This window comes from Buteo buteo, chromosome 7 (genome assembly GCF_964188355.1).
Source record: "Buteo buteo chromosome 7, bButBut1.hap1.1, whole genome shotgun sequence".
Classification (NCBI taxonomy): Eukaryota; Metazoa; Chordata; class Aves; order Accipitriformes; family Accipitridae; genus Buteo; species Buteo buteo.
Window position 1 is genome coordinate 10811914 of NC_134177.1, and position 71230 is coordinate 10883143.

Below are 71230 nucleotides of genomic sequence, written 5' to 3' on the forward strand. Positions count from 1 at the left end.
TGCTTCTTCCATCTGGCTTGTATTGTGGGAGTGGTCAAGAAAATAAGGAAGTATGGCAAAATGTTGCCCAGAACACTCTAATCTCTGTATTGGGCCAGGAAAGAAGCTATTAAGCCACTAGTGTTACTGTGGTTAATGCCAGCACCTGCACCAATTCCCAAAACATCCCAAAATAGAAGAGCTATTTTGTGGGTTAATGCTGCCCATAATTACATATTTCTGCTTGCAAGGAGGTGTTGCACTGCTCAATGTCCATCTCAGCCTCTTCCAAGTAATATCAGTTTTCTACACCATAGGCTTTGGCTGAGTGCTCTAAGGCCTGATTTTTAGCTGAGTACCCACAATGCTATTTAAAGTTAATGGGAGCACAGGCTTCTCAGCACAATTTAAAACCAGGCCTCTGTGCTGAAACAAGAGATCTGAGTTTAGCAGTCACAAGACTGCTTAAGTGATCATTCTGAATTCTAGATACCTTCTGGAACTGTTGATTTTTTTGTGGTGTGGTTTTTTTTTGTTTGTTTGTTTTTGTTTTTGTTTTTTTTACAAAGCATATTGCCAATACTTGATTGATTCCTGAGAAGTTGAGGTATGTCCCATTGTATATCTTGATTTTTATTAATTTTGTGAGCATATACAGCTAGTGGAACAGCTGGCACATATGAATTAATAGAATTCAGCTATAATAGATTTATTTCTCCATGATGTTTTATGGCATTAATCTTTTTTTTGTTGGATTGAATGGCAAGGAATTAACTTCTGCTTACATGCTTAAGGGTTAGAATAAGAAATAAACCAATGTTCCTTTATTGTTTAAATTTCCTTGTATGTATCTGGTGAATTTTTCAAGGTACTGAAGCATGGTGTTTTGGGCATGTAGTTCAAAGTCTTTCTTTAAATACACTATAGCTCCCCCTGTTCTGTCAATGATCATTATGTTCCCCCCTTGAAATCAATAATCCTCCATTCTTGTCTATGCCAACAGTCTGAGTTTTTTATAGTAATCTAAGTTTCAGTTAAAAATATGTCCTCCCTGGATAAAAGGTACATCCTCATTCATTCCCTGCCTTAATCAGTTTTGTTTGTTCACTGCCTTGTTTTTTTGCTCACACAATTATTTTTTTGTTCCAAGCCAAGAGGTCTGTTAGGGCTCCTGTAATACGTACATCCAGTGGAAGATGGGGTGTCATCCACTGAATTTATACAGTGACTTCTGTTCAGTTTTAAAACAAATATACTTCTTTGGCATGACTCTGGATTCTGTGGGGAATTCTGATTCTCTGTGACTCACTTTGAACTGAAACAGCAAGGTAAATAGTTTGCTGTGTGAAGCCAGTAGTTTAATGCCTGATCTTCAACTCACAGACCAGTATTGTCAGTATTCATGGCAGAAGAGAAAAGAATCTCTATCAAGTTTATAATCCCTGTTACACCATACTGATGGGAGTTACTCCTTTGGAGCTTATGCTTGGTTTTCACTGAGCAGCAGATTGAAACCTTCAGGAATAGCAGTAATACTAGCATTCATTGTAGCAAGATGCCTTACCCAATTAGGAAAACCTTCTCTCTTTCCTCCTTAAAGCAGCCTTTCTCTTATTTTAGAATGCAGTAGAAACATTGTGTTATTAATTACATTTTACCAAATGAACTTCACTTAAAGCTTAATTAAAACTGAATTGTACTAATGTAGTCTTGTAAACACAGCAGAATTAGGAGTTGTGTGAGTAGCTGGTCACAGAATTGACCACAGAATATCTATCCCCATTGTTTTCAAAGAATATTGGAGGAATTTGTACATTGGATTTGGCACAGCTCTGTCTATATGACAATGGCCATACAGTGTTGTAATTTTTAATTCTGCAGCCACTTAGACCCATTTATCCTCAGATAAATCCTCCCTAAATTGGGAGCAATTATCTTTCTGGCTGAGAGACCTGAGAAAACAAGGAAAGAAATGGGTTCTTATGTCTTATCAAATGCCAGTGTTCATCATTAATTCTCCCCATTTTCTGTTGTCAGGTGCCTGCACATCTCTCTCTGATGGCTAGTTACACTATGTGAATGTAGCATTAGAGGATGATTGGAATTGCCAAGTGTGATTAAAAGGTCATGTCTGAATTACAGCAAAAATCCAATAGGCCATCCATAGTAAAGCTTGGGAATTTTTCATATGTCAGTTAAAATACATATTTTGTCTCATTGTCACAGATGGAATGAATGAGAGAGAGCTCATTAAACCCAGACATCTGCAAAATGGCCATCAGGTGGCTCTGGATCTCAGCAGTATCATGAACAGAGTTTTAATTCAGACAAATTTTCATATCCCAGACTCCTAGTTCCGATTATCTGTATCAGTAAGAATGCAATTTTTCTGGTGCAGGACTAGCTATTATTTTTAGTGTTCATGAAATTGCATTTAGAGCATTATTTATACACTTTGCTCATAAGAAGTAACTGGCAAATTTTTTATGCTCTATTGATAGAACTTAATATTTAAAACAGATTGCACAGATGTGATGTTTTTATCTACAGTGTTACTAACCCAGAAAAACGCTGAATGTTAAGCCTACTAAACCTTTCCTGGCAATCACCAAACCCTGATTTGGAGATCATAAAAACCCTGTGGCAAAAAATCTGCCATCTGCTGGCCAAGGAGAAAAGTACTTGTTAAGCACTGCAGTGCACTGATAGAGCGCTCTAGCGTGAGTCCAGCAATAGGAGAAACTGGTAGTTTTGCAGAGCTCTTCAGCAGCAGACTTGAAGCAGGCCTGGTCAGTAGTTTTCTAACAGCATCTTTTTTCCATCAGAAAGTGCTGTTTTGTTATAATTAAAACTTTCTCTGGGAACATGTCAATGAGAAATTGAAATGTTCCGTTCTAAAAATACCAGAACATTCTGTTTCAAAACTTTTAGACTGGAACACACTGATTTTTATTCCAGAATGATTTTTTTAAAAGTAATTATTTTTGTACATTATAAAAACAAGAAGCCAAAATTTAAATTGTCACCTTTGTATTAAACATTAATGAAACCTCACATCGCTATAGCATGTGGTAACTTCAAGGCAGTCAAGAATCTAGTTTTGGCTTTTATTACCCTGCTCTGACCACTCAGTCTATGTCTCACTACTTGTGGTCATGTATGTGTGCTGTGTAGGGGAAAATATGCCTAGAGTGTGACTATCTTTTCATTCAGATGAGGGAAATCGGAGATGGGAAGAAAACTTTGTTTTTCTCATCTTTGCATCTTTATTTCTTTTATTGTAATTTTGCGTGAATTACTTGAATTCTACAGTAATTTAAAGAAAATCTGTTTTGAGCTTATACGCCTTTTAATAACAGAGCATACACAAAGAGTTCCCAGTAATAGCCCAAATCATACCAGTCAATATTCAGAAAAAAAGAAAAGAAGCAAACAACTAAAGATAACTCTCAAGACTTTGCTTTAGCACTTGTCATGTGCTAAAAAGAAAAGATAGACTTTGCATTTCATCCTGCAAGGAAAGGAATGAAAGAAAAAAATGAAGGATTTGATTAGTGATAGATCCAGGAGTTACTACTATTTTATCTTTCCTTAAAATGGGGCTCCAGCTAAGTTGTATGACTTCTTAAAGATTGGTAACTTTGTTTTCAAAAGGAAAGGAAGTACAGTGGTTCTGATTATATATCACCAGTCATGAGAGACAATTATCTATCTATCTAATATATGCCTATATGGCAGCCAGTTACACCGTGTTAAAAAAATGTTTAAATGCACATAACCAGGCTGAATTTATACTCACAGGGACAGTTTCTAATTTTGGACTTTATGGCTTTTAAAATATAATTTTAATGTAGCTTTTAATGCAGCTTTTAATGCAATTAGAAAAAATGAAGAAGAAGAAATTGCATGTGCAAAATCATAGTGATTCTCCCTCAACACGGATTATCAGCAGGGCTGAGTTCTTTCACTCACAGTGTGGTTATCTACCAAATGAGCTGAGGAAGTAACTGAACACAGAAGGTTGTTTACCTCTGTAGGAACCAGGTACTGGAGAGGGGAAATGTGCCTATGCTGTCAGGGAATGTTTAGATTCAGGAAGTATGAGTTCAGTTCTGTGATGTCTAGGGGACTGTCCTGTCATGATTGGAGAGACCCTCCTGCATAGGTCTTTTGCTTTTTATTTTTGCTCTTATGTCCACTCTCCAGTTCCTGTCCTTTTTTGCTTCTTGGCCATGCTACCTCTACCATGTCACTTGTCCATCCCATTCACTCTCTTTCCATTTTTGCCACTAAGTTGCTTTTCTCTCTCGTTCCTTTCACCCTGTCCATATTGTTCCACCCTGCTTCTGTCCTTTCCACTTCTATGTCTTCTGACCTTTCCTTGTAGCTATCTTCTCCTTCAATCCTCCTGGACCTTTTGTGCCAAGACCTCCTGATCCTGTTGATCCATCTGTTTTGCGTTCTCTAAGTAGTCTTCATCTATCTAGTTCTTCCTCACCTGTGAATTGATGGCAATAGAAGCACAGTACACAAAAGAAGGACCTATCCCCATCTGTTGAGTATATAGTCTTGATGCCACAGCAATCCCAGCAGCTGGGATGAACAATTTCAGAGAATATCCTTTTTGTCTCTACAGATGTGTTGGAGGATACTTATGCTGTGGTTTCAAGCAGTGTGGTCTTTTACAACAAAATTGGTGAAGTGTTCCCATTTGTAGCACCTTACCCTTTCAATAACCTTTTATGGGACCAAGTAGTGGTTCAAACTGGTGAACTGATCTGGCATTAAAGTATTTATTTATTGCTGGGTGTTTTTTCAGCTGAATAAGTTATTGGATCCACACAGAAGGAAAACATTTTAATTTGCCAGAAATATCTGGCGCTTTTTAGCTAATGTATCCCACAAAAACCTTAACATTTGGAAGTTACCCAGAATAGAAAATTCAGTCCAGTCTCTAAATTATGCACAACCTAATAATGGAAGAAGGCAGACAAATTTTAGGTAACTCAAGTGTTTGCAATTTTGTAATCTGATCTGTAATATTTGTGCACCTCTGCCATATCAAAATCTCTCAGTCATAGTGCCTCTACTGTGTAGTTAACATAATATGCATAGGGAATAATAAACCTGCTTTATTTAGAATTCTCTCAGCTGTCCCTGTTATCGCATTCAACAGAACAACCTGCTAGTGATAGGCTGGTGGTAATATCAACTTGTTTAAAGAAATTGGCAGGTAAAACTGGTTCCTTTATTTTATTTTGTTCTTTAAAAGATTCACTCCAGTAAATTAGAGAAATATTATTTCAGATATCTAAGAAAGGCATCCTTGTTCTATATTGGCTTGCTTTTGTCTTACACATATTTGGTTGAGATTCTTCATGTAATCTGCGAAATTTTTTGTGCCATTGTTTTAAACATAACACAGTGAGATTTGATGCAGTGATTCACTTTGTGCTTATAGCAACTTGAGGCAGATGAGATACAATTTTAACTTCTGCAGCAGAAGGCTGTTGACTTGCCTTGTCCCTTTACTAGCCTGGTTCTGAATCATTGGTGCCATTGTCTGATTTACATCTTTGCAAATATATGCAAATACAGAGCATTGCCATATGGTCTTAGGTCCCCTGAAGTGCTGCTGACCTACCTGAGTATCTTAGCTAACAGAATAGGAGCTTTTGCCTCTTCATATTTTGTACATTTCAAAAGGCAGTATTTTTCTTATTTTTCTATGTATAATTTCTGAAGAGGATCCTGGGATATTTGAATTATAGTAAAGCATCTGAGATATCAAAGTCTTTGGTTTGGGGAGTTGTTGAGCTTTCTGTTGCTGGATTGATGTTTTCTACTGCAGAAGGCAAGAGATCTTCATTTTTGAATTCTCTGGGAAAACCAGAAGGAGCTAGAAGGTCCATGATTTGTTTCCATGGCTTTCCAGGACATCTGGGGAGAAGAGATTCTGTGCGATCTGGCAACCCATTAAATAAAGATGTATCAGGAAGAGTTAGTGGTTCTGCAGGTGTACTGGTTTCCCTTCTTGCAACCCCTGGATTAACTAGCTCTGATGCTGTTTCAGCACTGTATGATGGGAGGGTTTCGTTTTGATTAAAAACCCTTTCATTGGACTCCTGAGAAGATTTGGGGGTTGAGTGTTTATGTTTACCATTTTTACCGTGCTTTTTATGCCCACACCCATGGCCAGTTCTGTGCCCACAACCAATTTCATGCCTATGCCTTTTGTCAGACTCGTGATCCTTTTTATATCCATGCCTGTGTTTATGCTCATGTTTATGCCTGTGTTCATGCCTGTGTTTATGCTCATGTTTATGCCTGTGTTTATGCTCATGTTCATGCCTGTGTTTATGCTCATGTTCACCTTCACCTTCTGGTTCCTGTCCACCATCTTTTCTGATTTCTTTGCCAGGTCTTTGCCCTTCTTCATTTTCATCAGAGCATGAAATTTCATTTGGCTGGTTTAGCGTAGCAAAGCTTCGCAAAGGTGTGAATCCAGGAGGCCTTCTTAGAAGTACAGTCTAAAAAACATTGCAATAATAGCCATATTTGTTACATGAACAAGAAAAAATAGCTCCAGATTTGGGAAATACAGAAGTTGGCTCATTGCAGTATGAGTCATTTAGCAAAAATATCAGATTTTTTAAGTAAACTAAATATTTATCTTTTCTATCTGTGATAAGTATGGAAGTATAAACATCCTCCCAAATAATTCCAGAGTATTTTAGCAGTTACATGTTAGAAGAACAATTGATATATCACTGGAATTCTGTCAGTTTAATATGGGAATAATACTATAGAGAGGAAAATACGTGTAGTGGTTTTAATTTATGAACAATACAGTTAGTTGATTTCTAGGACTAAATGTCCCTGCGCCTGTTAGAGTATAACAGTCTAATGTATAAAACTAATTTATGCTAAAGGCTAATACATCTCTGAGTAGTCTCAATACCAGAATATACAAAAGATCTGGGTCATTTTGTTATATGAAATGTAACTATTAAATTTTTTTTCTAGATTTGTCACATGCATTTCATAAGACTGCTTAGAAATAACAAATATAGGTTAAAACTGATAATATGAAACATTCAGTTCTTACTGAGTAATCTCTATTTCCCCATTGCTGTTCAACTGGAAGACAAAGACTGAATGCATGCTGTACAGTCACTATCCAACATGGGTTTAATTTCTGTCCACCAAAGTGTCTGATCATTATCTAACCATAAATCAGGGTTGCTTGGGATGGAGCTAAATTTGAAAGTTGATGCAAATACAATATTGTAGTGAAAATGAAGAGGAGAGACATTTATTAGTTGATACATAATGAATAAATAGGTAGTTATGAAGGTGCTGAGCACAGTGAAGTTATTGATTAGGAATGCAGGTTAATCAATCTCACTTTATTCAGTGTATCTTCTCTTCTTCACTGGGGAACATGGGAGTCCCTGTATTTATTAAAAAACCTGCAATCATCCGAACTAAAAAAGTTCTGATAATAAAAAAAAGATTCATATTCCATTCTGAAATTTTCAAACTGACCCATGTTCAGGGCTAGTTAATCGTGGAGCTGGGCAGGAAGGAAACTGAAAGATCTTTCTGCAGAGATTGACAACTTGTGGCAGGAGATCTGCTACTCTACTAATATGGAAAGATTCGCAGATGCTTTTGAAATCTGTGGGGTATAATTATTGTGTTGCCAAATACATTTTTTTTCTCAATTTTTAAACCTAGTATGAATAGTAATTCAAAGGAGCTGATGGGGCTTGATACTTTAAAGCTTAACTGATAATGCAAAGGAGCAGTCAACAGGCAGAATGTTCTTTCTGTCCTATTGCCTTTCTATTTCTGTAATCACTGTGTTGTCCACTGTCTCACCTTGTAATGAAACTGACCTTGATGTAACAAGTTGCTGAGGTTAGAGGGTGAAAGGGAGGAGTGTGGCATTATTAAGGTTGTTAAAAGATCTATGTGTTCCTTTATTTTTGGTACAAAATATGAGATAATTTGGAATGGATAAAGAATTTAATGACAGCCTTTGTTCTGTGCTCTATTTATGATGATGAATAATGAAAAGGAATCATACCATTGAGCGTTCTTTAGAGCAGTTAACTTGGGGAAAGATTTTATTCTCCCATGGGATCACGTGAATTTGTGCTTCACATGGCAGTGGTGCCTGTTGACAAAACAAAAATCAACACGTTAAGGCAACAAGACATCAGACACAAAGGAAGGGAGTTGTGCATGAAAAAAGTTATGATTTTTTAGTAATACCTTAAAATACAAATATACTTGGAACTTTACCCAAATATCTATAAAATCCATCTTAGTGATGAAGACTTCTGTATTGGGAAACATCACTGCTTAGATTTTTGTGGTTATAGTATGCCTGTGTAAACACTTTAATTCAACTTTGGATTGGAGAGTGGACCTTGAAAAATTGGATTTTTCATCTCTAGCACTTTTGGAGCCGTATCTGTTTAATCTTAATGATATTCCTAAGAAATATTGTTTGCTGATGGTATTTCTCCTGCTAAAAACTGGGAAATTGAGATAGAGAGAAAGGCTTTTTAATTTTTGTTTATTTTGTGCCTGCCGCACTAACAGATTTTAAAATCTCACAGGTAAGTACTGTTCGTGTGGTGGGAAAAGAGAAGGGAAATAAAGCCTCTCTTTCTCACCAACTCCCTTGCCAATGGTTCCTGGCCCTATCAGCATTACTTTCCAGTGTCTGGAGCATGTTTTCCCAGTATCACCAGCATGTACTTCAGAAACATCATTCCTTTGCACACCAGTAACACTCCAGTCTCATGTTTTCCTTAGCTGCAAGTCCACAGAGACAAGAGTATTGCAGCCATTTCATTTTGCAGCAGCGTCCTCCCCTCCTTTCTTTGATTCATTATTATCAGTTCCTTTCGCTTTGCAGTGACCACTGATTCTGCAGTTGGAGTGACTCAGTTTAAGCTTCATGTTTTACTAACATTGTCACTGGATTGGGTTACAAACAGTGAAATGTGTCCTTCTTGTTGAAACAAAAGTTCACTGAAAGAGGTAGCAGAACTCAGGATGTGATTTTACTTAAGTGTTTATAATTTCTGGTGCAAATGAATTTGTCCATTAGGAACATTACAGTTGGCAACATCATCATTACTTACACTGTCTGATGTGGCTTCACAGTCTTCATTAAATTTTTCAAACTCTGTCTTTGAGCAGTTTGTCTTCCGGATTGCAAATACTAAATGGTAGTTTTGTCCTGCAACCACCTGAAAAATTAGCAAGAAGGCTTTTTTGGTAAAGGCATTTTATTGAAAAGGGTTCATGGGAAAGATGTTTTTCTACAGGCTTATGCTATTTATATTCTATAAGTCCTGACCACTGGGACAACATATGTTAAGAACAGTATGAAAATATTTGGCAGCAAACCTATCTGCTTCTAATCAACTTACTTATTTACTCCAGTTCCCATTCTCAAAAATTCCAGCATTGAAACTGAAGGAAACAGAAAGGTCAGAATACTATCAGGCCCACAGTTTTGGCTTTGTTTTATTGGATGCCTGTAGTAATTTCATTAATAACAAATGAAATCATTAGAGATACCACTGTAGAGAGCCAAATATGATGTAAGAAAAGTGGAATGTGAGTAAAATGAAGTGTGTGATGAACAGGCTCAGTTGAAAATGAACATATTTGCCAGATGCATTAAGGAGAGAAACTGCATGGGTTCAGGAACGTGCCTGGTATGAGTTCTCTTGGTATTTTTTACAGAGCCCAAGATAATATATCCTGCTTCAGAGACAGCAGACAAAACATGAAATTCTGTCTCTTTTAAGCCTATTTTTAAAATGTAGGCATGCTAATATCAATCACGATATGAAAAGGTTTAAAAGAAGAAAAAAGGTTTAAAAGAAGAAAAAAGGTTTAAAAGAAGAAAAAGCACAGATATTACTAGTAAGCTAACGTGAGTTATTCAGAAAAACTCTGATGTACTTTTAGTGCCTTCTCCAGTGGTACCCCTCAAGCTCAGGAGAAGTTGTTGACAAAGTATTTTCTGAACTACTCCACTGTCTTATTTTCAATTCTGTCCTAAACCTCTGTTTTGATATGTTGGAACAGTAAACAAGGCAAATGCAAATGCTGACTAATATTATCCTCTTGATTCCTTGTTCTTTATTCTGTTTTATTTATCTGTATATCTTAAGTTATGCACAGATGTTCTCTTGTGAATCTAGCTGGAGTATTATTAGCAGCAGAATCAGTATATAAATTAACAGATTTCTAAGTGAAATTGGGAAGCCCCATTTCTTGGAGCTTACAGCTATGGTAGGGTGGACAGTGCCTAAAGAATATGCAAATATGCAGAGTATTGGTGTGGTGGATCAGGTGGGTACTTTCCACTTTTCTACTTTAAAAGTCTAAGGTGTGTTACAAAGGCTGGTAAAGAGTGGGGTAGATATACAGAAATCAGATACCCTAAGTCAACCTTTTTCCCATGCTTTTACAATCATGTTTTAAGAAATATAAAAAAATCAACAGATGGGAGATATTTAAATAATTTCTGAATGCAAGCCAAGATGGTTACAATTTTGAAAGAAAAAGTGCATGGATATTTCAGTTACCACATGTATCAACACTTAAAGAAAAACATTATTTCAAATCTAAATACAAACTTTAGCTAACATTCAGCTCAGACCAATAACACTGCCATGTCTGTTTCTCATCTCTGTGGTATATCCCAACCTGAACTGTCGCTGCTTCTATTTCTCCACCTTTATAGTAGAAATCATCATTGCTCTCCGAATTATACTTCTCCATAGAAACCTTCAGTAGTTCCTTCAGTTCTGGACTGTCTTTTGGGATAGTCTTCGGACAACCACTGCGAGTGGCAGGAATTACCGTGTCCTCAACTGAAAGAAACCAACAGACTTCAGATCTAAGGAACAAAAGATTCAATGGAGATAAAGACTGGGAAAACCAGTTATAAACTCCTGCTTTCTGCAATGCTTCATACTTGGGTCTATCAAATGAACCCAAAATATCTTTGAGTTTTATATGATCACCATTATCATATCTTGGTTATCTAAGAGAGCACTGCATCTGCACCTAGTGTCGCACTGGACACTTAACAACAGTTTTCTCACAGAAACAAGAATTATGTATACCAGCTGCGGGTAGCTAGCAAATAAAGAAAGGGAACATCTACAAATATGGAAGGACCTGAATCAGGTGAAACAAAGAGGTGCATGTTATTGGCAATGAATGAGTGTATTGAGGAATATCATCCTTTCTGGAAGAAAAACAAGTCTGAATGGGTGAGAATGCAGCACTTACTACATGGAGTGGTACTATACTCCCTGTTCTAAAGCTCTGGAGCTGTGATAATCTGTGTCCAAATAGATGGCTGGAGGAAAAAGTAATAATAAGAAAATGATTTGGGGGTTTGACTGTAATGAACTTATCAATTCTAAATAATTTATTTACTAGGAAAAAAAAAGCCTCTAACATATCAAATATAAGTCTAGCCATGCAATATGAAATAAACAATGATAGTATCAATATGTGAATTACCAATTTTGGACAAAATCTTAAAGTCCTCATCTCCTTTGCTTTTCAAAAGAATACATGGGAGCTCTTTGAAAAGTTAGAAGTTACTTATTTAAACAATGTGATATTAACTTGCTTGTCATTGTGGTGGAAAAGGAATTAATTTTTGTAGGACAGTTATACTCTTAAAGTTTGTATCTGTTAATCTCCAAATGAGAGTCAGCAACCAGCTCCATGTCATAGAAATAGGGCAGTATACAAATGATAAAATGTAACTTTCAGCTGCATATGAAATACTTGTAGGAAGTGAAAAAAATCTGTGTTAATATTTCATTAAGAAGCAGTGCTCTTTTGGTCCCAGAAGAATTACTTTCTCTTGTTATTATCTGTTTTAATCTCTTGCATTTTTATTTTGTCTTTTTTTACAATTGTAAAGAACATTGAAAATTGCAGAACTTTTAAAATTGATAGTGCCTATGACATACCTGGAAGCTTGCATTGGCTTGCAATGTCTATGATCTCTGCGTGAAGATTTTGATATGCTTTGGCATCACATTTACCTACACGCTGGAGTAAAAAATCCAAAAGAGCTCCTTATTATTTAGAAATAATGAACAAGCTCACATCCTAGTACCTTCCTGCTAACAGAATAAGTCAAGCATACTACTAACAATTCCTTCCTTCCTTCAATATACTCGGAGCAAGAAGCCTGCCAGACAGTCTGCAGAGCAAATAAAGGATGAGGGTTCAAAAGGACCACTCAGAGAAAATAAAACTGTAAAACAGAAGCTAAATGAACTATTTGTATGTGTTCATTACAGAAAGAAATGGGGAGGTTTACAACCTAGAATCCTGTTTTATGGAGAACTCACCAGAATTTCTGTCTCAAACTGTAAAGACTAAAAAGAAGACTATGCAATTAACAAATCAAATATTACCGAGTTTCTTGTATTTGCTCAGGTGTTCTAAAGGAACTGTGGTAGATGCCTTGCTTAAAATTGCCTTCATATTTTAGGGATGGAAGAAAGCAGATGTTGATCCTGTTCTGTTTTAAAAAGGTTATAGACCCATAAAACTGATGTCTCTACCATTCAAGTAATTAGAAATGGTAATAAAGAAAGAACTAGGGGGCATGAATACACCAAGAAGAGACCAGGGGTTTTGCTGTAAACAGAAGTTGTATTTTGCAGACTTGTCAAAGTTCTTCAAAACCATCAACAAAAGTGGGTAAAGAGACCTGTTGATAAAGTATAGGTAGATTTTCAAAAAGGTTTCATTGTCCCTTATCAAAGACTCTAAAGGAAACTAATCAACTGTAGAATAAGAAGGAAGACTGTTACAATTCAAGATCAAGATCTTAGGGCTATGACAGATACTTGAAAATGGCGACCATAAAAAATCTGCTTAGTAGTAGTTTAGAAAAATAATAAAAAATTAACGTCAGGGCTTATTTTCCAGGTTAGAGAGGATGACATTATGCCCCACTATAGCTCTGTGGTTCACATGCATGTTGAATACAGGGTGCAATTCTGGTCTTCCCATTTCAAAATTAATAGTACAGAGCTGAATAAAGTTATGAAACATTTTCCATGGAATTTGGTCATTCTAAGGTATAGAATATTCTTGGAATATCATATTCTAATAATATCTGTTGATGATCTATTAACAAGGCTCCTTAACAGTTCAGGGGATAAGTGATAAAGATCCAATCCCACAAACCCTGCATGATCAAAGCAGTACATGAATGAGCTTAAGGCTTAAGATTTAAGGGCAAGCATAGGTAATAGATTTGCTTTAGGTAGGCTGATTCTCACTCTCCTATTATTTACCAGAGTGTTGTCATTCTTTCCTTTTTTGATCAATGCTTCTGAAACATTCTGAAACATTCTTGAGACATCCAAGGAGTAATTTTTGAACAGGAGAGGCTCTTGAATGCAACACTCAACAGTGCACTTCACAACAGCTGAAACAGATGCGAGTCAGGACTCCTGTGGTTCCTTCCCTCCCATTTACCACCACTGTTCATTATGACTCTGCGTTCCTGCCCTCTACCTTGTATTTGCAGAAGCATTTGTCTGATCCCAGGGTGAGCTGGTTCAGGGAGGTTGGTTGAGAGAGCAACCCTCTATTTTTGGTACAGTTAATTCTGTTCCAGGTCAAAGAAGCCAAGGAAGTACCTGGTTTTGCAGCAGTTTAGCTAGAGTATGTATGTTTGTTAGTAAATTTCTTTTGAAGCTCTCTTTTTTGGACTGTGGTAGAGGTTAAGTAATAATTCAGCTACTTACTTTTCTTGGAAAATATGTCCTAAGCTGGAAAAATGGTGCTAATTTTAATTATTGGTTTTTGGGTTGTACCTGAGTGACTCCTTAAATATCTGGATAGGAACTTCTCAAGGGATTTATTATTTGGGTGAGACTATTTAGATTCTATAGAGTAATCTGTAAACATTTCAGTGGTCATCTTAGTTGCTGATTCAGGAGAAGATATGGATGTTTCATGTTCTAATTGCATGAATAGACAGTTATCTATAAGCCTGGATTTAAACTTCATTCACAAAGTGAAGCAGGACTATAAGTATTTTCTTGAGTCAGATCTCAATGATTATTTGTTAATGTGATATTTTCTTGATAAACAGATTTTGAAGATTACTTACACCTCTAGAAGTAGTTTTGCACTCTGGAGTTAAATCTTGAAACTGGTCTTTGGAGCAATTAGTCTCCTCGATTTCATATTTAATTATGTAATTCCATCCAGCTACCACCTGCAACAGATATTTAGGAGATGCGTTATGTAAACCAATACAAACTTGGAAGTTAGACTGTTAAATGTGATTAGCAAAGAAAGCAAAACTACTCTTCTAATGTCTTCCATCCATTAAATCACTTTGCAATCATTGAGCCGTAGAGTGTTCATGGACAGCAAAAAAATCTTGTCCTTGTGATACAAAAAGTAAACAAAGTCAGTCATGCATATATTAGAAGAGCACTTTGTGTTTGGATTCCACTTCTCCTGGCAAGCCTGCAGCCTCATAATGCTTGGTTTCTTGCACTTTCCTCCAAAGTATCTGTCACATATTACTCCCAGTGACAGGAAGCTGGTATAGATAGATGACTACACTAATACAGCTTGGCAAGTCCTATGTTCCTGAGCAGGGGACATAGTAAAACAGTATCTGAATAATGTAACTTTATACTGCTGGCATAATTTGTTATTGAGTGTCCTGCATTTATCATCTACCTATAATTGTGTCTGCCTTGGGCTTTACCTTCCCCCACCCACTGTTTTGTCCAGATTTGTGACTCTTTTTTTCATTTTCTCTCCAGAAAGCAGTTCAGTTTTCCTCACTGTGGCTACTGCTTCTCACCCATGAAATTTCTCCATGTCACAGTGTTGGGTCAGGTAGTGTTGGACTAAAAAGGGGAAACAAGAATCAAATATATGAACCTTCCATGCCAGATCAGTTACAGTGGAGGGCTCCGACTAGGCTCTGTTTGCCAGAAGTGACATGATGGTTCTCTTCCTAGCTGCTGGACTACAGTCTGTCTGTGACATTTTGTCATGTGGCTTAAATGTTGTGTAAGCTTGTCTTTCAGCTAAGAGGATCGTTGCCACCAGTAAATAAAAAGAGGACAGTCTGAATTAAATCATGGGTCAAATTGACACGAGACCAGAAGATGCTTTTTGGCTAAGTAAATACATACACATTCAAAGAAAAGGGCCTGTATTTGGTGTCAGCTTATATACCAGTTAAAAACCAAATAAGAAACTTTGCTTTCTAGCAACAACACACCAGTCCTTTCACAGGGAAATAGTTGTTGCATGAAATACCAGATGACACAGAATTTCTGTGACCTGAGCAGTCATTTCTTGCAAAGCAGATATTTCTGTATGCAGAAATATTTAAGCAAGCGACATGCTGGCTTTTTGTTTTTCTTACCCATTTTTCCTATATGGGGTTTACCCATTCTATAGCATATAGCAGCTGATGACATATGGATCCTATTGCATTGCAAAAACATAGATGCCGGCTGTTGTTTGAGAGGCTGTAGAGTATATGAGACATCTGTGCAGGCTGGCAGTTTTGGCACAGAACCTAGGAGAGATCTGCTCCTGCTGGAGCTTCAGGGAGAGGCCAAGCGGAATACCCGAGAGCATCTGAGATGACATAAGATGCCTGTGTCAGCACTGAATGCAAATAAACCGGTGCTAAACACTGGTTAGATGCAACTGCAGATAAAGAAAAAAATGTTTACTATCAGTTTGTGAAGTTGACAGCTCAGAAAATCCAGCAGGTAACCATTTATGATTCCTTATAAATGAAGAGAATTATATACAGGGTCTATACTCTGTGTGCATTTCATATGCTTTTATTATGAAATATAAGCCACCTTAAAATCAGAAATGTGTACATAAAACAACTAAGGTACCTGGTTTGGGGTTGGTTTTTTTTGGTAAAGTTTAGAGAAAAATCATAGACAAACCTGTCTTTTAGCTTCTTTTATTTCCACCAGCTTAAAAAGGGCAAGTTCAGCACTGTGCCTGTTAAACTTTTGAACGGCTTTTTTCAGAATTTCTGACACTTCTGAACTGTCACTTGGTATAGGATGGAAGCATCCAAGACAGGTAGCCTCAGTAAGTGTTATCTTTGGTGTCGCTGGAAAAGAAACAAACCAAAAAACATAGGGCTTCATGTAAAACAGTCTCAGGTTTTAATTTTTCCTGTCTGGCAATGAGAGAAAAGGTTCAGTGAGCTTTTAATTGGAGTGATCAGCAAAATCCCAATTTCAGTTTCAGGGCCTGCAAAGACATTAATTGTATTTAGAAACATGCTTTGGTTTGCGGGGGGTAGGGGGCCATCCATGACATTTGGATCCAGGCATGGTTTCAGCAGCACACTTCATTCAGAGTGAGTTCAGGAGTCATACAATCTCTGAAAAACCTTGCATGTAGTTTTGACACCACTAAGGAAGGGTCACCTATCATTCAGTCAGGGAAGAACCAGTGGAAGCTACAACTAAGGAGAAGTTATTCAAATGTTTCAAAGCTCACCCACTGTGTGCAGCTGCTTACTGTCCTCACCATGTTTCAGGATGGGGACTTTGACAGGAGTGTTTTGGCTCACCCATGTGAACTGCTCTGACTCTGAGCTCCTCAGGGACTGTAGCTGAACTATTCTGCTGCTGTGTTGTTTGAACTCCCTCTGCTAGTCACTGTGGCTGCCAGTTACCACTTGGTGGTACCTTCAGGCTTAAGCAACTGGATTGGCTGTGGATAGACAAGCTTGATGGGGATGCTCAAACTTCTGTTTCCTACTACTAATCCTATTAACTCTCTTTCCTTTCTAGTAATCATGGATTGGATTTTCATAATTTAATTTTATAGTTCAGTACATAAATTAATTTCATGATTCAGTGAGCTTGAGAATGAAAGTGGGACAGTATGTGGTCTCTATGGAATTGAAGTAAAATTTGTGTGCCTGATCCTCAGCTGGCATAAACTGGCTTAAATGGAGTTATGCCAACTTGAACCAGCCAGGAAACCAGTCCAGGGTCAGTGTGATCAAACTGTTCCGTCGAGAAGGTTGAAAAGTATGGTAGCTAACATGGTGGGGAAATCCCTCACTGGTTAAGGTCTATTGTTTCACTCCTTATGTTTGAATCCTTTGGATTTGATTTGGCTCCTTTGTACTTTTGGAATATCTCAGTGTAAGCAATACTGTTTAGTCTTAGCTCTCCAATGGGTACTTGAACAAAGTCTGGCCCTTCGTATTTCTAGCATCACTTATTTTGACTCACTAATGGCAAATATATACATGTTACAGAAAAATGTGACCATGTTTTCAGGGAGTAATCACACGGGAGATAATAAAACAACAGTATACCCAGTTCTAAACCAACTATGGTCTCAGCATTTTCATAAGTGCTGAACAAATGTGTATTCTTTTTTCAGAGTTGCTATAACTTGGTAAGAAAAGATGAGCTGCTTAGGCTGAATACATGATTCATTTAATTTATGTATTTTTTTAGCTTTCTAAGCAAAGATTCAAATGCAAATTTCCCATGCATTCTCTGTGGGTTTCACACACCTTTTGCTGGCAACTAGATGTCACTATTGCCCTACAAATGCATCTAAACCAAGCAGCGTTTATTCAGTAGCAGAACATGGAGTTTGTATGTACTGCAGTTCCTAGAAGGACACTGGCTGGAGGTATAGCCATTTAAGCTTTAAACAAGATAACTAGGAACAAAACCCAAAGATAAGCTGCTAAACATCTTAGAAATCATGGTAAATATTTCTGTAGTTAATATGCACTTAGCTGCTTGCTACCAGTTAGATGGGTATTTTAAAACTAGCTTGGCTATGTCTTACATGAAGACTAGGCATAGGCACATAGAGATCTCAGTTGCAAAGCTTTAAAACAATGTGATCTCTTTCTAATAAAGGAAATTATTATTTGAACATAATAGTCATATATGCATGTCTTACAGAAAAGAAATGTAGTACTGCTTACTGTTAAGGTCTAAAAGATATAGTGTCTCTTACATAATTATATCGCTGCTAGATTTTTATTTTGTAAATGAAAATTTTTTTTGTCCTTTTTTTGGTTGGGAATAAATATTTGTTTTGGTAAACTTTAACAGAAATAATTTAGTCATTTTTAGTTTTGAGAAAATTAAGGTACAATTTTGTCATATAAAGGTTTTTTCTAATAATTTCTCACACAATTTTATACTTGAATAAGTAAGGACAGAAAATAAAAGCATGACAAGTTGTATCTAGTTTCTAAGTTACTGATATGCTTTTGGTCTTAAGCAAATTCATTTTAACTTGGTATAATTCCAGTGTTTGAAGAAACTTACTACACACGCATGTGTCGGTTTTTATTACCCTAGGTAGAAACTGCCAGTATTTCACTGACTTAGCCTATATGTGTATAACAGTGAAGTGAAATTTTATCTTTAACATGTAGTTGCTTATGGAAGATTATCTGTAAATGTCTGAATAGAATGATGAGGGGCTCCTACCTTTAAAATTACCTGAAAGTCTCAGTATTGTATTTTTCTCATTCTTATTTGTCAGTGTACTTGTTGAATGCTGCCCCAAACAGTTACATACCTGGAAAAATTTTGCAATCTTGCGAAACATTACTTGTTTTTTCAGCGTTATTCATGTGAACTTGAGCTGTGCATTCTCCTGTTTTCTGCAAAAATACATGACAACATTTGTCTTAAACTTGCTGAAGAAAAATACAGTGCTATATATTCTTCTAGCTATTGAACAAAGTTGACAGTTGCAAGTTGAGTTTAGGGAACAAGTTCATATGTACATTTGTAGTAATGTCTAATTTGCTGTTTTATTACTGGAAAAGGAATGGTTTTGTTGATTGTGGGAAGAGTAGGGGATGAACTGAGCAGATAATTTGAAAGATTGCTTTGTATCATGATTGATGCGTATTAATTAACTAAAGAATTTACCGTCAGAATAATGGAAATGAACACATCCACATAAATAGTCTGTATAAATTGTGTATTTACCTAATTGTCTCTCTGCTAGTACAAGATATGCAGCAATGACCATGGCATTTGACATCGATTCAAATGGTATTATCACCATCAACCCTTTCTTTGCGTTGTGTACTGGGTGAAATAACAGTGACTTCCACTGGAAATGTGCGGTGTTCCTGCATGCTGTCTGTGCCCCAATTGTACCTCCTCTAGGTGCTCTCTAGTAGCATGAGCCAGACATGCTTTGCACTGCTAAAAGCCCTCTAGTAAATTTTCTGCCATAGTGGCTTCCATGTCAGTATTTTTGTTGGTGCAGATCTGAAGTCAATTTGGTTGTGCAAGTTTCCATTATACATAATTAACAAAGTATTGCAGCCCTCACACTCTCACAGTGCATGTATCTTACGTTGACTTTACTGAGAACCTTTATACTGAAGTGCTGAAATGTTCCCTTCTGCACATATTCAGGATTATAATGGTAAACTTATGATTATAATGGTTAACTTTCGAGTTGTAAACATTTCTGTACTGTACTTTAGCCTATAAGCTCTCAAAAGCAACACAGCTAAAACGGTTAAATTCTCTACTATATTTTTCCCCAGGCAAGTGCAGTCCTGGTCATTATGCTGATGTTTCTGTACAGAGAGCTTTTAAAGAGGACAGATACTTACAGCTTCTGCAGGTACTTTGTAATCACAATCTTGCCACAGTTTATTTTCTTCAGCGGCACAAGTGGTTTCATGTATTCGATATTTCATATAGAATTGTGTGTCAGGACCTGCCTGCATAAAAACAATATGCCTGTCAACATTTGCATAGTAATAAATCAAGTGAAAAGATAAGAGCTTCAAAAGGTAAATACTCTCCATTGGTTACCTTATATTTTATAGTATGGTTTCACATTAGCTGCTGGCCTCCATGCAAGGTCTCCCAAATCTTGGTAGTTCAATAATTAACTTATCTAATTATATTACTGAGGCCTTACCTACAATTACGGTAAGTTGATACAATAGATATGGTATGCTCAACTACCTTCATTTTAACTGGTAGTACCAAGGGTTTTAAAACCAGAAAGAAGTGGTTAGGTTTTATACTCATATTCAAATGTACTCCAAATAAGCAAATTTGGGTTGCTGCTTCAATGGTTAGCATAATTACCAGCTTGGACTGTGCTCCAGTCTGACTCCCTCACTCTCACTCTTGGCCTCCTCCCAGATCTGTCTACTTCCCTTCTGTACAACTCTACAGGCAGCCCAGAAACAGCAGCCAGCAACCCTCAGGCAGCCTGGCAGTGCCCAAACTGCCTTTACTCTGGGGTAACAGGGTACTTAACTGCCCTGCCTACTCAGAAGAAAGGGGCAAGGAAGGCATATGCTCTGGAGACAGCCTGTGGTGGTGCCTGCAGTTTTCCTACAGGCATTAAAGGCAAAACTGCTCATGAGGGTAGTTTCAGGAATCCCGTAAGATGAAATACAGACAAAGTATTAAGCAAAGTTTGGTCTGGCTAGTGAAAGTGTTTCTGATGCTGGTAAATCAGAAGGGGTCATTTTCTCCTTGCCATAAACTGAGTAGTAAGCCTGTGCCTACAGGTAACATTAACACACTGCAAGGTTTGGGGTTCATCCTTTATAGGAGATATAAAGCCAGAAGTTACTAATCTTTTACAGCCACTAAAAATGCTCAGCCAATATGCCTTTTCAAATACAAACACAGGCAGTTGCTGCACTTTAACACTGGTTATCCTCAAATGATACTGCTGGGAGAATTAAATGATAATTCTTGCGTTAGTGGTATCAAGAAAAAGAAGCTGAGCTGACGTGGGTGGAATATACTGGGTTTACACCGGTGTAGACACAGAATTATATTCTGTGTTGTCTCAATTCTTGTTATGTACTGCTACAACTACAAAGAGGTGTAGAGGTACCCAATATAATGGTTGCAGGTTCTAAAATGGGATGAAAGGGTCTCAAAAAAACCATAATGGACTTAATCCTCAGCAGGTATAAACTGACATTTATGGAGCTACATCAGATTATACTATCTGTGATGTGGACTTAAAAGGAGCCGAATTCTGTTCTCTATTACAGTGTTTTAAATCTGCAATAAGTCAGCTCAGTGAGTAAACAAAGTAAGTGAGAAAAGACATTGTTTCTGAATATTATTTGTTGTTGGTTTATTTCATTATTATTATGAACAGCTATGCCTTTAACTGGGGCAGGTTCAGTCTTTCAGCAGCCAGCTTTTATGTTTTATTACCTTATCAATAATGAATGTACATGAATATGTAATAACCAGCTATTTAATTAATGCATTCAACATTGTGAGACTAGTGATGAGTAAAATCTATACGCTTTTTAGAAAAAGAATATCGAATATGAGGCAATCTCTATTGCAGATTCCTTTTCTCTGTTTTTTACTTAACATTATAGTCAGATCAATGATTCGAAGTGATAATTGATTCCCACCTCACATCTTTTAAGAAAAGGAAAGATGGATATCTAGGGAAGGAAAGATGAATAAAAATTGCAATAAATATGTATTTGTAAAAATAGAACATTGTTTAAGATAAAATACTGAAACTAATATCTGTCCTTTGGTAACATCAGCAAAAGGAAAGTGGTGTTACAGCTCTGATATAAGGATGTTTGCATTTGGCTATTGTTAAGGATGTGTGTAGTTCAGTGAAGACAGTGGGACTATTCATTTGTTTAATATTAATTGTATAAAAGGTTTGCCAGATTTTAGTCTTTGTCACTACATGCTGAAATCTCCCCAGTTTGAAAACAGGAAACCCAGAGGGTAGGTGCCAGCAGATGTGCGTAGTTTACTGTAAGGCTTTTAGCAACTGATATCTCCTTTCTGTGGTCAATTTCTATCTGGGTAAAAGTGTCTTGTTATTTTGGAGTGCAAAATATTCTCTCTGACACTGGGTTTCTTGTGTTTTACATCTGAAAATCCAATCCAGTAGAAAAAATTGCTAATGTTGTTTTCAAGTAAAGTAATGGTTGTCATTATTATGGTAATATCATCTTTGTATGCCTCTCAGAGGTAAATACTCCTTTGTTAGATTAATGCTATACAGAAGGACTCCAGGCAAAGGATCATGTTTCATTCTTTTTTTCTGTAATTTTAGCTGTCACCCTGTTTGACTAAAATACCACCTAGTGCTTTTAGATAGATCTGTGACTCAGGACTAGTGTCAATCAAATAATATTCACAAACAATTTATTCAGAGTATTGCCAAATTTTATCAGGTCATTCTTTTTTATGTGTGATACCAGCTCTTCCCAAGTCAAGATAATATTCAGGTTTTTCAGTAATTGTGGTTTTGTCATTGATCTGAAAACCTTAGTGATGATGGAAAAGGGTAGAATTTCCAACAGAGAAAGGAGAAAACGGAATGGACTAGTAAGACAAGTTGTATTAGTGATAGAAATTTTCTATTCTTTAATCCTTGCATTAACAAGCAATTCACCAGCACACACAGTTCCGTTGATAAGAACATAATATACATCCCTGCTTGTCATGGTAACGAGTATCTTACTGTGCAAGTCATTTCTTGGATTTTTTAAAAGATTTTTGGAAGACACTTTGCTGTCATACTTGCTTTCTTATGAACAAGATGAAGATAATCTGATTCAGAGGGCATAAACAATTCTAACTTTTTTTTTTTTTTGTAAAGTCTACTTACAGTTCTCTTGGCTTCCATCACCATGTATAGAGCAAATTGATTACCAGTTGCTCTGTCTCCATTGTATTTCTTCAGTGCTGTGTCGACAGCTTTAAAGACATCAGGGTCATCACAGTCCAAAAACTCAAATGGAAGAGGGGTGGCTCTGCTAGAGAAAAAACTACAGCAGAGTGCTAGTACAATGAAAGGTTTCATAATTGGACAAGAAAAGGCCCCCTGAATTAGAAGGCTCTTTAAAAACCAAATGGAAAAGGAATGTCTGACAGTGTTTTAGCTGTTTTTCAGGAGCAATAGCTAAGTAAACAGAAAGAGTGGATTGCTGGGGTTGGTTGGTTCTCATCATACCCTGTTTATACTGCAAATAAACATCTGAGTTTATGTAAATAAACTTTGTGTGGTCACCAGAATGACACTAAGGTTATCCACCTGCCATCAAGGTAACAGGCTAAATGGCTGCAGCTGGGGACAGGTTTAGACTAAGAAGGATGGCCCCTGAGCAAAAGAGCAGAATGTTCATAGCTTTCTGGCTTCTTTTCTTAACATCTAAACTGCTACTGAGAATAAATTTTAGAAGGCTTAAATAAAACACCCAAGAAGGTCACAGTGGCAATGAAGTTCTGATTCTGGACAACCACCCTGTAAATTTTATAGATCTGTTCAGTGTTCAGATTGCAATAGTTCTGAGAAGTCAGAACATGTTTGAAAAAAGTCTTTGGCACTCATAATTATGAATGATGAGAAAATGAAAGATTTTAGATGGTAGTTTTCACTGTTAGGGAATTTTCCTTTTTGTCAGAACTAAAGGACCATTGTTTGCTGGGGAGATTTGTACCCATTCACATTATCTGAGGGACTCAGAATTTTCAGCCTTTCAGTTACACTGGAGTCAGAGATAGCTGGGATCAGGAGGCAGGTTGAAATACTTGTCTTAATCATTATTTTCAGTGCTTCTCCTCCCTAGAAATACGCTTTTTCCCCTTCTCCACATACTGTTCTCCTTCATTGTACAACTGTCATTGGCCCTGCAACTCTCAAGCCAGGAACATCTTTCTCTGAGGTCATGTAGGAGGATTTTCTGCCATGGAGCTATGTGGAAATAAAGGCAAACTTTTTGGAAGAACAAGTGTGGGGTTTCCTGGGCATGCCTTTGATTATTTACTGTGATCTGGAAAACCAGGAGCTTCTGGCATCTGCTTTAGACTTGAGCCAGTGAAGGGAATACCTTCACCAGTGCTGGAGGAGTGAGGGTTGCTCTGGGATAGCTCAGGAAAGTTTGCAGTGGGAGGTGTGAGAGAATCTGGCTGATTTAGAGCTGGAATGTGATAGACAGCTCCTGTTATTTGCGATGGAAAGTACTTTCCAGATATGCTTGTCTTGTTGCAGTGATGTCTGTAATAGTCATGATAGAGATGAGGAGGGTGTCCTGGAGGAGGAGCATGATGTCACCCACAGTGGGGAGGAGGATGGTGGCGATGTCATCTGTGAAGAGGGGGAGAAGGCCAGTGTGGTCTACGATGGGGAGGAGGGTGGGGGTGATGTGGTCCATGAGGAGGGGGAGGACAGTGTGGTCCATGATGGGGACTACGAGGAGGATTATATCGTTCATCATGGGGGGGAGGAGAAGAAGGAAGATAATGTAATTCCTCTTGGGAAGGAGGAGGATGATGTGGTGCATCATGGGAAGGAGGAGCAGAAGGGGGATGTTGTGGTTCCGCTTGGGGAAGAGGATGTGGTCCATCATGCGGAGGAGGAGGAAGGTGGTGATGTGGTCCACCGTGGTGGGGAGGAGGAGGAGCAGGTCCTTCATGTCTGTCTTGATGTTCTTCATTGAAACTATGGTTATGCTCAGGGTCTTTACGTCTGGATTGAGAAGAGGGTGGACATCTGTACCTGTGATGATGTCTGTGACGATGTCCGTGACCAAAATGTTGATGGGGATGGGGATGTCTGTGTGTCTGTCCCAGAGTTGAATATCTGCATCTTTGCCCATAGTCATGCTGCTGTTTATAAAAACACCAGGGGAGGAAGTATTAAGTGAGATGTTAATAGGACAGAAGAAAGTGCTGAGAAAGAGAGAGAGGCATGAGTTAGTAGGTTTGCATTTACAGTTCTAGTGATCTGTAAGAAAAAAAAATCCTGTGTTTTTTTCAAGATAGAAGAGAAGGAGTAAGTGATAAAATGCCAAATTACTGAAAATCATCTGGAAATACTACACCATAACAAAATGAAATGCTATAACCAACTGAGCAAAATTTATGATGGATCAAAACAAAATAAAACCCACACTGGAGTAGCCGTTGTATTGTAAACTGCAGTACCAATTATGAAAAAGATCATCTCCCCTCCTCTTGCTTTCTAAAATTCCTTTGAACTTGTTTGCCAATCTCTACTCACTTTAACGAGGAGTATGATTGGACTGAGAGAAGACCCCTTGGAGGCAGTAGTAGGGACAGCTCAATTCCAATTCATCCTCTGATTGACCTAGCAGTCAAAAGCCAGTCTGTCCTGCCATGCTGCATCACACCCAGGCACTAAAGGGACATAAACAACCGTTGCAATCCTCTGTGAGTCTGGACTAAGTGAGGTTGCTGTAGCCTGCATGAGGATATAGCCAGAGACATTTCCGTAAGGACATACCCGGAGATGGTAGATTTCACAGCTTGTATCTGTTCCATCAGGTTCATCTGCATCACTGATAATTCTTGCCTTGCAGAAGCCCACATGCTAAGCAAAAGAAAAGAAAAAAAAAAAAAAAGCCAATGCACATCTGGGTTCTTGTGGTGGAGTTAATAGAAGCTACTGAAAGTTGAACATTTTAAAAGTTAGGCTAATTCCTTTGATACCTAAGTATGTTTATATAACTTAGCCAAATCCTGAGCTTTTTGACCAGTGATACTTGCCAGTGATTAATAATGATTAAAATATATGCCATTTTTGAGTATTCTTGACTGTGAAGACCACTTTGCCATGTGCATCTAGAGGGCTATTACTCTCCACCTTACTTCTCTTTTGATGTCTAAGAAATTGGCCGGCTACTCATGTCTCCGAATTGAGTACTCTGTCCGTGACTGATTTTTACTCCTTTTTTTCTGTCTTTGCTTGTCAAACGTCTGTTCAGAATGGGCTATTCTGAAATTTTGCTCAAAGTCCTCAAAAACAGTCACTGTGTAGCTATGCTATTTCAGACAAAGCTCAAGGTAGAGCTTTCTTCCATATTTATTTTTTGAAAAGTAATTTGTTGTAATCTTTTAGCATTACTTACCTTAGCATCCTGTTTGCTGTGACTTTCACCTGCTGTACAGTCGTTGTGTGTGGAATTGCTCATGTGAAAGAGCACAGAACTTGGGTAAGGGGTTCTGTGTATAATCTCTGTAGTGGACGCTTTATCTTTGATATATGTTTGGGCCATTAGTAGCCTATTATGATCAATGATTACAAACGTTAACAGCATTTTACACACACACACCAGTGGTGGCAGCATTGAGAACAGAATTCAAAACCTCTAGCTATCTGGCTTGTGCTTCATTCTAGTGAACTTTTGGCTCCACTACCAGTCCATTCACAACCTTTTCTAGTCTTCTGGAGTATAAAAAGCCAGAGAAGAAAATGGATGTAGATAAAACAAAAGTTCCACATGTTTTATTTTTTCCATATTTTTATTTCATTCCTTCAATTTCATTTCTGGGGAATAATTTATTCTGAAATAATGATCTTGCCTAGTTGTTTCTTTGGTGTAGAATATTATTGTAATGGGAAGGTGGGGTAAAGTGAGTACTTTGATAGTAATCTGCAGATAAGCCTGAATTATTCCACTCTCCATTCCCTTGTGGCAGAGGGAAAAAAAAAAGTAACCCTGGGCTCACTGGGATGACATAATACATGTATTATTTTCAAGATCTATGACTCATGTTAGTGTAAAAGTTTTTATGAAAATAGCATGAATGATTTACTAAGGAATGGCCACAATTTGAATGTGAAAGCCAGATCCAGACTGAAAAGCTCAGATTTAGGTCTGTAATATGCCAGTCTCCCATTACATTTAGATTTGAGAGTTCAGACTGGCTCCTTATAGAATAAAAAGCAGCAGCTGTAAAATTAGGATCTGGACTTGGGCATGCTGGATTTTTAATTTTGAGTTTGGGTGCATGCTTATAAGAGACACTTGGAAATATTGTGGGAAGATCTTCCTGGTGCCACCCATTGTATCAGTTCTTATTCTAAGATTTATTTACAGCATGCCAGTCATCCAGAAAATCACATTCCAATGCCTGATTTGCTTGTTGTGTGGATTTGGAACAGTTGGTCTCTTTTATAGAGAATCCTAAAATGTGACCTTCACAGGAGGCAGTCTGAAACCAAGAGGTCAAACAAGAAGTGGTAACTAGGTGTATTTAAAGTCCCGTACTTTTAAAAGCAATCATACTTCATATTGTTGTCAAAATCCTGTCTACCTCATGGTTTCATTATCTGTGCTGTTCAAATGTTCATACATATACATGTATTCAGTAAGGAAGATAGATTAGATAATTTATATCTTACTTGCCTCACACCTTTGTGAGTTCCAGGAACTATTGCTTTATTTCTTTGTCTAGTCTGTGTATGTTATAAAACCTGTTACTTTCACAGCCTGTGTTTTCAGGAAGTAGCATCGTTGGTCTTCTTCCTAAATTGAACTTCTTCTCCCATGAAAATGTAGAGATATTGTCACTGTCGCTAAAGATGGCAAAGTGTGAAGACAAAGCATTTAGGAAGAAATCCACGAATCCAGGCAATCTGAAAACAGCCTCTTGCTAAATGGGAGTAGGGATGCATACTGCATAGCACTACAGTGTAGAACACTGTCAAGTTTCTGAGCAATATTAAAAGCTGCAGGGAGGTGGGTTTGGCATACTATAATTTAAGCAGTTTCCAAGATCAACGTGTATTATGGTAGGGACCATGGAACCTCATTACAGAGGTGTCCTGAAATGACACGTGTTGGCAGAATGATCCTGTGTTGTTTAAGTGAAGATCTTCAGTATCTACCAACAAGAAATTGTGGTGATGTGAGTGTTATACTTTAAATCACGTAAAGGATAAGTCTTCATGTTGACATCACTCAAAGGTGGAGGAATTATTTACCAGAGCCAGTAGTTCTACAAGAGGTACAGCACAAATACAAATTTACTTCCTGTCCTTCAGTGCTCTCAGAGTCCTGCTTTGCTCTGCAGCAGAAAGTCAAAATGATGCTGAGTGTGTTCCACTTTGTGTTGTACCCATGTGCTAAATATTCTAAGAGTAAAAAATTATCTGACTTCAGTTGACAGAATGTATAACTGTGATAATACACATGACTACATCTTGAAGAACTCTGGTCAGTAGTAAATAAACTCTTGTATGTTATGATATGATAGGTAAATAGGCATTCAGAATAAAAATATACACACAAAGAAGGCTCTGACATTTTGGATGCCATCACACTGCCATAGTTTTTAGCAGATGAGAAATCCTTTTGCTTTCATGTGCCTAAATTAAAGTTGATAACAAGTCTTTGCAGAAGCAGAACCTTCAACTTTAAGCAAATGATTTATGCTGAGAGGTGACAAGCAATAGTTCTGATCCTAGAAGGGTTTGAGTTCTGGTCCCATGGTTTTGGAGCTGCTCACAAAATTTTGTTGTTTATAAGTAATTCTAGGACAAAATGTCACTTACCATCTTGAAAATCTTTTCAACTTTGTCCACATTGAAGTAGTTTGTGTGTTACCCTCACTGTTGAATTTCTCCAGGGCCTTTTCAGCAATATTTTTATGTTGCTTGGTGACATCTAAGACTTCAACTTTCACAGGACAATCTTTGCACTCTAATAAATCAGGAGGAACTGTGAAAACAGAGATTTTACTAATATTGCAATGGATATTAATACTCTTGGGAGTGTGCATGGGCCTTTAATGTGAACTCATAATGAGAAAATGAAATGCAAGTGTTTCCTTGGAAGTGAAACACTGCACAAATATGGGTTTGTCCTGTAACATGAAAAAACCCCAAACCTGTGAAAATTAATATTCTTATAAATCTTTTAGCTCCACCTTAGAATCTTACCACCCAAATGGACATTCTTTCCAAGTTTACTTTTTTCTGATATTCATTATCATGTTTTGGTGGACTGGAATGGTGATATCATCTGACATTAATAAAGTCTGCTTTAGAAGAGTAGGGTAACCTTAATTCTATTACTGCTTCTTAACATTCCATTTGAATTATCTAAAATATGAATTGCAAGCAGATGAATGAATCTGTTACGGTTACCATACACTAGTGGTGCACAGACTTGTAATTTGGTACTAGGGCTGGTTTGAGGTATGCATTGGTTTACAACAGTGATTATTTTACCTGGACTTAATGTACAATTAAATCCATATAGCTGAGATTTCTTCAGCAGCTGGCTTGTATATGTGATAATCTTACATTGCCCAAAGTCCTGAGAGGAAAAAAGAATACGTGATTATGATGTTATTTTCACTGGATTTAATTGGATGTAGGTGATCATAGAAATTATACCTCCTTTTAATGTACAGTACTTCCAAGAGTGACAGATGTGGTCATCAATGGAATGTTTGATCCTGTACCACTCAGAATTTGTGTTCAGATAAAATGGGATCTCCCTCTACAAGAGCCTTTATTTTAATTCTCAGTTTGCAAAACTGAGTAGACAATGGAAAACTAAACCAGCCTTCTCAGTCATTCTAATACTTATTTACAGTAAGATACTACTAGCTAGCAGGGGAAGTGAGGATGCCAGAGATACTCAAGGTTACATAAATCTTTATCAAAAAGTGGATGGACCTTTTCTTCCATTCCTTTTTCCCATCTTAACACAAAGAGTAAATGTTCTTCTCTCCTCTCCTCTCCTCTCCTCTCCTCTCCTCTCCTCTCCTCTCCTCTCCTCTCCTCTCCTCTCCTCTCCTCTCCTCTCCTCTCCTCTCCTCTCCTCTCCTCTCCTCTCCTCTCCTCTCCTCTCCTCTCCTCTCCTCTCCTCATGGCCTTCCTCCTTTGTCCTGTGTGGTAGTATCACCACTCTCCTATTTAAATAAAGTTTTGGATTGGTAGTTCTCATCCCAGGCTGCATCACTGGACTACAACAATAAAGCACAAGTATTACTACATATCATATGTGTACTGACACTACCAATATTTCACATTGTCATACCACAAACACTATGACAGAAAACTGACAGAATATAGCACTGGTATTTCTGGCTAATATACTAGGAACATGCTTTAAAAAATAATTTTTAGGGCCCTTTAGTTGTCAGCAAATTATTCTTAAAACATCAGTACTGCTACCAGCAGTGGAATGTGGAGTATAGCTCCTTTGAGACAACTAGTTAAATAAAGCTGCACTTATTTGAGGAGTCAACCCTTTTCCAAACCTTTAGCTTATGTTTAACAACTCTAGAATTCAATAGATTTTATTTTATAGTGAGCCATATTAAAACCTAGTCTTCACTTAGAGATTCTATGACACAGAAATTTCTGGGAAGTTCAGATGAAGATCAAGTTACTGCATTATTGACATAGGACTCTGTGTGGGTGCATTACTTGCCATGCAATAGGTGTCACCGTATTCATGAGACTCCCAGTGTCTTCTGGATAATACAGAGCATTCAGTGTGCAGCACATCCAAAGTTAAATAGAGGACTGATGAATTTCCCTGGAAGAGAAGTGCAGGTCAAAAAGAGTTTGTATACAAGAAGTTTGATCTGAAAGAATTTTTGTTTAAGTAGGTATGTTTAATCTATAATGTAGCTTCCCCAGTTCCCTGTTAAGGTTTTTCTGAGCTGACAAATATAGAAAGGGTTGAAGGGACCTTTGGAGGTCATCTTGTCCAGCCACTTGCTCAAAGCTAACTTCAAAGTTAGATTCAGCTGAGTTCTGTATATCACCAAGACAGATGTTCCACAACCTCTCTGGGCCATTCTGGTACTTAACCACTTTCTCTATGATGTTTTTTTTGGCCTTACACGTAGTCAGAGTCTCCCTTCCTGCAACTTACAGCTGTTGCCTCTCATCGTTTTGCTGAGAACCTGTGAGAAGAGTCTGTTGTTGACCTGGCACCCATCAAGTAGGAAAAATGCCAGTGTTAAAAACCTGCCATTCCATCTTTCTGATTTTCACACAGAACATACTGGTCTATTAGGAAATCAGTTGTCTAGGCAGACAATTATATAGCAACATCCATTTCAAATGCCCTTAGTGACCAGATAGATACACTTTCAGAATTTTGCTTCCTGCTCAGTTTATTCAGGGGGTGATGCCACAAAGCTGTAATAATCCGTACAAAGTCAGGAGCCTTAACTCTGAAATTCTTCTAGTATGTTCTGTCTCCTGAGCAAATAGGATGGAGAATCAGAGTTTGAATTTGGCTGCCAGTGTCATGGGATGTGGTGTTAAGAATTATCTGTGGCCCACAGAAACAATTTTGTATTTTTCTGCAGGAAAATGAATCTCAATTCACACTTGGAATGGTTTATTTAAACTTCATGCAACCCTTGTATGGACATTCAGAATGAACACAGATGTATTTTATTTTGTCATTTAGATAAAATGATACAAAGCCTTTCACTGTGAATAAGTGTCCTCAGGTTTTATGAAATTTCATCCATTCAGATGCCTTTTTTAGAGTGTTTCTGTACAGACAAGACCTTGAAAAAGAATTACTGCAGTCTAGTGTGATATTTTTATTAGTGAGAGTCCACCAGTGTCATGTTAAACACTAGTTTTGCAGTATGCATATGTCTTAGCTTTGTCTCTATTTTTGAAATAGGGGCTAGGTGATTTACACAAAGACATATGTTATTCAATGGCAGAATCAAGAAAGGAATATAGTTCTTGGGGACACCCGTCCTGCCCACTAGCCACATGATTATTCTCTGCTTGGGGGTAGTTAGTATTTCTATTTTATTTTATAAAACCCAATGATTTCAAACTGCTAGTCAACATATTAGTAAAATGCAGACAGAGAAGAGAACAGAGACAGTGAGAAAGACTATTTTTTTCTGATTTGTATTTATGGAATTGCACTGAATGGAAAGGTAAGATAGGTAAGATAGGCTTTTGTAAAATGTGCTATTCACTAGGAGCCCTCTAAAACTGAAATGACTGAATACATTCACTTTGTCATCCAAATTTATGAAATGCTAAAGAAGCCAATTCATCCCTGGCAAATATTTATTCTCTTCAGCAGGATGCATTTGGATTCAATAAGTTAAAGCAGAGCTTGGGTGAAATTAAGTGTCTACATCTAAATATGCAGTAGAAAATTCCTCTGTTCATCTGCTGGATAGCTCTTGGAAAAAAAAATTATCTTATATGGTGCCTTCTTGGTTGTTTTAAAAGCATCTTGGGCACCAGAGTTCTGCACTGCACAAGCTCAGAACTGTTCTAGTGTGAATACTTGAGTATCTCATGCTTCTAGAACTCCCACGTAAATCCAGCAGAGATCTGGCTGCTAGGAATCGCTCTGCTTAAGTTTCTAAGGGGGCTGATGTGATATACTTGATGCACACTGTTGCATGGAGATAATAAAAATAATGTTCTGGTCTCTTTTTTTTTTTTTTTTTTTTTTTTTTAATGTCATCATGGCAGTGGAGCCAACATAACTTCTTGCACAATAGTGTACATGACACTATGCAGGAGACCACACCTGATGGCTTTGGGTCTGAGAAGGTACAGAGACCTTACATGGAGAATTCTTTAGCAGTAAGATAGATTAGAAGGGTCTTTTCTGCTCTTGTAGACTCTGTGTGATAGCTGAAGCTGTGGCCCTGGACTGCAAAGACAGCAAAACTCCTTAAGGGTACAAAAAAAACATAAGCATGGTAGTGTAGTGGTTATAGCATTCATCTGGAAGTGTGAATCCTCAGCTCTGGTCCCTATTCCAAGTTATGGTTCTATAATTTATATAGTCAATAATTGGTTAAAATGCAGAAACACTGAGATTTTTCTCTTTAGAAACGACTGTGGTTTTTCCCATTCATGCAATGAATTTTGCATGTCTTACTGCCCAGTGGCTCCACTTCACAAGGGTGGCACACACATAGCTGCATGGCAGCAGCATTCTACAAGGACAGGAGACTTGAGGATTTAAATCTCTTAATGCTGAAGAAGACTGATTGCTTCCTAGATGAGCTCATTAACTTCCTGGCTATTGTGTAAAACCCAATAGTGTCACTTGCCACATCCTTGTCTTTGAAAAGCAAAATAATCCATCAGGTTTTTTGAACATATAGCTGAAGACCTGCAGGAATCTGGACTTTGGGTCACTTTCTGAGCTTTTGCTTGTCCTAACAGGCAGTCTTCAGTAGCTCCATCAAAAACTAGCCTGTTTTTTCAGTTGCCATACTGAGATGTGTAATACACTTCTTAAACAGTGCATGTTTGCCTGGATTCTACTTTCATAGCCAAGAAGCTAAAAGGTAGCCAGGTGCTAAATCTGCATATCCTGGTCTTTTTTATCTACTAGTTAAAGAAATTTTGTATTCTATTGTTTTTTCTGCTATTGATTTGCTTTGGCACTTAGGCAGTCATTGAGAAAGGCTTATGTATCCTCTCTAGGAAGGAGAAATAGGAAATGACTGATAATGGATTCTCTATCCAGCCCTTCCTCTGTTTTCCAGAGTGGCATTTTCATCTCCTTTGGTTTCCTCTGCCTTTTTCCCTTCCCTCCAGTTATTCAGCTATCTCTAAAATTAAGATAATAACAAAATACTGGTCTTGCAGGAAACATTGATCTATTTAATGTTAAACATCGCAGATTAAAGAAACCCTCTGAATATAAATTTTGAACACAACATCTGAGACCTGACAACAGACAGGACAGGTTAATTTCCAGTGTTGTACAAAGCTGTTCAGAACATCTCTTACACCAACATCCTGTCGGCCAAGAGAATAGAGGGCATTCAGCATCATTCAAAATCAAGCTTAGGTACAATAAATTATGCACAAATGAATATTGAGATAGTGTAAATCAGAGCTGATTCATTGAATTATGTCAACATTGCTCTGTTAAAAGCAATAAACATAACCTTTTAATGATCTGGCTCATTATTTTAAAATCACAGCCTTGTGTAAATCAGCCTTTAAATTGTTACTTACTATATGTAGTTTGCGTGCATCAGCAACACGGAATAAACCAAACCCATAGCCATCTCTGCGATGTCTGTTGACCAAATCCAGGGCCACTCCTGCATCTGTTTCAATGGTGTTACAGTCTGCAGGTGTAATGCTTGGTTTTGGGGGGCATTAGAGCACTGCAGTAGTGTTAGGAAAAAAGCTGAAGCTAGAAGCAGCATTTTGTTTGCGGTGTTAGGTCATTTCTGCCCATGCTCTGATAAAGCCAGTAGTCTGCTTTTAAATCAGAGTAGCCCACTGAAGTTATAAATGAATGCTAAAAGGACATGGTTGTATATAAATTTAAGTGTTGTGTCAGAAGACCATTACCTTGACCCTTGATTAACATTTGCAAACAGCGAGTAAATGATTATATAGTGATTGAGCAGATTTTGAGGAAAGTAGGCATTGTAATACTCTCTGGACTACCCATCAAACAGACTATGTTTGTGATTCTTTAAGCAGGCATTGTGCAATAGTGTTTTACTATGAAAAATACTTAGCTTCTAATAGTGTGCTGCTGAGCCTGGCATTAAGAAGTCCAGTTTATGTATGCAGGTATTATGCAATCTTGGTTTTCTGTTTACTGTAAAACAGTTGAACTGAAAATATGCTGAAATATTTGTGGTCAAATGATGGCTGTATTCATATCCCTGTTTTAACAGATCCTTACCTAGCAGAGAAGTAGTGAACAGGAAACAAGGAGATCACTCAGATTTGGAAAAGGGATGTAGCTCAAGGTACACTTGCAAGCTGGTGGTCTGTAGCTTCTATGTGAGTACCTGCTACTCTTCCAGCTTGAGAAAATGTAGAGCAAACTTCTATCAGCTTTACATCATTTCAGACTGGTACACAGAATGGGACTGCCTGGCTTAATACTGATGTAATCTAGACATGGCATGAAGTGACATAAAGCTGTGTTTGCATTCTCAGTCTGAGCAGTTTTATGTGCTCTTTGGCTGTAGTAGCAGCCTTCATAGACTTCTTTAGAGAATTGCTGATAATTTTTTGTATTTATTAAAATAACTCAGTACATACTAAGATTCATACCTTTCACAGGATATACTGATATCCTCTGCTAAGCAGAAAGAAGAAGATGTTGTCTAACTGTATTCAAAATCTTTTATTCAGGATAGTTTAAGACATTCTTAAAAGGCAGTAATCACTTGTCAGGGAGTGGCTGAAGTTTGAATACAAAATTCAAACTCTGAATAAGAAAATACAAAAATTCGATGTAAGTCCAAAATGACATGGTGAGATTCAGATGAGAAATTTTCCCAGTCCTGGTTGGTGTGAAGGGCTGGATCAGCTTCTCATAGAAAAAGGTGCTAGGTATATAATTGACTTGGGTTTACATGTTTGACTAGAAGTTTTTCTTTGACTCATTTTTGTGAGAAACATTGGGAAATATAATGGGTAATCATCCTTAACCCTTGCCTCATTTCATTAATCCTTCTTAAACATTCTGGTGTCTAAGAAATTGTATTTTAAAATGCAAAGAGCTGAAGCAGTGGCTTTCTTTTATAGTTAGTTCAGGACACACTTAACAGTTCTCTGGTAGTAGATAAGGTAAATGGAGAATCTTACAATGTTAGATCTGGGGTCACTCAAAACTAGTGTGAATCAATTTAAAATAGATAAAAATAGTCCCTGTGCAATGGGTAGTGAACTTCTGGAACTTGTTGCTGCAGAAAAATGTGAAGGCAGACAGTATAAGCAAGGTCAGAAATGGCTTAGAAAAGTTCATGGACAGCAGGTCCTTGAGTGGATGCTAGAAGGACTAAGCAGATACGTACTCTTTAAAATCCCTAGTACAATGATTCTGGGTACTGTAAAAGTACAAGGGGAATCATTTGCAGAAAGTGGGGTAGGTCCTATATTTCTCCTAACCACAACTGCCTTTTGCCATTGTGAGAAATGAATATTAGGCTGGATGAACCACTGTTCTGATGCAGTAGGGCATTTCTTTTATGTTTTTATAATGTTTCATTATAGTAATTCAGAATTTCTGCTGGAAGATTGAAAAAAAAGTGGTAAAATAAACGTTGTGTGAATAATCAAAGACATTTGAAATACATTTCATCAGTTAAAAATAATATTCACATCATTGCTGTGCTCCAAATTGGACCCCCATTCATTACTTTTACAATACTGTTTAATTTTTCAAATGGGCAGTCATATTGAAGAAAGGCATCAGATTAGGTAATTTATAACATAATTCCCTTAGTTGTCTATTGTTTGCAGTTTGTTCTTTTTCTCTCCTTTTGTTCTGTGCTGTTCATTGTGACACCGATCATTTTCTTGTCAGTGGCTTATATATTTTTTATGTATGAAATAGAAACACTATGAGTAAACAGTAGAAAATGTACAATTCCTGCAAAATTGACTGCAGAAGTAAAAGTAAGATTCTGTTCCCACTGTAGACAGCTTTGTCCTTGATTTCTTTGGAAAAGAAAGATTGGACTCTATTATTAAAGTACAGCGTGGACAAGCACTCCAGGCACAGTCAGAGCAGTTAATTAAGTATTGGTTGTACTTGAGTCAGTATAATGTATTTTTATCATTTCTCATCCAGTTTGGTATCTTTTTTAATACTTATGTTGTTTTTATATTTATTGCTTCTAAGCTTTGTGTGTTGTTTTCATGAAGCTATTTCTATAGACAGATTGCTGGCAGGAATAGGAATATTTATCCAAACATGGCATTTTTCTTGACTAGCTTATCAAAAGCTTGTTTATCTTTATGACTTTTCCCAAGGCTTGACTTGCAACGGTAAGAGGTGATCCACATTCAGACTTTAAGGAGTTGGTAATAAACATCCATCCTAAACTTCTCTCCAGGAATCGGGGAGAACACACCAAGAAGAGGCATATCTTCCTCACTTGAAAAACAGGATATCAAATGCTTAATAAATAGAACTTTATTCTAGGGGGAAAAGAAAAAAGAGAGCTGACAAATAAAGGAGATGATATGCAATAACCAATGACTCCTTTCCTAAACTATTTACAGGTATCTCTGATTTCTTGGGAGGACAACTGCTATGCTAGCTGACTGTTCTCTGCCTTCTGCAGTAGCACTTCACTCACAGGCTGGGGCTATCAAATTGCACAGCTCAGTCAATTGTGCAGGTAGAAAGACCTTATCCATCTTGTAGTCTGTGCTGCTCTGCAGCTGCTGTTGTTTCTGCTCCTAAGCAAGAATACAGCTAACAGAGACACATGTGGCTCCAGCTGCTTATAGGTGAATTCTTGGCTAGCTTCTCTTTACTTTTTTTTTAGTCCATGATGCCTCATAGCTTCAGGCCAGGGTGGCCTGATTTTACACCTTAGCAAAAGAAAAAAAAAAGTTTTGCAGTTTTTGGGGGCAGCTCCACATTTAATGGAAATGATGGAAAAATACGTAAATGAGTTATGTCTTCATGTCTGATTTTTATCTGCTGGGTGTAAACAGTGTGCCCCTGATGCAAATACAATGTTATACAGCTTTGCTTCGGTTGTGGTCTTCAAAGCAGCAGCTGCAGCTATAGCTTCCCCTCCCTTCCTGCAGCTTATTTTTCTTTACCAGTCACCATTTTTTTATCAAACGTTTAGAAGCTTCATCACCTTGTCTATCAAGTTTTGTTCAAACAGACCTTAAGTTCAAAAGCTGTTTGGAGGAGACCAACTGCCAAGTGAGCAGGTTGACAATGTAGTTGTCTTGTTGCTTGGGAGGCCTCAAGAACTAATACGGGGAATAAAAACGGTGTCAGTATTCCCTATCGTGTCCTCATTGTCTTTGGCTGCAAATTGCTTTCTAGAAAAAAACCCAGCCTAATTCTAAGTTGATGACCTTAAGGATATGTTGCAAGACTGACCTGTTTGCTGAGGGGCTTGAGAGGCTGGGGAAAAAGTGGGGTTAAGAATTTGATGTTAAGAATGGGGTCAGAGGAAGTCCCAAGCGATTTGAGTTTTTCAGGGCTTTTGGCATTATAATATTCTTAAAATTTAAGCTTTAACTCATGCTTATAAGTTGTACTAGGTTAACATAAGGGAAGTATTAGTAGCTGTGTTGTATAGTATTTACGATTATATCTAGTGGGATGTCTTTAAAATCTACCTTTGAAATCAAAATAATACATATGTATATTCTGAATACAGCTGCTTAACATGTATAGTCTCAGAGATGCAGAAGAAAGTGTTTAACCATGAAGTGTGTACAATGGGCAGGTTCTGAAGTCAGACAAATAGAATTTATAATTAGCTTATTTTATAAAAACCTTGATTTTTAAACCCATCTTGAGAACTTTGATGTCTGGGCCTTGCTTTTTAAAATCTTTTTGATTGGCCAAGGATGAGTGTAGGAGAAGGGTAGCTAAAAAACCTAAACAAATGCATAGCCAATGTATGCATAAATAAGGCAGCATGTCTTATTCTGTACCCTTTGAATGTTACTGCCCCTTTTTTTGCATTCATGGTGACTCATCTATATGCAGAGATAAAGGCTTGATAATATCTGGTAAAAACGTCAACAATCCTGGAGGTCACTGACCATTGGTTATCTGTGCCTGAATAAAGACATTGTCCATGTGAAACTGGAATGTTTGCTCAAATAAACATCAGACCAGATTTTAGCTGGACATTGCCCAGATAGCAAGTTAATAATGGATGATATGATATCATAACATCAATAAGTGTTGAAAACCTGTGAAAATGAAATTGAAAAGTGAGTTGGAATTGTCTGCCAAAACCCATGTATTTCTCTTCTCCAGTGACTAGATGGAGGGCTTCTGTGTGTTACTGGCCTGTTCCTTGCTGGGCAAGGAGAAGCAGTGCTTAACAGTTCCCAGTCCTGGGAGGAGAAAAGGGCATTTGGGGTGTGACTGCTAGCTGTTGTGCTCAGTTTAGCTAGAAGGTGAGAGACCAGGCCAGAAGATGGAGGTTTTCGGCACTATCTGGACATGTTTTTTAGAGGATTTGGTGCAGTCCTGTCTGATCATGCTGTCACATAGAGTAAATGTGCGGAGACCAGATGCATTGCATCTTGTGCCCTTATCTGTCCATGCGGGCATGTTGGAGAAGAAAGCTGTAGTGCTGGCCCACTCAGATTCGCATAAATCTGCTGAATCAGCAGCAGGATTTGAAGCAGTTATGACTAAACGTTATCAGCTGTTAACCATATCAATGCCATCTGGGAATGCAGCAGTGTCCAGGTACGTTCTGAGGGCAAAGGAAACACAGAAACTGTACATCTTCAGTCTCCTACTTGTAGTTCAAGAAATTAGTCTTGGATATTAGTACCAGGCCTCAATTATGGTAAACATTGGTGGTGGCCTAGGTGACACTGAAAGCTGGGTACAGGAATCGCTGTGCTGGAGTGGCCACAGCAAATAAAGGAAATGCCTGTGAATCTGCACTGACCACTGATGCTTGCTGATCTGCACTGTAGATACAGTTACTGCTTGGATAAACACCCCTTCTGGTATTTATTTTTAAATCATAGAAGTCTTTGAACCCAAATAACAGATCCAAACTAGAGAAAGTATTGATTCAGATGTCATTTCTGAGCCTTGTCTGCGGAACAGGCTAAACAATATCCAAACCGAATGCTCAAAACTGTGGATCCAGACTTCCAGATGTTCTCTTTAACTCCCCTTATTCATGTTCACACCAACTCCACTCTATTTATCTTCACTTGCTGCTGTTGCTGTCCAATTTACTATTATAAGCAACTGTAGTCAAGACAGAGAACTAACTGAAATGGGGTATTCTTGGCTGTGGCTAGCAGTTAATGTTGATTATTTCTTCCCCAGTACTCCTTTTGGGGTAGAATCTGGTTACATATGTTGATATAAATGTCAGGAGTATCATTAAACTGATGGAGCCACAGCGAGATTAGAATCAACATGCAAACAGTTGATAAAATAGACCGCATTATAAAACAGCAGAAGTGAGAAGTATGGGCATTAACTGAAAAGAGGGGCAAAAAAAGCATTTTGAAAACTACTGAAGTGTGACAGGCTGTTGCCCCAATGCTCTTGCTCTCTGACTCACTAAAGCCAACGGTGCTCTCTGTGAGGGCATGGAGTGACGCCTGGTATCCCTGATTTCAGCATATGGCAGATCAGCAGTTCCTGTGCAGGGAGGTAGAACACACTGGTCGTGTTAAGGAAACCTGAGCTGGCAAAGGTGAAACTTCTCAAGGGAAAACCAAGATGCTGTAAATTGATGACTTGATAAAAAGGGGAATGCTGACACGGCCTACAGCTCATCAGCTCATACTACGATAAGAATTGGATAGAATTTGTATTTTATGATTTTTAGAGAACTACTTGATTTTGAATTGTTTTCTACTCAGAAATTAATGAAACCAAAATATGTTGAAATTTCTCATGATGGGGAATTGAAATGGAATTATTTTTGGCTCAGTTGATGTCTTTCACATATCACTTTTTGGCTTATTTTAATCTTTGAAGCAATTAAATTACTCCTTTATATAAAATTTATGTTTTTAAGAGTTTTACAGACTGAAAAAACAAACATATTTGTTGGGAACATAACTCCATGTGATATTTCAATATTATTTTGTCTTCACTCAGAATGAAATAATACTTTTATTTATATTTTATTTGTAATAATAAAGTAATAAATTTTAATCAAATTACATAATGTCAGAATACTTTAACAAAACCATAATTTTTGTTTGAAAGCCTCTTTAAATGGAGAAATGATCTATCATCTCTAGGGGTGATTCAGCAGCATAAAGGCTTCAGAAACAATTATATTTTATTGATTTTGTTTTGAACAAATTTTACAGATCTGGTGGCAACTAGAGAAAGGCTCTGTGGTCTCATATGAGCCCCATAATTATTGCAAATATCAGTGTACTCCTGGCCACAAATGACATTTCTTTCCCATGTTCACTCTTTTTCTTCTTCTTGTCTTCTCATTTATTTATATTTGTTATTGTCAGTACAGTTGCTATGTCTGGCTTTAGTGAAATTGATTTTTCTTAGCTACAGGCTCCCTGTGGTTTTTATTATAAGGCAGTTAATATGACCTATCTCAAGAAAGAATTAGGCTGATTTTGTAAATCATCATTTTTCCTGCACAGCAGGGTCAGTAAAGCATAAGAATCTGAATAGCCTGAGCTTGATTCTCCACCAGCCAGAATTATGTGTAAGGGTTTCACATGTGGGTAGCCTTTTCCACTTTCTTTAAGTGAGGGTATAAAGCATTAGGAAAAAAATAATCTTTCTTGAGATCTTCCATGGGAAATAGAAAAATAGGCTAAGCTCATCACATTATAATTAAGAAGTTAACCCGTAAAATAATAAAACCCCACTAGCTTTTAATGATAAACAGTGTTGAAGTCCTCTTCCCCGTTTGTACACCATCACACCGGGTGTGACTCTGTAAGGGCCCTGAGAGCATCCCTCCTCCTGGAGGCTTGGCTCCCAGGGCTTAGGGCCAACTCAGCAACAGCACAGCAGGGGCTGTTCCCCTTCCCTGGGTGACCCTGGGGACAGGCTCCCAGGCAGCACAGCGGCGGGGAGGCCACGGCCAGGGCTGACCCAACCCCGCTTCCTACAGGAGCTGCTTTAAGCTGAGGCTGTAGCATTTTGGCCCCTGCCCGAGATACAGCCCCTGCTGCATCACCGCTGTGCCTGTGCCTGGCCACGGGCCCTGTTGATCCAGACCCAGGTTCAGACCTCCAGCCTGTCTTCCTGGCCTGACCTCAGACCTGCCTCGTCACTGTGGACTTGCGTGGAGATCGCTGGGCTGTGTCTGACTCTGGTTACTGTAACCGGACCAGATCCTGACCCTGACTTGCTAATTCGTGTTCCTGGCTTGACCTCAGACCTGCCTCATCGCCCATGAACTTGGGTGGTGATCTGGCCTTTTCCTGTAACCTGACTACCATCCCTGAGTCTGCCCTGCTCGCCTCGCTCAGGTACCATGGGACAGGCCCCTGCCCTGCCAGCCTCGTTATCATCACGCTTAGCTCCATCTCACCATCCCTCGGGGAGCAGCCATCCCGCACTGTGCCCTGACAGGCTTTTGCTACTGAGGCTGTTATTTGCTGATGCTGCTGGGCTGTCTCAGCTCTGCAAATTCTTTTACCCTCCACAGTTACCTTTCCTTCATGCTCTCACTGCTGGGAGTAATTTGAGAATTAAAAGCCAAATTCTTTTGTTAGAAAATGCCCAGTTAAATTTCTTTTTCTAATCTCTTCTTGTGCTTTTTTAAAACTGACATCTCCAGAGATGAAGACTGTGATAAGAAACTTATTTATTTAAAGATGTTACGCAGATTGAAAAACCAGGTTGCCATTGTGGCCATTATTTTGTTGCAGGTAGTTGAGGTGATTGGATGCTGGCTAGACTTTGGTAGGCTTTTTAGGCAGCAAAGGCCGGAGGATGGAGTTTATCTCCTTTGCTTCTGCTGGGCATGAGTCTGATAGAGAAAGTTCTTCAGGAAAAGGGAGAATAACTGGTCCAGTGACTGGTTTGGTAAAGTCTGGTTTGTCTGCTTGAGTCTTTTCTCCATCAAGACTGGGCGTAGAACCTACAGCCTCAGGTGGAACTGGCTTTCCATCTTTATGTTCATTTTGACTTTGTGGTAGGTTTTGGAAAGAGATATCCTCAGTTGAAGGGGGTAGAACTTTAACCCAGCCCACTGTTTTTTCTAGGTGTGGGGAGAAAGGATTGATTTCTGAAGGGAAAGCTTGTTGATGATTCTGGCTGGATTTTCCAGACGTCTGATTAGCTTGCTGTTTCCCCTCTTCAGTGGCAGGATCCTAAATAACAGGCAGTAAGCATTACCTATATTGAAGCTATTCCAAATTCTTTCAGATATGAAGAAGGTTACCCTTCACACTAAGGATCTGCTGCAATTCCAGTCTGCAAAGACCAGCTGCAGAACAGAAGCTCAAAGGATAGACAGATAGAACTTCTTCATATGCTAGTGGAGATGGGTGCATGAAACTTGGGTAACTACACAGTTATTGCTCTTTGCATTCCCTTTGTTATTTACAATTTCTCTGAGACCATTCTGAACACATTCTGTATGATTGACTCTATACTTACTCTATTGCCTTTTTATCCACCTAGCAACAGTATGTTTTATCACATGAGAGTTTTCTTCCTGATTTGGCCTTATCACTTTCTTGAAGCCCATATCATTGTGAATAAGAAAACTTAAAATGGCTGGGCTTTCAAGAGTTCAATTCTTGTTTTGTAAAGCAGTATTACTCTTGCAATATTAAGATTAGATTAAGAAATACCTGCAGACTGTAGATTTCACAGGATGTTGTGACAAACCGTTCGTGTTCCAAGTGACTGTTTACTACAGAGCCTTTGCAGAAACCTATTTGCTGGAAGAAGAAAATGCAAGTATTTTTTCACATTGTAGCACTGATACCTAGCTCCTATCTTGTAAAATAAGTGATTATGAAAGGCTGAATAGTTATAGCTTCTACATGTATTTGTGGGGATAAGCAGCTTGGGCAAACTTTTATTTTGGGATTGGCAAGCTTACAAAGGAGGCAGCATTTTGAAAAAGGCTTTATGTTTGCAAAGGAGGGTTTGGTAACATGATAAGAAAAATAAGCTGGCCACTTAAGGCCCAACTACAACAGCACACTTAAGTTCTGCCGCAGCAGATTATCCCCATGCAGGCAAGTTGTGTAATAGAAAATAATATAATTTTTTCAGGCAAAAACAATTTCACACCATAGGAGTGCAAGAAACCATGAAAAAATGTTGTTTCTAATAGTTGTGGTTTTTACTGGACTGTAGGTAACATGGCTTGGGGCTTGAAATGTTATCTCTTGGCAACATACCCATTTAGTCTTTCTGTTTCTCTAATAACTTTTTTCGTAGTTCCTAAACGTTTTCCTTAGCTGACCTCATTGTAGTGTGAATATACTCTTCATGCATTGCTTGGCATTTATTGTCTATGTCTGTTTACTTGGAAGAAATCCTTAAGAATGATTCAGTTTTGTAAGACAATGGCTACCCCATGTTTTTCTGGATGGTATTTTTTTCTGTTTTCTTTGTTCATGAACTCCTAGGTAAGAAGTCTGAACTTTTACTGAAATGTTTTCTCTATTCTAAAGCAGTCTGTACAGTTGCAAGAGAGTATAGAGCTACGACCCATAAAAAGGCACCTGTGGGCTTCGATTCTTGTCTGCAAAGAACCAAAGGGATAGCCTAAGTATTCACTGAGGAATCATAATATCTGAAAAACAGGTGTTTATGCAAGGAAAAGTACTTACAGCTAGTTCCGATGAAAGTGGCTTGCACTGGGAGATGTCAGCAATTGTGTCATTTTTGGAGCAGGACGTCTCCTGAATCAAAAACTCTACAAAATATGCAGGACCAACGACCCACTGTTAATGAGAGACCAGTGGCAATTAGACCTTGTGCATATGTCAGGCAGAAGGAAGAATTGTACAGACCTTGAAATAGATGTAAAACTCCTGCTAAGTGTGGAAGGAGCTGGTTATATTTGGGGCATTACTGTTGTATTACAGGAGAATGATTTTTTGCCAGTGCTGCTTAATTGCCTGGTTATTTTTTACTTCTTATATACGCACAATCTTAGTAACTTATGGATTAGCTATAGTTTAAATTAGTTTGGGTTTTTTAGTAAGTTAGCATCCACATAGAACTACATATCCAAAGACCCTCTTCAGTGCCTTGTTGGTTATTTCGGGCTGCTTTAATGAACAGGATCACTTTCTATTTCTGAAATGTGAGTACCTCAGGGTTGGAAAATGGGAGCAATTAAATACTGTATTGTAGTAATATCTAACCATTTGAGACAAAGAGTAAAAACCGCTTTGTTATCTATCGATAATGAATTTCAGAGAGACCAGATATTACTGTGGTAAACAAACAGGATTTAGCCAGGGGATCATTAACTCTCTGTTAGTCTAAAATTAGTTTTAAACCATGTTTAAGCTCATTCAGTGAATTACAGGTATGTGTTGGAAGGGATGACTGTGCTTTATTAAATTCTTTCTATTAGGGAGTCACTAGTTCGTGGTGGTAGTAGAAGAAAGAGCTCACAACGAAGATTTCCTAAACTTTGGAATGCAAATCTGTGTCTTGAGTTTTGCATAAAGCCCTTCTTTTTGCAATAAATGGGGCCAAAGTCTTGAATCATTGCAGATCTCCTTTCCCAGGAGAATTCTGCATAGAAATATTCTCTGTACTATACAGGTACAAATTCTAAACAATCTGTAAGACATAACAAATCATATAAAGTATAGCAGGTGGTTCCATACTTCTTGAGGGCTAAAGCAAGTCAGATGAGCCTTGGCTTACCTGCATTGAAGCTCTTGTGACATTGAGGACAGAGAAATAATGAGTTTGTTCACTCTTTTCATTGAACTTGGCAAGGCTTTGAGCAGCAGCCTCCAAATATCTGGGCTCAGTTGGACTGTCATCAACTGGGCAGTCAGGACACACTGTCCAAATATATCTGGATGGAACTTTTTATCCAGACAAAACAAGGTCATTAGAGAAAGCATAACCATAAAAGTATGTTGATAGTGTAGGTCACTGTAAATGCATCCATGTCCCCAACCCCCCAATTTGTCCTCCAGTCTCCTGGAGTAACAATATGTGGTTTGATTCACTTAACGGTTTTGAATCTTTATGAATTTGCAGACCCATAAAAATGTTGCAGTGGAGGCAGAGACACTGCAGAAAAAAGCTCAGCCTACTGACAGTGGGCTTGCTCGTTTTACTTGCCTTTCACAAACCTATAAAAATGCTTTTTGGACCAGAGGGTAGAAGCCCATATAGAGGCTCTGCTGGGTTTCCCAGAGATGAAAACAGTTATTACTGCACTGCTTTAAGATGCAGGACCATACTGGCCTTATGATCAGTGACTTGAGAAAATTAGGGCAGCTGAAAGCTAATGGAGACGCTGTGGTGCCATGATTACAATTAAAATTTAAAGTAATGCTGTATGGCAAAGAGTGTTTTTCCAGTCCTCTTTTAAAGTAAGTATGTTAAATAAAGACATACCTGGTTGTAAAATGCACTCATAAGTACTCAGATGAGCAATATTTCTTGCCTGATTAATGTAGATAATTGCTTTGCACTGACCATAAACCTAAAACAATATAAACATTTAGAAACAATTAATATTGCAAACTTTGCACTGATCATCTAGTACCTAGACAGTGGGTGGTTCATTTTCTCCTTGTGGTTATGAAATTCTTTTCAAGAAAAAAGTTGTGTTAATGCTCAAATTGCAATGAAGCACATTTCTAAGTATCCATCTCCTTTAGAAACAGAAGGCCAGATCTTCCCCGGTGTAATTCTGAGCTATACAGGTGCAGTGCTTGTTGGCAGGATGGCCTGCACAAAGCCACAGTTCTGGCAGCTAAGTGCCCAAGTGTCACAGAGTGCTTTCCCTGGCCAGGCCCCGGCACCAGGAGCTGGGTCTATGTCTAGAACACAGAAAGCTTAAACCTGAATATCAGCTCAGAGTATCTGTATCCAGTCACCTGTCTGCCACCTTCCCCCTTCTCCCTATGTCCATAGTAAGGAAGGAGAATGGTAAGGAAGACCCTAAATCAGTTTTGTGGCACAGTAAGATCACCCTTGCACACAAAGAAACTCGTGACTTTATGGCAGAAAAAAATACTGGCCTGTCAATATCCATCGTGCCTTTATGTTTAAAAATTGAATGTATATTCTCTGAGTGCTTCTTAAATATTGCGACATGTATGATCAAGGCCTCTAGGACTTAGATTTCTAGACTTCGCAGAAGCCATATCAACCATGTATGCCTTGCACCTTTTTCCTGCTGAAAGCACTGTAAGCAGAAGTGAGCAGAATTCTTTTTATTTTTTCCAGTTTTTCATTTAAAAATGAAAACTGATTGACCTAAGAAGCAGCCCAGGACAATTTAATCAGAACTTTTCTTTTTTTCACATGAAGCTTCGTTCTTGTCATTCTTCATTTTATAAGTTTTTTTTTCACTTGTTCAGAATCATTTTGGTCACCTGTAGCAACAGTCTTAGATCACTTTCTGTCTTTGCAGCTTATCTTGCAGAGCTTTCTTTCTTGTCCTCTTTCAATGCAATTTTTTGCAAAGTTGTCAGAGTAAAAGTGGAATTAAACTAAACCAAAAATTGCATGTTATATAAAAGTGAATTTCTTTTATTCCCTTCTTGACAGACTGTCTTTAAAATAAACTCTTACAGGGTTGCTATAAAAAGTAAACCATTTATTCTATATAGTGTTCTAGCATGGCTATTTAGTTATGTCTGCTTATTAGCTCTGGTCAAAAACTTTCTTTTAATTTCATTATTAAAAATAAATCTTACCAGTCTATAACTTATTAGAAAGTACAGAGGAAAGCTGTGGACCTTAAAAAATGAGTTTTGATTTCTTCTAAGCTCTGCTGCCTACTAGAAATGCATGTGTAGGGATTTTGCTGTCTTCAGTAATACCTGAGTACTATTCATACCTGAGATTTCATCTCATACCTGAGATTAAATAAGAAAATAAAATCCTTACAGTTGCATGAGCAGGTCTGGCAGTACAGTTCTTCCACAACTTTTTGCTGAGTACATGGCATTCAGTATCTACTACATCCAAGATGAGATAGAAGACAGAACCAGTGATCTCCTGAAAACAAGAAATGAAAGGGTCATATCGTAGTTTTGTATAGAACAAAGTAGGGACACATGAAATGGAGACATGGAGAAACACAAAACACACAGGTGGGACACACAGCTATCCTGAAAACTGAACATTCTGTGGGACAAATTCTCAATGGTGACAAATTCAGGCCCTGTTAGAAAGGCTTGGTCATGTGTCTAGTCAGCTTTAATTCAAACCCAGCCTTTTAGCATCAGCTTTATCCTTCTGATTCTGGTACCAATCAGAACCCAAGAGTAAGGACTAAACATGGTAAAGTTTTCATCGTCAACTGCATTTTATGGTTAGATTTGAAAGGTAGGTTATTTTGCCTTCAATAAGAATGAGACGATAAATACCGCAAATAATAAAAAACTGCTAACATGGAACCTTCCCAGTAGGCATTAGAAACAGAAATGTCTTATTTCTTAGAGTAGCGTCTTCTTCAAGTATGGATGCTTTGCACTTGCCATAAAGAGGCAATGACTGAGTTGATGCAGACAACTTAAATGTTCTCTCAGATATCAGAAAGTGCTATGAGAGACCTTGCATATCTACATGGATGTTTCTGACTCACTTAAAGATTCAGTCCAATGCTCTGAGCCTGTGCTTAAGTTGAGACACCTTTATTCAGTTCACTGCGGCACAGGTGCACAAAGCAGTTAGGGCTCAACGTTTGGGCAAACATGTTTCCATGAAAGAGGAACAGGGAAAGACTAAAAGTACAGCTCCATATATATAGTGATTACATCATGTGGTACCGAAAGATGAGATGCTGCATGGTGCAGCTCCTGGTTCTGCTTCCACTGCAGATACAGGTAAGCACCTTTCCAGGATGTTTATCAAGGATACAGCTTAGTAGGATCGTATTCTATTTTCTGTAGTGGAAAGCTGGAAAGAGAGCAGCTGTCATTTATACATCCTAAAGAACTTAGTTGTGAGTGTTAGCTGCATGTTTAGACTGAGATTTTGTCTTTGCTGAAGAGGGAGAAAAACCAAAATTGAATGAGAGCAGTATTCATTCATTCCTAGTTGATTTCACACTTTATGGGGCAAGAGTCTTGTAGAAGTCTGGGGCCAGTATCTGTAAAACTTTTGGCTTCAGTTTTGATTTCTGTTTAATAGCGACTAAAGACCAGTCAATGCGGCATCTAAAGGCTGGAGTACGGCTCGCTTTTTGGTTTTTATACTGCTGGGAAAAAACACTAAGAGGTATCTGTTCTTGAGTTCTGAGGAGTCTGAGTGATACAAACTATTCTGGTCACACAGTATAGCGATCTCTGGAAAGAGGCTGGGGTGGTGATTTTATGTGAACTCTACCATATATACTTGTAAATGTAATACTAAACCCTTGAAATATGAAAGAGCAAAATAAATAGAAAATAAATATAAAGTGAGTAAATTTTGTTAGCTTTGTCTCTAAGTTATATTCTTACATATGCAACTTACCATGCTTTATACCATTTTTCATATTTTCATATCCTCTTTTTCCTTAAGTGTTCTATGAAGTAATCTGGTAATGCCTTGCAGTGAGCTCTCAGGGTTTGCCTACACTAATCCTGAGGTTTAATTATAAGTGTCGTTTTGAAGGTCGTGAAAAGATCAAAAGCTATTTTAACAAAGAGTGAAGCTGAGGTGCTGCAGCACTGCGTGCAGTGGATGGCAGCATCCCCACACCTGGCTGCATAGATCCTTCTATGGAAGGAACTAATCATAATTTTCTGTTTACATACAAATGTATGGTACCTAAATACCATCATGATATGTCTCCTTAATATGGTAGCTAATATAGGTTAAATCAGTAAACAGAAATTAAGACTGGTCAAGGAGTAATTGCCATTTGATGAAAATGTGGGGTTTGAGTAGTGCAACATTTGGTACAAGCTTGTACCTTCAAATATATCCTTTATGAGCAATAATATCACTAACACTATCCTGCATGAAGAAGTAATAGCCAAGAAAAATGGTCTGGTCTTCAGTTGCTATTAAACAGAAATCAAAACTGAAGCCAAAAGTTTTACAGATACTGGCCCCAGACTTCTACAAGACTCTTGCCCCATAAAGTGTGAAATCAACTAGGAATGAATGAATACTGCTCTCATTCAATTTGGGTTTTTCTCCCTCTTCAGCAAAGACAAGTGTATCTTTAAGGAGTTCCAAAGTTGGGACTGGTGACTTGAGCTTTCAAGTTGGTTGTTCAGGTATTCTGGAGGCAAAAGAACACACACACCTCATTAAAGAAATGTTCTTACAGTCAGATGTGTTTGATGTTAGATGGGTAATCAGCTGAATCATGAAGACTGATTGGAAAACTTGGTGATCTTGGAAATACTAAATGCAACCAGGGTGGACCAAACTGTATTTCCTGTTGCCTGTAGCTCTCTTGTATAATATCAGCTCTAATACGCAGATGAGGTTATTACAAAATCTACACATATTTTTGTCTACCTGCTTCTGTATGTTATTATGCATCCTCCAGTGGGGAAAGGATAATTTGGGGTTTATTGAGAGCTCAGCAGATCTCTGAAGGTTTCATCATCCTTATTTTAATTTTCATTAAAAGACCGTTATGCAAAGGCCTTTTGATATCTGCTTAGTATTGAATAAAAACTTGTGTCTTTTCTGCATTGCCAGAAAGATCCCTTCCTCAGCACTGCTGATGCTAGGATTGCCACAGCAACGCATGCTGGGGAGCCTAGGAGCCACAGGAGATGCGGCAGCAGCGTACCATCACCTGGCCTGGTCATCACCAGGGTGACCTGGTGCAAGGGAAAGAAATGAAATATTTTGGCATGTTTTTTAATATTGGTTAAGTGCCTGTCAGTGAAGTTAATCATGAGTGTCTTGTATGAAAGAAAGGCTCTGTTCTACTTGCATGTAAGTTAACAGCAGATGGCTCATTAGTTTCAATTAGAGCAAAACCGAACCACAGGTTGCTTAAGGGCAGATTTGAATTTGAAGTAACTTTGACAATGTTTTTATCCTGAGTACTGGTTTAAAAAATGGAAGGAAGGTTCACTGTCTGATAAAAAAAAAAAGGTTTCTTTATTTTTTTGAGAGGAATAGAAGGTTGCATAAGGTTGTTACCATCCATGAACATCCCTAACATAGCTTCTTATGTACCCAGTCCCAGCAGCAGCAAAAATGTGACAAAGGGCTTAGATTGTCTATTTTGTTATTGCAGTGTCTTGAAACACCTTATTTACAGGGTAAGCTTATTAGATGCAAAAAATAAGAATAAAAGTAAATTAAACTCCCAAATGAACAAAGAACAAAGTATGTCCTAAGGCAAAAAGTTAAGTCTCTAGGGAATTAAGTGACAGACCAAATCACTAACAAGGACCAAAATTCTCCTGTGCTGAGATATACTTGGCACAGGTGAAGGGAGAGGCAGGGAGAAAAATGAAGTGGTTTGCAGCATGTCTGCATCCACTATGCTGCACTCGTAGGGTGGTCATAGGTGTGCTCTAATTATTGTCAGTAGGGAATAGCCCCAGGATGGGGGACTAAGTACCTAACGCCATGACTGGTGATGTGGGTTCTGGGCCAGCTCAGAGGCATGACATGTGGAAAAAATTCTCAAGAGACCTGATGTAGTTTCTTAGTGGGCACATTTTGTCACTTGAGCAAAGCAATACAGAGAACACAGTGCAAAGCACAGCAAAGTGTGCATCTTTAGTCAGGAGATCTCAGATTTCTGGTGGCCACAGCATGTCTGCAGAAACTATGTCCTTGTGAGAGCAGCAAGAAGTAGTGTCATATCCTTGCCAGTACCGTTCTTTAAACATCTGGCAATGAGCCTGATTTGCTTTAAGGGTTCAGAAATCAGCCTTTCAGGTAAGATTATGGGAAGAAAGCAAGCATGGCAGTGAATGTTAGTAGCATGCTTCCACAGTGCCTTATGTGTTGTGGGCCTTGTGCACTCCTTTCAGGTTGTCCCTGGCAAGTGCCAGTAGATTCAGCTATTGTAACACAAAATAGTAATAAATTAAGCACACATAGAGAAATAAGATACTTGAGGATATGAGAGTGACATTCCATAGGTATTTCCAGTGTAATTTTTGCATTTGAACTGGTTTCAGATTTCTTCTGGAGAATGAGTCATCATTTAGAGGTCTGCAAAGGAATTCCCTGGTCCCAAGTGGGACGTATTTACACCTGTTAGTGCTTACATCTTTTGTGCAAAATGCATGATGATTTAATAGCCTTTGCACTCCAACTGCTCAAGGCAGTGGGAGGAAGGTGTAAAATGAAATTAAATCAGAGTAGTGGTGTTTCATACCAAATTTGAACTGATGCCTGGAGCTATTCCAGGGGCAGGCAGCAGAGAATTGTGACTGAGATTTGCTCTCTAATTGCCCACAGTGGTGATGAAACTGTTTCTAGTCATCTGTGCGTAAAGTTGACATGGCCTCTGGAGTCCTGTGAATATAACTTTACATTTGCGTTTTGAAATATTTCTTAGTTCAAATAGGTATTGCTAAGGAATAGCGATAGACAGGGCTCTTCATGGGAGAAACAGATACAGGACAAGCAGGTAACTTACCTGAGGGTGTTCTCGGACACTGAAAATTCGGGAGAGACTGAGTATGTAGCCTTCTGTTCGGTCAGCATTGATCTGGCGAAGAGCCAGATCTGCAGCCTCCTTTACTGCAGTGTCATCACAGGTGGGGGAAAGCAATGCAGTCGGTGCTTCTCCGGCAGGAGGAGAGGCAGCCCAGGAGCAAAGCGCCTGTATGCCAAAGAGCATTGAAACAAGTAAAACCATTCTGCTTAGAAAACCAGTGCAGCAGATCAGAATGGCAAGTCCGTATGGAGGGGCTGACCCGCATGAAATAGCAGACTTTTGTAATGGAGCTGTGTCTCTTTATAAACTTGTGTCCCCTTTTTATTATGTACTGGCCATGACCTTTAAATCTACAGCTGCAACAGGAAACACTAAGTCAATGATTACAAGGTTTTACGAAAGTATTGTCACTCCCTCTGAGACCAGAGAGCACTTTCTCCTTCTGGCTTTACATCTCCAATTTAGATTTCACTGGGCAGATCGTATAACTTTGACTTCATTGCAAGGGACAAGAATATACACAGAAAGCTGCTTTCTTAAGAAACCAGAATTGCTTAAATAAACCTACATGCAGGACAGGTCTGGCTCCAGCTCTGTTCTGTCAGTGAGCCAGTTCTTCTCCAAAATAAGACAATGACAAAGGTCTCAGTAATTTGAATGGGAATTGGATAAGGGCCACAAGCTTGACTGATTTTACACTTTGTATTTGTTAAATGCAAACAGCAAACAAATATACTGACTCTGTGTTACATGTGGTCAGTTTGGTTGAGATAGAAAGCTCAGTTTGGCTTCATTCTTTGAGTATTTCTAGTCAGTTGGATACCTACAGATGAATGTTAACCCTTAACCCAGACCAAGCCAGGAAAATGCAGTCCATGTCCAGACAAGAAGCCTGTGGATAAATGGCCTGCTCAAGCCATTAAATACTCTTAGATAACATGATAACAGGCAATGTAAAGAATTAATGATTTCATCATGGTTTCTGCTTTTAAGCAGAAGTTTCCATTGTGTTTATTTGGGACTTAACATTCTCTGTAATTGAATATGGTGACATAGATGTGGTAAGTTTTGTTCTTGCCTCAAAGACTTTACTTCTGTTGGTGGGATGGTGCAAAATGAACTGCTGTAAGAGATTGGAAGAAATAGACAATAAGTGAACCAGGGCTATCAAAACAGTCTTAGGCTATTGAAGACTCCATTTCAGGATTTGTTCCTTCTCAATGCCTTGACTCCAACCCACTCGTCTTTTGTTGCCTAAAACTTTCTATTTATTGACACCTACTATGTTTTTGATGCCCCGTTCTGATTTCCCTGAGCCCTGAACATTTCGTATTTCATCCCATCTTCCCCCAACTTCTGACTTTGTTCTTACTGCCACATTATGCAAAGTACTCTGTGAACTTGCCATCATTATATGTTGCTTCTGATGCCAAAGAACAAGTCTTGTTTCCTTTTATTTCCTCCCATCTCAAATTTTTGGCTGTACCTTGTTTCAGCCTCTGCCTGGCAAAGCCTAGCTTTATATTCCTGTGGGTTTAGAGGCAGGTACAGTTGCATATGAACTCCACTGCTAATTGTAACACGCTGCTGCATTTTTATTGCCTGAGAACCAAACTTAGTGATGAAGTAAGAACCATCTGAAATTATATAGTGAGAGGGAAAAGGAGAGGAAGGCGGCCTGTAGGAAAGTTACATACCTGCGGCTGATTACACTCATCTCGGTGCCAAAGGTCTGAAGGGGAGAATCTAGCAGAAAGAACTTTTTAAAGAAGAGAGTGCATGTAACATAAACTGGAGGGTGAACTGCTTTCATTTGATTTCTTGTACCCAGTGCCTTCCTTCTTGTGTCACCTCTTGCTCTTTTTTGCCTGTAAATTCTTCTTTTTGTACTTTGGGTCGAGGAAAATGTACATCCAGTTGTTTCTTTGCCAGTTCACATCACCTTGCATAGCTGTCCCAGATGTAGTTCAGACTTCTCTGTGAACTGCAGCTGCTTATCCCGTAACTGTCTCTTGGACAGATGATTTAGGACCTTAGTTTTCTATCTTGTTCAGTGTTATTGTCTCCCTGATATTGTATGGCCAGAATTGGCTCAAGGAAGAGTCTCACCTGCTTAATCTTTAGTTCCTTGGCTTCTCTAACCACTGCCAGAGCCTACCCCAGTTTAGATTGTAGGAAGCTGCAGGAGAATCATAAGCCTGTGACTATAGACCCAAGGAACAAAGGAAATTGGTCCAGCAATGTAACTATTTTAATTATTTTAGCACTACTCAGTGCTCTGCTTTCATTCCTTTTCAGCAACAATAAATAATATGATCCTGATATGACTGGAGGCAGTAACTGTGGGAGGGAGCCATTCACTGTCTCAGCTGCTCTCCCCATAGTACCACAGAGCACATGCGAAGTTGTGAACGTGTATTTGTACCTTTGACTTATCTGCTCACTGCTGAATTTGGAGGCTGATTTGCCAGCTAAGAGACTGCACTGTGGTCACTATTGATCTTGAGTGATTTGCTGAGTACAGATGAAAAAGGGTCATGGAAAATTCTGCCTGAAGAAACTTTAGTTTGAAATGACAGTGGTGTGCCTTGTGGCTAACTTGTCAGAAACTCCATGCTGGAGATGGGGGAATAGCTGTACAAATAGTTGTTATCTTGAAGATCTGGAGAAGTGACAACTACCATTACTTGGAGAGGATCCCAGTGAAAGTCATTGGTTTTCTACTAAGGGGCAATTCTGCAGTATTTCACCTTGAAGGATACCAGAAACTGGGTAACCATTTCCCTGGCCCTCATTTTCTGTCATGGGAGTCTCTGTGATCACAGCTATCTGCTGGTTGACACCGAGTACCTTTAGGTTTGAGGGTTGTCTCTGTGTTGACTGAGGAAGGAAAAGTGCAAGTGAAGAATGTAATTGTCCCTGTTTAGTACCACTGTAAAGTTTGGGGGGGGTAAAATTTTATATATTGTCACTTTTTTTTCCTGGTGGTATAAAGAATCTCAACTCTTTAGCCCAGCAGTGCTCAAGACATGTTCCTCTGGGGGACAGCAGAACCTGTACTAGGGAATGATTGTAGAAAGCTGGGTGGGATTATACATACAGCCACGAAGACCTGCAACGGCACTGGGTCTGAAACTCTTCTAAGAAGACTTTGATTGGTGGCAGAGGTGGAAAACTCAGATAGCAGGACAGAAGGGGCACACGGCTGCTAGACTGAGCCACCTCATGTGTTGCCAGTTGCTTTGCAAACTGAGGGTGAGGGATAATGTACGGACTGTATCCTGTAGGGAGGGGATACAAGAGATGAATGTTGAGAAACGCTGCTGTAGCCATAGTACAGGAACAGCAGAAGCAGCAATGCAGACTCGGTCACATTGTTCCTCGTGCCTGGGAATGCTTCCCCTGTGGCTAAAGGATAATAACTCATTTTCTTTATCCTCACAGTACATGGCATTTCTATGGAGATGGGTGCCAGTTAGTACTGGCTGTGTTGGTGCCTCTTATAATGGGGAATTGTTATATCCCTGACTCTGTTCTTTGTACTCTTCCTCCCACTGGAAAGGAAAAAATTTCTCTGTTGAAGTAGCTGACCTCAAAACATGGACACAGCTGGGAAATCTGAGCATGTCCAGCCAAAGTAGCACATGAAGTACATATGCTTTAGCAAAACAGGGTTTGAAAAAAGCTGAAAAACATTGTCAGCCATTGATGCAGACCTCACAAAACTATTCATGATGCATTTCAGGGAAGAAGCCATTTGTATTTTACATATTGTCATTTCATTGCACTTACTGCCTAGAGAATCTACTACTAAATACTGCATCTGTTACTAAGGTCCAGGTGCATGAATACGGGGCCATACTGGGGGGAGACAAAGTGACTGCTTCAAAGCAGTCATGGAAAATGTACCCTTAAGAGGGCAAATTTTGTCCTTAAGAGGGCAAGTGTTAAGGAGGAAGAAGATGAAGTACAGCTACTAACTGGAATGCACAGAGCAATTCTGCTTTTTTTTTTCCCCCTCTCTGTTTTAGGAAACAATGGAGTAATTATACAAGTTGTAGGAGAACATCTTTGAAGTGTGGAGGCTGCAGATGTTCTGCTACACATCCTTGCTTTGTGTGGTTGGAAAAGGCAACAAGAAAATGCAGCATTTCTGGAGTTCAGAGATGCCCATGGGCAGGGATGCCTTTTACAAACTTACTGTTTCTGCCATCAGATAGAGAATTTTCTAAGCCTGGAAAACACTGTCTCTTCTATAACTCAGTGCCCACCTCATGATACACGAGACAATTTGTATGGTTTAGTTAAGGCAATTCCTAGTTCTAAAAATACAAAAGCTAGGAAAACTAATTGCTCCAGGCGAGTTAAAAATTCAGTCTCATGTATCTGTTTTAATAGTAATGCAGATCATAATAGTAGCCATTTCATTAAATCCTGTACCGTCTCTCATGCAGCGGGATGGGAAGACCACCTACCTTACCTCTTCAAGAAATTTCTACAGCTTAGTACTAGCACTTTTTGAATGAATGGCTGCATGCAGAACATACTGGAGTCACTGCTTTACAAAGAAGCAAAAAATCACTGAGCAATTGACTGGCAGTAGCTGGTGCAATTGTCTGCAACACACTTCCTGCAAGAACTCAGCATAACCTTGAAACGTGAGAGCTGCTGCCTTCATGGGGAGAGCTTGCCAGCAGTATGTTGCCATCACGTTAGAGTAAGGCTTATAGAGTCTGGGCTGATTTCCCCTTTTTTTTCTCCTCCACACACCCAGTTGAAGCACTGGTGCAAGTGCCTACCTACAGCTTTTCCTGTCCCCATTGACACAGCAGAGCAGAACTTTTCTGTATAGCAACCTGTTGTGCTCTCACCAAGAACAAATGTTAGTTGTGTTGCTTACTGAATACTGGAAGGTTGTAACTAGGAGAACAGGATAGGTTATTTGAAACAGTTCAGAAATGACATGTGTTCTGCAGCTTTTGCTGCCTGCATGATAATTATCTTGTAGCAAGTACTGTTCCTGGTTAAAGATTCATGACTGTCTTTGAGACTGCTCCCCCGGGCCTGCAGAATTCCAGTCTGGCTGGCAGTAAAGATCCTTCTGGCCCCTGTCCCTTACCACTTCTCTACCTAGAATAGATTTTGCCTCTAGCGTGTCAGAAATTTGGGGAAGATTTGACTGCTAGGACAATGGTAAATTGCCATTACTGTCTGGGTCCTATTATACGAGATACATGTCTGTAGTATATTTTTATTCCCTTCAACTGGTATTCCCTCATGCACACAGGCCATACAGTACCCCATTATCATATTGCACCTGTGAATCTGCTGGAAGACAGAGAATACACATGTGTTTGGCTGGAAGGATTGATGCTTTCAGCCTATGCAGCAATGAATGTGTCCTGATTCTTTGTTCTTTTCATAGACTTGGATGCTCTTATGCCACGTCCAAAAGTATTGAGGTACTTCTAGTGGATATTAAAAGTAGGTACAGGCTAGGAAACACTACAGGTGAAGGGAAAAATACATTTTTTCCTGCCACTTCTTTAGTGTCATTGGTGTGTGATCAAAAGAAAGGACTGACCTGATTTTCCGCAGTGTTCAGCACCCACACATCCCAGTGAAGCTGATGAGAAGTGCAGGAGCTTACTGTTTTTGAAATCAAGCCCAGAATATGACTCATAATGCTGTGAAGGAGCTACTTGACAACTAAATGAAAATATATACACATAGAAGGTACCAAAGCATTTCTGTTGAACATTTTATTGTGAAGTAACCTTTTGGGTGGTGTTTCTATCACAAAGCTACAACTGTTGTATAGTTCTTACAACAGTTTCATTGAAACAATATTTTCTGTATTTTAACTGAGCATCCCTGTATGTAGAGAAAACAACCGCTACATGTTGTAATCACCTATATTTTGCAAGGTCTTGGCCATGTCTCTGCTCTCTGGAGGGTAAAACTCATTAGGGCTCAGAGTCAAGCATTCTCACCTATTTGCACTTGATGTTGTGGTCTGTGTGTTGATGCTGCTGCTGCACACTGATCCTTCAGTTAGCTGTATTGCCATGTCTGTAACACAGCCTATATCTTGAAATGGCGAATCTTCCCAGGGCATGGAGGAGGAGGAGGAGGAGGAGGCACAAAGCCAACTGGGCGAGGTACTTTGTCATGCTGAGCAACATTTGCAACTGCTCTCTTTGCTACAGATTTTGCTGAGAGCATGGAAGTAGGAAATTCTGAAGAGCTAGATTCAGATGCAACAGGGTTATTGTGGGAAAGCCTGAGATTATGGTTTGTGAAGCCTTGTACAACACTGGGCACCAGTCCTGCTGATGTGTCTTGACCTGGTTGAGAGTAGGTAACTCCAGGCTGGAAAAGAAAAACAGTTTGTGTTTGTGTTCAGTGACTTGGGACTTACAACATACAGGTTGTTGATACCTTACTAGGTACCCTGCTCCTAACAAGATATAGGCTTCCAACCCAGGTACAAAACATTTCTGATCATCACAGAAGTTTGATTTACATTTGAACTCATACACAGGAGTCCAGGAACACATTTTTAGTATTTGGTGGATCATTAACACCAAATTCTGTGCTATGTGAACTTTCAGGGCCACTTGTGCAGCTGGTGAAACATTCAAGACCAGCTGTCTTAGTCTTTCTTTCATAGATCTCCTAGACAGCTAATTACTATTGTGTTAGCAAGAGCTCTGGTCCATAGGAAGTATTCAACTACCACCTACCCCTCCTCTGTCCAAATGGAGGCTAAAATACCTGGAGAACACTCAAGTCCAGTACATATAGGTTTCCCTCCTCTTGCTATAGCAGTGCAGGTCATGCTCCCTGAATTCAGTCATGTCTAAGGACTACTAGCAGAAAGCCCCAGCTGATTTCATCTAACACAATGGCTGATTTATGTTTTATATCTACCTATCATCTCCTGCATCCCCCTAGCTGAGCAGAGTTTGGTTCCCTTTGCCCTACCAGACATGAGAAGCTCCCAGATGGTTAGGAGGACAAACTTTGCCAAGCGTGGATGGCAGAGGTGACATAATTCCTGGCACAGAAATCCAGAGGATAATCAGGAGCTATCTTACCTTGTTTTTTAGGATACAAAGTTAAACTCAGGTTATCACAGATAGCTAATGTAGTCTACAGCAAAAAGAGGTAAACTCAGGGTGATTGTTGCTAACAGTACCAGTAGGCTAGAATACTCTGGAAAGAAAGGGGATATCTGGAGTTGGTACCTGGTGTCCATAGAGCTGGCAGTCCACTCTGAGGTCCTGTGAGGGTTGTGTTACCATTGTTGCTGTGCAAAAACCAAAATTCTGGCAAAGCAGAACATAGTCAAGAGAAAATAGTTATAAAATAGAGGAGACCTGCATTACAGTTTTTAATTTCAGTACATTTAAAAATAGCTACATCGTCTCATGTTTTATCTGAGCAGTAAAGTGCTTGCTTTTTAGTCTGTTGGACTCAAAAGCCAAGCTGTTTAAATGCATAAGCAGCAAATAAGGGAAACTCCTGTATTCTTCTAGAGTAAGATCCTTTGTATGGATGGATATGAGGGAGGGAAAGAACATATAGGAATCTAGGTACAAGGTTCCCACCCACTAAAACTGCCTAGGACTCAATTTCATCAGAAACAAAAGATTTTTAGCATGATAAAGTACACAGTATAATTCTCTCAAGAGCCTATATATCAGAACAAAGCACACTGACAGTACTTAAATTGTAGGAAGGTGAAACAGTCTGCCCTTTTGTTATGTGTTTGTGTTCGGTCCAATACAAAGAGCCTGATTTTCTCAGGTGCTCCTGTTAAGAAGAGTAAACAATAATATATATTCTGTGGATGAAAAATATTTTGTGCTAAGGACACTTTGGACCTCAAGCCTTTTTGAAATTTATTCAAATGCATCAGGATTCAGTCCAGATATACCTCAGAGGGAACAGAAAGGTGTGATACAGCTTTAGGAATTATATATTGAAAAGCATATCATGATAGTATACAACTCTTGCACTTTCATCCTCACAAAGGTCTATTCCCACACAAGTGCGAGCACATCACAGCATGCTGCTTTTCTACCTCTGAGCTGGTAAGATCAGGACTGATGTGCTGGCATACTTACAGACCGATCGTCAGGCAGCAGTTGACAAGCCTCCACATTAACTTTAGCTTCTTCTGCTGAGCAGTTCGTGGCAGCCACAGCAAACTCAACAGAGACAATATGCACTGGGTGATACTGATAAAACAGGAAAATTGTTTAACTGACTTTGCACATTGAAACTGCAGAGCTGCTGAGAAAAGATAAAAGGCAAATGTTGTGGCTTCTAGCTCGGCATCTCCCACTGAAGTGAAAGGGAATCCTGTGGCTAACATGACACAAAATGCTTGGGAAATCAAGGGCAATTCTGTAGGGCAAATGAGAGCAAGCTAAATCTGTTTGCAAACATAACTAGTTACCACTGCACAATTACCACAGAAGAAATATTCTATTTACATGGAAGCCTAGACATAGTTGTAGCAATTACCTGTATTTTGGCTCTTCCGATCTCAAGGAGTTTGAGGTAAGCATCAGCAGTTTTTCTGTTGTGGTCATTGAGTGCAGCTGTAACAGTTGTTAATACGTCAGTGTTATTCAAACTTGCCAGCAATGGACAGTCGGGGCAGAGTTGGACAACATCTTCACTTGAGTCTGCAGGAGGAACCAAACAGATTATGTTTCGATCAGATTGTAGGTTGTTTTGAAAGGCATTATAGACCTATTCAGTCACACAAAACACAGTTTCATGGTTTGTCACAAATTATAGTGGAAGGAATTTTTGCAGTACGGGCCATAGATGGCAGTATTTCACATGACTTTTGCCATTCAAGTCTTTCTGCAAGCAAAAGCACTGTGGACTTCAATAGCACATTTTGAATGTTCTTACTCAGGTTTTAATCAACTCTCTTTCTGGCAAACTATCTATGACACCAATGAAAAGATGTCTCAGCTCACAGAAGGAATGGTGCAAAAGTGAAGATATTTTAATTTATTGGAATTGTGTTTGTGTGAGTGTGTTGTTTCATTCACTTGCTGGTTTAGAAAATATGCAGAATAGAGATTCCACTTTCCCATGGCAATATTGAAAATGCTGGGTTTAGTAAATAAGCTGCATCTGGCAAAGGGGCTCTGAAGATCAACAAGCTCTAGTAAATTTAGACCAACAAAGAATCAAATTCTTGAGGCTAAACTTCTGTGTGAAACGCCTTACTACCAGCAATCTCTAGGTCAAACCTGGGCCTTGGTCCCCAGATAGTCTTATAGTATCTTAATTGTCATAGTAAAGAGGAGAAAAGAGAGAGAGGGATGGCTTTATAGGTGAATGAAATCAGAAAGGGGGGAAAAAAAATCACTTTTGAAACCCTTTATGCCATATTTATACAGTGTTTTAGAATCAGAAAAGCTAGTGACCTGTAACCACTTCCATAATGATACTCCAGCCTCTAGATTCAAAACCTTTTAAAGAACAAAGTCTTTACCTGCATGCGAGTGGCATTTACTAGCAAGTACAGAAAACTTTCCATCCAACTTCTGCAGTTTGACATCACAGTCACCCTCAACTGCCTAGAGAGAGACAAAAATCAAAGGGTTACATCAGTCAGATAAATAGGAATTTCTGAAAAGAGCAACTATTACTAAATTCAAAAGAACAGATCCTGCCTGAGTGATTCTGGTAAAATCAGTCTGATTGCAAAGGTGCTGCTATGTGTGTCCTGGAGTCTGTGATTTTGTAAAAGGCAGACCAAAGCTGCAAAATCTGGAACCAAATCTGGATCTCAAAAGTATCAGAAGTGCCAGGGTAGCCATATTATGGACATTTGGTTGAGGTTCTTCTCTCGTAAAGAGCAAAGAATACGAATACTTATGAATTAAGACCTTCTGCAGAGCTGTTTGATAACATTCTCGCTAATCTCAGCTGGTCAGTGGCCATGGTAACAGCAGAGTGTGCTGCCTTGTGTGAGCTGGCTCACAAGCAACATGATCCAGCAGGGGAGGAGATGTCAAAGGCAAAGCTGGAGTCACTGGGAAGAGGGAACAGTTAGAGTTACCTCCCCCCAGATGGAAAATGGGATCTGAGCCCTGGTGAATACAGGGCTGGATCATGACTCAAATTTAGTCATGAGCTCTGTGTATTGGGCCCCATTCTAGAAACAGCAGGCTTAAATTGTCAATTGCTCACTCTGCTCTCTGCTTAGAAACCAGAGCTGCCTGTACTCAGACAACACTTTCACTGCTTGAGTTAGGGAAAGCTTTTCACAGTTGGATCACACTTGCATAAGAACAAAATATTTGAGGCCAGTAAACTCCAGCTGAGCATTACTTTGAAGAGCCCTGTCTGAAGGAAATAGCTCTTCTGCAGTCTTGACTAGGACTAGGTGGCTAGACTTGATGGAATTTCACTAGATAACACACCACCTGTAGCCAAGGGAAGGTTGTGCTTGCACGGATTAACAACCTGCCCTGTCTGCAGTTTGCAACAAGGCAGTGACATCTGGGCAGACCACTGAGGGTTGAATCTGGAGCCCCTAAACAAGGCCCCATGGCATTCATGAACTGTATGTGGGATGTTATGCTGACAGTGACCTGTCCTCATCACATGAAAGAAATCCAGGAGTGAAATCCTTCATGACATGAAGGCAACTAAATCAACAAGGAGGTTACAAGTGATTGGGTGGTTATAGGCTGTTACAGTGATATAACATTTGCTTGGAAGTCTGACTGATGATAGCCTGGCCTCTAACATCGACATACTGAACATGCACCTTTGGACCAAGCTAGTAGTGTTTTAGATACTCACATGTTGTGTGAAGCTCCTCACTGTGCAATTTGCAAGAGGTGTAGGGCTGAGAATGTGGCATGTGGTCTCCAATAAGTCAAGTTCAAGAAACATTATGTCATTATTCGGCCCCTGGAAGGAAAAAAACAACAAGAATTGTAGTAATTACTTCACAAAACTTCACTAGATTTCTTCTCTGGGGCTGTGCTGTGGTCTCTGTTGCTGACTGTCATTGGGTAGCTTCAGGTGTACACTAGAGTAACTGAATAAGTCCTTACTATTTAACTTCAAAAATGGGACCCAGTTTTTTAGCTGGAGTAAGTCAAAACAGTCACACTGATATTTTCCAGCTCAGGAACTGGCCCATAAATTTTGGAAAGTCCAGCCTGCATGTAGTGGGTCAGTTCTCTTAAGTTAACTTGATTTTATTTTGTTCTGTAGTTTTAAAAAATCAACAGCCATCTTTGTTGATGAAAAAACTTCATGTTTCTATAACCAGATACCAAATAAACACAGGTGCACATTGGCCCGTCCCATTTAGTCCATTGGAATTACACTGAATTGCACCAGCTAAGTTCTAGCCCCAATACTCATGTTGCTTATGGACTGCAGGATCTTTTATGGTTGTTCCTGAACCTTTGCAACTATAACATAAGACATGTGAGTGGGAGGGCAGAATTGAGTTCCCTAGATCCAAGACTGACTCTGAGGTTTGAGTCATGAGTGATTCCATTTAAACCGATGAAGATATTTTACTATAAAAGTATTAAATATGAGCAAAGCAGTGTCACCAGTGGTTTTTGTGGGGGTAACTCTGGGCACACTTCTAATCTCATTAATGTCTGTTTTAGTCTCTTGTGAATGACTTTGGTATCCTCTGTCTCATAACAAGTAGAAAACAGCCATGGAGTTTCATTCTTGTTAATATTTGGGACTGTTTTCAATGTTTTGAGAGAATCAAAGGTTCTGAATGGGTGTATACATTGTATTCATGACCACCTCTACAGCTTTTCTAGGTGCCTGCAATGATGGCAATAGATCTTAGTGAAAATGAGAGTACAAGCCACAGTTACTTCCATTCAGCTTCCTTGTCAGCTCAATGGGATATTAGGTAAAATTAATGCCTACTACAAAATCACTAATAGCATGGAGTTACAATAGGTATGCATTTAGCCAATAAATAATTACCTGCATCACAAAGATTATCCTCACAATTTTTCTCCAGATTAGCTACTGGGCTCATGAATCAGCACTTTGAATGATCTGCCCCAGCAAGCATGCTGCATTTGTAAACTGACCCCTTTCTAGCATTGTACAAAAATATCTGAACATTCCTCTCCCCGCTATGTTCTGCTCTTTGAGAGATATATTCCAGTGATCTGGATTCTCAACTGTTACCAGGTGGCATTGCCCCATTTAAATCAACAGAGCCATGCTGATTTACCCCATGTGAGGATACAGCCCTTGGCAGGGCTTGTTGGTCACTTCCAAGCATCTCCAGGTTAACACAATGCTCTGCCTGCAAGCTCCTCACTTACCTGGGGTAGCACGCGGATATTCTCGATTCTGTTTAAGGCAAACTTGTATCCGTGATGGCTGTGGCCATTAATATAACTCACAGCTACTTCAGCTGCTGCTTCAGATTCTGGGTCATCGCAGCCCAAGGGAGCAGGGGGAGCTGCTGGTACAGCTTTGTGAATTGGAAGCTGAACAAGCAATATTAAAGCTACTAATGCCTTCATGGCACCTGAGGAAAACCGATCCCTTTCAGAAAAAAAGATCTAAGAATACTGTTCAGATGGTAGCTAGAACTGGGGTCTCACTTATATAGTACATACCACAGACTTCGCATGAGCGCATGTCTGATATTTGTCCCAATTCCAAGAGGCATTGCAAACAACAAAAGAGAAAAGTAAATGTTAGGACATCAAGCTGACTGATTAATATTGGCCAAAGTAAATTTTATCAGGTAGGATATTGCAAAGTCTGCTAAAGCGACTAAAGAAGAAAGCGTCAGCAAAAATAAACCATAATTTTTAGACACTCTTCTACCAACCAAATACAGTACATGCAAGAGGAATATGATCCCTCCTGTTAAATGTGTAGAGATGCTAGTGCTAATTAAGCTTTCTTGTAAACAGGACACATTCTGTTAGGGCCCAAATCTCACCAGACATCAGTCTAAATTATGAGATCAGTAACACGATAAATTAGAAAATGGAATTTGAAACAGTTCTAAGGATCACATTCAACAGTTAATGTAATTGTATAGCAACTTTTGCTACTGAATTCATTTGGAATAGGAAATGAGACATAGTTTCTAAATCTTTTACATCAGCTCTTTCTTTCTCTGAATAATCTGAATACTTCCAGTAGTTCCTGGAATTTTATTTTGCAAAGCAGGCATCTTGTAGAAATTTTTCTGGAATATATTGTACAGATTTAAGGATTTGGCAGAAGATCCTAGAGGGCACAAAAGTGTTTTAAGCAGAATGTAAATGAAAACTAGCTGCTTAAATGCTCAGGAGTGCTCAACCCCAGCTTCTATTTACATTCACAGTATACGTGTTTACAAAACAGTAACTGGATAACAAAAATGTTCTGTGGAGCAGAATATAGCTTTTATGATGTGTCCAGAATTTAAGAACTTTAATTTAAGCTGAGATGACTTTAGCTAGATAGACTCTAGCTCAACCAGTACCAAAGTTTTTCCTGCAGGGATTTCACAGTAGGTTTCTATGATCCATTTTATGGTGGTGAAACCTCTGTTGTCATTTTCAAGGAGTTCAGAAATTAGCTGCAGATTTGAGATGAATAGGAGGACTTCAGCATATTTAGAAGTTTTCACTTGAGATAAGTTTTTCTCAGCTTGCACAATAGCATGAATGAGGCTAAAAGATTTGTAAAAAAAGCAGTCTTGATTCATGACTTTCCCTTCCAGAATCTGGAAATACAGAAAACATCATAAATAGAAATAGTTCAGTTGAACAGATTAAGTGATGAAGAAGGAGAATGGGAAGAGACTTAAAAGATGGAATGCTTTCCTTCAGCTGTGTGGGATGGGGTGAGTTTTGGATGCTAGGATTTGCATATTGAAGAGATTCCTGGGGAAAAGAAAGGCTCTTCCTCTCTCTTGCAGTAAAAAATTGCTCTGAGCATGATTTATTTCTTCCCCTTACTTGAAGCAGGTGTTGTTTGGCATTTGTTCTGTTGTGTGGATGGTCATCTGTCTTCTTGACTTTGGCCTGGAACACTTAAAGGCTGAAGGTTTGGTGTCCCAAAAACACACTCTGAGTGTTCCTTGTGGGTATCTTTTGAATCATGGCAAATTTATTTAGAAAGATACTATTTTACTCTTTACTTTTAACCCACAGTTCAGTTTCTAACCTGTGAATCTTTTATTTCCCTTTTTCCTTTTCTGGTATGAAACATTGAGGTAAACTTCCAACAGGTGCAGACTGAAATTGGTTTTCACCTAAGTGAACTATAATTACCCCAGCAAAGGACTTAGACCATTATTTATAAATTTAATGTGGTCATTACCCAGTTTCTTAGGTTACATCTTCTCCATGTCAGAGTTGCAAATACTGTAGGATGTATAACATTTCTGCAGTCAAGCTGTAGGTATTCCTAAATAAAATATATAACCCAGTTCAGTCCACTTCAGGTTCCATTTTCAAAGAACAACTTAAAACCTCAAATGGCAAACAGGATTTAATATCTTCTTTCTTCCCTCTCCATTGTCACTCTATACATACAGTATTCCATTTACCAAGCAGGATGAAAAGGAAATACTTCGGAGTCAGCTGTACCTCTTCTCAGTTTCTCTATAGGCTTACTCAAGACCTTACCCTCTTGGTGACTATATAAACTTTCTTTGCTGGCATACAGAGGGTCAGAAATGTGCCCACATGAATATTAATGCTCAGTGAAATGTAGAATGTTTGTAGCTAGAACTTTTGGGGTTACTTGTGATATGTGTGAGGAAATTTGTATTTGTTTTTTATGTTTGGGAATGGAGTTTGAAAGTGCAATCAGGTAGTTTTGCTACAGGTGATACAACAAAGGAGCCTTTAACCTTTTGGATACTGACTGACACAGATCTGCCTAATTATTCTCTTCTGGAAGTGAGATTGCTGATGTCAGTTCCCCCCAGGCCTGTGTCCCATCATGACTGGCCCTTTTTTGGCACCCTCACTCAAAAGGCAATAATTGCAGAAATAACTTCTCATTGAACTCTGTGCAGGTCTATTCTCTCCCTTTCATGTCTGGGACATAGAAAAAAGTTGTCCTTCAGTAATGGCTGCAAATAGTTCTTACAGCACAAGAAAGTGAGCGGAATTCCGTGGGCTCCTGGACAGAAGGTCACATCTCAACCCCACTGAAGTGAACAAGTCTTTCACAGATTCACAGCATCGCAGAATGGTTGACATTGGAAGGGACATCTGGAGGTCATCTTGTCCAACCCCATTGCACAAGCAGGGCCACCTAGAGACAGTTGCCCAGAACCATGTCCAGATTGCTTTTGAATATCTCCAGGGAGGGAGACTCCACAACCTCTCTGGGCAACCTGTGCCCATGCTCAGTCACCCTCACAGTAAAGAAGTGTTTTTGGGTGTTCAGAACGTCCTATTTCAGTTTGTGCTCATTGCCTCTGGTCCTGTCACTGGGTACCACTGAAAAGAGCCTGGCACCATCCTCTTTGCACTCTCCCTTCAGGTATTTATATACATTAAGATCCCCCCAAGCCTTCTCTTCTCTATGATAAGTAGTCCCAGCTCTCTCACCCTTTCTTCATAGAAGAGATGCTCCAGTACCTTATTCATCTTCATGGCCCTTTGCTGCACTGTTTCCAGTATGTCCATGTCTCTCCTGTACTGAGGAGCCCAGAACTGGGCACAGCACTCCAGGTGTGGCCTCACCAGTGCTGAATGAAGGGGAAGGACCACCTCCCTAAAGCTGCTGGCAATACTTTGCCTAGTGCAGCCCAGGTTACCATTAACCTTCTTTGCGGCAAAGGCACATTGTTGGCTCATGTTCAACTTGGTGCGCGCCAGGACCCCCAGGTCCTTTTCTGTCAAGCTGCTTTCCAGCTAGGTGAGCCCCAGCATATATCCCTGCATGGGGTTGTTCTTCCCTAGGTGCAGGATTTCAAACTTCTTGTGGAATTTCATGAGGTTCCTGTCAGTCAATTTCTCCAGCCTGTCATTGTCCCTCTGGATGGCAGCACAATCCTCTGGCATATCAGCCACTCCTCCCAGTTTTGTGCCATCTACAAACTTGATGAGGGTACACTCTGCCTCGTTATCCAGATAATTAATGAAGATGTTAAACAAAACTGGACCCCAGTATTGACCCCTGGGTTACACTGCTAGTTACTGTGCTCCAACTAGATTTTGTGCCACTGATCACCATCCCCCAGGCCCAAGCATTCAGCCAGTTTTCAATCCACCTCAACCCACCTTTCATGTCAGTAGTGTTAGACTTTGTCCCTAGTGAATTAGGTTGCCTGAGAGACTTGACAAGGCTTCACTGTGATGGAAGTAGAACAAGCTGGGTTTGCTGACCTTGTTATATAAAATATAGTATTGATTCTATGCTCAAGAATTGAGGCTCCACTGAATCTCAGTTCTTAATAATTCATATAAACCACAATGGAAAGGTGAGTTGATGGTTTACTTTTTTGCTTTCTCTTTTTTTTTTTTGGTTGGATGCTTAGAACAACTAGTGATGATTGGAAACTTGCTGCCCCTGCTCAACCTCATCTGGAAAAAAAGCAAAGAATTGCTTCTGCAAGATGTCAAGTTGACACCTTCCTGAGCTTAGAATTCACGCAAATTAAACAAACAAACAGATAAATATCATCTTTTTAAAGCTTCAGATCAAAGTTAAACACTTGTGGGGATTTCTGAGGCTCTCTTTTCAGATTACTAAGACGTCATTTTTTGGTAAAGCAGACAGAACTGGTCCAATTCTCTGCACCACATCAAAAGATGCATTTCTGAGCAGTCAGGCATTGTACAGCACCGCAAAACTTAATCACCTCTTGCTTTACACTTGATTAAGTACATTACTTTTGGATCATAGAGTTCACAAGATATTGGAACATCAGGGCTGTCTTCTATATAGCCATCACCTACACAGAAACCTGCACACTAAAGCAAGAAAATGTCTGCAGGGAAAATGTCAGATAGTTAAAGTGACCGGTCTTGTCAACGCAGCATATTGCTTCCTTAAATGACAGTATAATCAGCATTTAAAAATAAAGTGTATGAAAACCCATAGAGGTCTGAGAAAAACCTCAAGACTAATTAGACTAATTGATTTGCCTAGTCTTATTGGCCTCTTTCCAGTACATGGGCAAATCTTCAGCAGATGTAAATTGGCTTAGATTCACTACAGTCCAAGTCCCCCAGTGTCCCTATATCAGAAACTTCAGGCTGCAGAAAAGCCTGTGAGGTCTGAACAGTTTTAACAGACTGTAATAGTACAACATTATATGTTAATTATTATTATTATTTTTAAATATGAGAGTCTTTAACAGAAGGAAGGATGATCATGTGCCATAGTTTGCTGCAGTATTTGCAGTTGAGAGATTTCTTACTGAGAGAAATAAAATGTGTAGACATGGCATCTAATTTGGGAACCTCTAGTTTTGGGTGCCCAGCTAGAGATTCCTTTTCACTCAAGTTTGCTGATGTCCATCTGTTAATCTCTATTTCCTTTTAACTGTAAAATGGAAATAACTATTTTCCATTTTACTTCTGTGATCTGAAATAACTCACTGAATTTTGTAAAAAGTTTTGATATCACTGGCTAGAAGGATCTATTCAAAACATTAGAGGAATCTAAGAGTCAAGCAGACCAGATGCTAGTCAGTAAAAAATTAGGGATTCCTGGACTTACTGGAGATGTAGCAGGGTTGAGAGGGTTGAAATTTGGGATACCAGATTTAGTATTGATTATTTCAGAGAAATTTTATTTGCTGGAGTTTCTTTGCAAAAACTGTACTGCCTTTTTTTTTTCTTTTTTCTTTTTTTTTTTTTTTTTTGAAAGAGCATGAAAAGTTGTCAAGAATTCTGAACTTTTTACTGGAATGGAAATTCTGATTTTTGACCAGGTCTCCCAGACAAAGCCAACCAAGTCTATTTCGGTTCTTTCTCTTTTGTTCCATTTTGCTCTTCTATTGTCTATGCCACTGAAATACTTGAGTGCCTTCCAGAAGTACATCAAGTGACATAACTAGCATTTGTTACATGAAAGTCTATTCTCCTTCTCTTCCCAGTAGGAAGATTACATAAGATGTTTTGTCTTAGTGAAGTTTTTGATTGATTTGAATTTTCCTCCCCATTTCCACATTTTCTTCGCTATGTGTTTTGATGTTGCAATCACTACCAAGAGCAGTTTTCTGAGTTGAGGGTTTTCAAGCCCCTGTATGACTTACCCTGTGTTATGCTGTCCTGGTATGTAAGACCCCCCCTTCCTAAATTTTTATACTTTTTCACCCTTTTATCAAGGTCAAAGTTATTTATGTTGCCATGCAACTCTTAACAGTGGGATATTTTTGCTTCAGCCCTGCAGGGATGTCATGGTTCTCTCAGTATCGTGCCTGTGCAATTTGATGGGTGTGGGAAAGCCGTGTTGGAGATGGATAGGTGGCAACTGTGAAATCACAGATTAGCAGCTACTGAAGTTTTTCTTTTGGCTTTATGTCCTTTCACTATAGTTTGGGCTTCCAGCTTATATGGATGCTCCCCATGATCATTGCTTCATATCAGAACCTAGAACAAATAAAGCAAGATACCTGGGAAGAGACTGCAGAGCTGAACAGCAGGAGCAAACAGTGGATCAGACAGCAGTATTTCACACTGAGTAAACAGACACCCTGCAGTCAAACTGACCTCTCCTTGTCTCAGTGAACAGCATGTCAACGGAAGTGAGTTTAAACTCCACTCACTATGAGAACCAATGACTGTCCTGGCATTACCAGGGTATTCACAGACACGACTGCAGTTTAAAAAGGCAAATTGAAACATGCCACATTAATTCCTTCTACTTACAGGAATGTTTGAAGATGTAAATGCACAATTGGTCTGGATGCTGTCATGTCCTATGATGCTGCTAGTCTCTTTGATGGAGAACTCCACATGATAACTCCACATGTTATCTTCCCTTGCTGAGTTAAATCCTGAAATTTAGTAGCAAGTGTTAGGGAAACCTGCTGTGCTCTCTGGATTCCCACATGCTCAGCTGCAATGACATATTTTTGATGTGAGAAACAAAGTTCACTCTTGGCACTGTAAGTGCGTGCTTTTTCCACCGAGTTT

The 71230-nt window shown here is 38.9% G+C and overlaps 4 protein-coding genes across 6 annotated transcripts; all 4 read right to left on the reverse strand.

Annotated features, from left to right (window-relative positions):
- Nucleotides 1-3022: 3022 nt before the first annotated feature.
- KNG1 (kininogen 1) lies at nucleotides 3023-22977 on the reverse strand. Of its 3 annotated transcripts, none has more exons than XM_075031486.1 (11): nucleotides 22723-22977; nucleotides 19703-19813; nucleotides 18643-18727; nucleotides 16008-16180; nucleotides 14180-14287; nucleotides 12012-12093; nucleotides 10723-10889; nucleotides 9141-9248; nucleotides 8072-8161; nucleotides 6353-6509; nucleotides 3024-5944 (listed from the first exon to the last, which is right to left on the reverse strand). In XM_075031486.1, exons 1-11 carry the CDS (start codon nucleotides 22915-22917, stop codon nucleotides 5745-5747), a joined length of 1476 nt encoding a protein of 491 aa, XP_074887587.1. In that variant the 5' UTR covers nucleotides 22918-22977; the 3' UTR covers nucleotides 3024-5744. The 3 variants fall into 3 exon arrangements, with proteins under 3 accessions (XP_074887586.1, XP_074887587.1, XP_074887588.1); XM_075031487.1 differs by having other exon boundaries at nucleotides 3025-5944; nucleotides 6359-6509; XM_075031485.1 differs by having other exon boundaries at nucleotides 3023-6509.
- An 803-nt stretch (nucleotides 22978-23780) lies between these two features.
- Nucleotides 23781-34052, reverse strand: HRG (histidine rich glycoprotein). Its single transcript, XM_075033149.1, is given in 9 exon segments — nucleotides 23781-24722; nucleotides 25360-25446; nucleotides 26955-27071; nucleotides 28414-28463; nucleotides 28466-28579; nucleotides 29092-29179; nucleotides 30305-30412; nucleotides 33856-33995; nucleotides 33998-34052. Coding segments are annotated over 9 exon segments (1701 nt in total).
- Nucleotides 34053-41190: 7138 nt separating this feature from the next.
- Nucleotides 41191-52346, reverse strand: FETUB (fetuin B). The gene is made up of 7 exons (XM_075033201.1): nucleotides 52059-52346; nucleotides 47390-47500; nucleotides 45887-45974; nucleotides 45179-45345; nucleotides 44125-44238; nucleotides 43132-43221; nucleotides 41191-42645 (listed from the first exon to the last, which is right to left on the reverse strand). Exons 1-7 carry the CDS (start codon nucleotides 52278-52280, stop codon nucleotides 42226-42228), a joined length of 1212 nt encoding a protein of 403 aa, XP_074889302.1. The 5' UTR covers nucleotides 52281-52346; the 3' UTR covers nucleotides 41191-42225.
- Nucleotides 52347-57826: 5480 nt separating this feature from the next.
- On the reverse strand, nucleotides 57827-64790 carry AHSG (alpha 2-HS glycoprotein). Its single transcript, XM_075033200.1, has 7 exons — nucleotides 64442-64790; nucleotides 62925-63035; nucleotides 61606-61690; nucleotides 60615-60778; nucleotides 60212-60325; nucleotides 59330-59410; nucleotides 57827-58451 (listed from the first exon to the last, which is right to left on the reverse strand). The coding sequence occupies exons 1-7, from the start codon at nucleotides 64643-64645 to the stop codon at nucleotides 58164-58166; spliced, it is 1047 nt and encodes a 348-aa protein (XP_074889301.1). The 5' UTR covers nucleotides 64646-64790; the 3' UTR covers nucleotides 57827-58163.
- Nucleotides 64791-71230: the final 6440 nt, after the last annotated feature.

Bases quoted from the DNA above. Each gene is read 5' to 3' on its own strand.
- KNG1 (XM_075031485.1), bottom strand. From the start codon at position 22,917: ATGAAACCTTTCATTGTACTAGCACTCTGCTGTAGTTTTTTCTCTAGC. The intron at 14,288-16,007 runs GTTTGTCTATGA...TATCTGTTGCAG, and splicing joins TAAAAGAAGCTAAAAGACAG to GTGGTAGCTGGATGGAATTA. The intron at 10,890-12,011 runs GTATGTCATAGG...GGTTTCTTTCAG, and splicing joins AAGCCAATGCAAGCTTCCAG to TTGAGGACACGGTAATTCCT.
- FETUB (XM_075033201.1), bottom strand. From the start codon at position 52,280: ATGGTTTTACTTGTTTCAATGCTCTTTGGCATACAGGCGCTTTGCTCC. The intron at 45,346-45,886 runs GTATGTCTTTAT...CTGGATAAAAAG, and splicing joins TGAGTGCATTTTACAACCAG to TTCCATCCAGATATATTTGG. The intron at 44,239-45,178 runs GTAAGCCAAGGC...TCTCATTAACAG, and splicing joins TCACAAGAGCTTCAATGCAG to TGGGTCGTTGGTCCTGCATA.
- AHSG (XM_075033200.1), bottom strand. From the start codon at position 64,645: ATGAAGGCATTAGTAGCTTTAATATTGCTTGTTCAGCTTCCAATTCAC. The intron at 63,036-64,441 runs GTAAGTGAGGAG...TTTTCCTTCCAG, and splicing joins ATATCCGCGTGCTACCCCAG to GGGCCGAATAATGACATAAT. The intron at 59,411-60,211 runs GTAAGTATGCCA...CTGCTTTGCCAG, and splicing joins TGCTGCCTGACGATCGGTCT to AATTTTGGTTTTTGCACAGC.